Below are 72,089 nucleotides of genomic sequence, written 5' to 3'. Positions count from 1 at the left end.
CTTGGACTCCGATTCAGCAGTGTCCCTTAGAGCCACCCTTTACTACACGAGTTGAACCTTCACAAAAATCTACGGGCAGTATTATTATCCCCATTTGACAGATGAACAAACCGTGCCCTTTAACAGAGTGGTTTCAGAAAAGCTCACAAGAACATGCCGCGAGAACCCGGGAAAGTCGAGATTTGAGCACAAATCTGTCTGGTGCCCCGTGTCTCTCCTTGTAGCCACTGCGTGAACTTGGACTAGTCCCTTCCCGTCTGGGCCTCAAGTTCCTTACTGTGGTCCAAGGAAGCTGATCCTGGTAATCTTACTGTTGCTTACGAAACTGAAATAGACTTGCGTTCCGTGGACCTGCTCTTGAGATCCAGAATCCTTTTACAGGTTGTGCAGGCTCGGGTGAGCTGTTCAGCCCCCTGAGCCTCAGTTTCTGCATCTGTGAAATGGGGGTAAACTCCTTCACTAGAGATCAGATTAAATAATGGAAATAACAGTATTCTTATTTGTTATTAATCAACTCTTAAAAAGAGTGTCATTTTTAAGCCCAGGCTTATTTTTGGTCGTTAAAAATGATTGCAATCGAACCAAACCTGAAAAAGAGATATCACATTCATCACGTTGAGGCGGCTTGAAAATATCTATTACGTTGCGTTCAAATCTAAGACACGGCTGCCTGGAAAAGGAATATTGCAGAGTGACTAAAAGCAAGGGTTTCACAATCACACGGACTTATCTGCTCTATTATGTACTAGTGATATTATCTTGGGCAAATGGCTAACGGTCTCTGAGGCTTGGTGGCCTCTGTGAATGGGAGACACAGCGGGGCGACCCCATGTGGTTGATGTGAGAATGACCCGGGACAGTAATACCCGCGAGGCACTTGGCACAGCGTGTGGCCCCGAGCAGGTGTCCAGTTAGCATCGGTGAAGGAGAGAACCTCTAGCTTGGTGACGGCAGGTAGGACACGCTGGGTGGCTTTCTTTATTAAATTAAAATAATCCATTTAACCTCCCAGGCCTCTTTGATTTCACGGCCCTCCCTGTCGCCTTCCCGGCCGGCAGCAATATTAAGCCTGCAGGAATTGAATCTCCCTGCAGGGAGGAGCCAGGACAGGGCGGCTTGGATGCAGCAGAAAACAGGGATGATTTAAATTTCGAATGCAGAGTGAATTCTTCACTAATGAAGTCTTAGTTTCATCTGAGTCCTTTGCTCTAGGTGAGGATGTGTGTGCAAGACCCCATTTATCTGTAGAGAACCCCATGAACAGCGGGACCCCATTTGAGCAGCTGGAAGGCTGAGGTTTGAGGGCGGATGGGTGATTTGACCGGGAGCATTCACGTAATCAGTGTTGGAGCCGGAACGCAAATCCAAGCCTCCCGCCACACATATATACACGGAAACACAACTATGTGTGTGTTTACCTAAATAGACATGCATGTATGCAGTTATGCAGGTGCATACATATATGTGCGTTTATAATAATTCAAGAATTCAACTGCACACATATACGTATGTATGTAACATACATACATATAGTATGCTCATACATATACATGCATATATACCTGTGTGCATGTGTGTATACATATCATATATGATAGAATATCTATATCTGTATCTGTATTTATATATCTATATCTATCTATATCATCTATATAATATATCTATAATATCTATCTATCTATCTATCTATCTATCTATCTTCTTTGATCTGGAGCTGTCACCCCCAAGAAAAAGGAAGTGAAGATCTTTCCCAGAGAAATGTCAGGGCGAGTGCCACAATGTCTGAGGTTTTTAGAAGCAAGGCTGGAAGAAGTCGGAAAACATTTTCTGGAAACTTCTCTTTCCTGCTCTCAGAATTTCCCGTCCTCAAGAAGGGCACAGAGTGCTGCAAAATCAGTGACTTGGAGAAGTTCTCCAGGAAAAACAAGGACCATTTTAACAAACTCTTTGCTCTCCTAATGCATGAATCGGAAATAATAAGAATAAAATATACGCTTATTTATATCGGGTTATAAACTCCGGGACCAGACTGGAAACATATGGGCGGGGATTCGGGCCAAGTGTTGCTAGATCTTCTGATTTTTCAAGAGAAAATAGAAATCGGGAGTTTTACGTGAAAACTCCCAGTTTTTAAGTATGGGCAATGGATTTTAACAATTATTTTAACGATGTGGGGACCAAACAGCATTTCTGTGAGTGGGCGATGGCCCACGGCCACCTGCCAGAGATGCTGGCCTTCCATACTCAGAGCCGCATCACCTCGACCGTGCTGGCGTCTCACGGTCAGGGATGGCCTCATTCCACTTAAAGGTCTTTCTGCCCTTTGAACTTTGGTTGGAAAATGGGGGTTCTTGCAGAACAGGCCAGAGCTGAGCGCCAAGGATCTTAGAGCCCAGCACCGAAGGTCCACATTCCTGAGTCAGCTTACGTCTGAAGAGTGCATCACCCCCATGCTGGGTGCCGAGAGGACAGCGATGGTAAGGGCCATGCTTTTTCCTCGACTTAGCCCAATTTCTGAAATAGCCGATAGGCTCACTATTGCTTTACAATGTATATATTCACTGAGCTAAAAAAAAAAACAAAACAAAACAAAACAAAACAGGATCTCTGCATGCAATGAATTCACAGTGGGCCTATGGGTGGTTGTGAGATAAACAGGACACCTTGAAGAATTTGGTCCGTGTTGGAGGTGGATTTATAAAACTTAAATAAACCTAAGAGTACATAGTTCTGCTTTGGAGGGCTGGTAATCTCGGTAGACTTCCCAGACTAGGTGAGCCGAGATGAGTCTCCAGAAGCAATTCCTTTTTTGTTTTGACTTGAGGTGCAATTGACGTCTAACATTATACTGGTTTCAGATGTAAAGCATAATGATACGATGTTTGTCTATGTTGCTAAGTGATCACCACTGTTAAGTCTAGTTAACATTCATGGGTCTTCGAAGGTGATAAAATGGTTGCTTTGCAAGGTAAAAGCGGGCAACTGTGAGCCTGGAAAGCGGAAACTTGTTGAGCAAAAGTCTTTGCTCAATTCAAGTATTATAGATAAAGTCTACTTAGGGAAAAGAAATGGACATTTGAGGAAATGAGATGATAAGGTAATCAGATAAGTTGGAATAGACCAGATAAGATAAGATACCAGGCGGAGCGTGGCAGAGAAAATACACAAAAGAGAGATAAGTTGATGTGCCCGAATGAGGGTCACGGGCCCCCGTGCTGGTGTTCTTGGCTTTGACTGATCTTGCTGAAAATCTTCGTCTTCTCCTTAGGACAAGACCTGTGCTCATCACCAGTGAGGCTCCAACAATGCCAGGGAAAGGGACATCTTTGATCTCTTTGCCCCCTAGCAAGTACCCACTGATCCTCTCCCAGAGCCCAGAATGTTGCCCTGTGGCTGGACTGGGGACGAGGTTCTGGATGGCGTCTATATTCAGAGCAGCAGGAGTAAGAAATGTGGGTCACATCTGCCAAGCCCGCCAAGAAGGGGACAGTGACAGGCATCCTTTTCCTTATGATCCATCTGGCCAAAATACTCAGAGCTCCAAGGTTGGCGATCTTGAAATTCTCGACGATTTTGGTTCTTGGCGGAGGACGATGCTTCGGTCTCATTTCACGCATTTCCACTGTGTTTTCTGTCTCCTGACGCCCACAAGTCATGTTCGCTGGTTTACCAGTGTCCGCAAAGACGCCCTACTCTTTTTGAAGCTATATTTCAAGTTTTACTGTTAATTCTTTTTTCAAACGTCACCTCCGTGAGGTCCATTTTGACAACGCTATTTAAAATTGTAACTCCTATACAGCTGCATCATTTCTTATCTTCCTAATACTTTATTTCCCCTAGAATGTACACTCTAAGAGGGCAATTATTTTTATTGCTTTATTTCCTGCTGTATCCCAGTACCTATAACAATGCCTGGCATGTAGTAGTCTGTCAATAATTATTTGCTGCAAGAATTAAATGAGATATTTGTTGAGCCCCTGTTACGTGCCTGAGGGCTGGTACCCTCATGGAACTTAACAATCTACGTGCTATTTGTTGTTTTGTTCGATTTTTCTTTTGTTTGTTTTTTAGAGAGAAAGAGAGAAAGGGAGAGAGTGGCAGAGAGGGGCAGAGGGGGAGAGAGAGAGAGAGAGAGAGAGAGAGAGAGAGAGAATCTCAAGCAGGCTTCACGCTTAGTGCAGAGCTTAGCGCAGAGCCTGATGTAGGGCTTGATCCCATGACCCTGGGATCATGACCTGAGCCGAAATCAAGGATTGGATGCTCTGGATGCTCAACCGACTGAACCACCCATGTGCCCCTCTCCCTGCTATTTGAAGGTCAGACATACTCCAGGGCAATCATCGCATCTTATCCGTCTCTATGTCTCCGGATATGGAGTCACGTTCATGGAAGAGGCTCGACAACTCTTGTCAAGCGAATGGGTCTGCTCCACACGATCCCCTACACTCCATCGACGTGGGCTTCTTAACTCGCTTAACTTCTCTGAACCTTGGTTTCCTCACCTGCGAGAGGAATTCAACAGTAGGGTCTCTGTCATCGCGTTGCTGTGAGGCTCAAGGCTAATGCGTTCTAACACAGTCGGCACAGTCTTTGAAAATACTTTCTGAAAAACCCTCTACTTGAACTTTTACCTGATTACAGGGCCTCTCTTTGAGCGCTTGGTGCAGTGCGTCTGCAGCATAAAATGCTTGCATACCCCTCTAGCTGAGCGATAGTTCCTGTGCGGGATGCGTTTATGACAGAGGGGTGAGGGGTACGAGAGAAAGGTGGGGGCCAGGCAGGCAAGTGGTCCGATCTGAACTCTGCTACGGGTTAGCTGTGCAAACAGAAGCGGGTTCCCTCATTTCCCTGATCTCTGCTCCCTCTGATCGACAGGTATGGAAATACCAACAGCACAGATGGGTAGGGCGCCATTTGGACAGAGTCTGAAACACATTCGGTTCTCATACCTATTAATGCACATCTCATGGCTTTTAAAATTTCCTTGCTGAAGGATGAGTTGTCCATTGAAACCGGCGCCCCTCCCCCTGCTTCCCTTTGGGAATCTGAACCTTTCACTCCGTGCCCCCCCCCTTTTTTTTTTTTTTTTTTGCGTTTCATGCAGTCCTGTTGCAAAGGGAAAGCTGGATGGAAATATCTCGTTGCCTCTTGTGGGTGATTGGTTTACACCCAAATCACAAAATCTGATTATAAGTTTGTAAATGTCTTTGCTTGCAGAGAGAGACCCGTATTATTAATGGCCATAAAATTAAATTACCCAGTGCATTTCGATTCCAAAAGAAAAACTGACCCATGTTCACTAGTCAGCCTGCATAACGTAGATGTATAAACAAAAATGGGGGGGGGGGAGAACACCCACCATGTTATTTATTCAGCTCCCAAACAGTTTCCACACACCATATGGCAGGATTTTTTTTTTCTTTCCCAAGCCTTTTTCACAGATGTAATTATAATTCTTTTCACCTTCCCCAGAGAGATCATCTTGAGCATTGTAAAGATTGTGTGAAACTTGAGACCTTACAGGGAACTTTATTATTGGGGCACTCGGTCTCTCTGCTCCGTCGCCAAGTCCGGCCGTTGGCCTGTGGATGGTTGCTGCACAGAGCATCGGGCCTGAGGTTCTCCCCGGGGACTATTAATGGCGGGTGAAGGTCAAATGTTATCACGATCATTGTCTCCCGTACATCAGCATCTCTCTAGCAGGGGTGCAGTTCCGCTGGACCACTGGGCGACGCCATCAGCCGAAATCTGCCCCAGCCCTCTCTTTCTCTGGCTTCTCTGTCATCATCAGGGTGACCTCTGATCCCATCACGATGCAGAACGTGCAATGGTTCTGCCCCGCATTCGGAGCGAGAGGGATCTTCGCATTTACCTCGTGTTTACGTGTGGAACCAAGCAAACGGACTGGACGTGGGAGAGGCGTCTTCTAAATGCCTGTTAGTTTTCATTTTCCAGGCGCATAGGGCTGTTGATAAGGGCTGATTCAGGTCAACTCAGAAAATGCGTGCGGGTATAGCCAGGCATCCCCGAGGCTGCCCATTTATTAAACGCTCACCGTGTGCCAGGCTTGGTACTAAGCGCTTTGTGCATGCCGTCTCACTTACGTGTGTGGTTGTCCTGTGAGCTGAGCATTCTCGTGCATTTTACAGAGGTGGAAACTGAGGCTCCCAGGACTTGTGTGCCAGAGGCAAGGTCACGTGCCATTTTCTCTAACCACAGTGTTCGAACAATAGCAGCCACAGGGACCCCCACCCCCCCCCCACCCCCGCCGCCACATCTCTGGCAAAAAAAAAAGGTCATCTTTCGTGACCCCCTTTTGGAACGAAGAACGAGGACGCTGAACACACAAGGAACTTACACGTCCTTTCCCACGCTAGCAAATGTGTTCTCACCCAGTCCTTACATACACCCTCTGAGTTTTGAAACATGAAACCCTAACCTCCATTTATATCCTTGTTTCTAGGGGGTGATGTGTTCCAAACGCCAAACATCTGAGTTACAAAGGAACTTTTGGCAACGTAACCTGTTTGTGTGTTGGAGACTGTCTGTGTCTTCCATATTGATAGGGTGCGTCTGGCAAGAACAAAAATCGTCTTGTGATTTACCAGATGGCGATTCTGTTCTCCAGCTGGATTGGGAATCCCAGGGGACCCATATCTTCCTGCGGGATTTCAGCAGGACCACCTCTGTGCGGGTGGATTCACCACCAGACACAGGTCTTCTTAGACCCCCCCCCCCCCCACACACACACACCGGGGCCACGTTGTTCCAACAGAACGAGGAGGAATCAACCCAGGTTTAGAAGGGCCCACACTTGGCGCGCTCCTCAGGAATTGCCCAAAGGGACATTCTCCGCCTTAGAACACTCCCAGCCTTGTGCACCTGCAAAGTTTCAGATTTACAAACACTGGTGCTAAAAAAGGTAGAGAAAACTAGTTCTGTAGAAATCACCCAGAGAAGAGCTAAGCTACGCTCAGTGGTTTTACGGCAGGGCTTTTCAATTGTTTGTTTGTTTGTTTGTTTGTTTGTTTTTATTTTGTTTGAATGTTTATTTTGGAGACAGAGAGAGACAGAGCCTGAGTGGGGGGAGGGGCAGAGAGCGAGGGAGACACAGAATCCGAAGCAGGCTCCAGGCTCTGAGCTGTCAGCACAGAGCCCGATGCGGGGCTCGAACTCACGGACCGCGAGATCATGACCCGAGCCGAAGTCGGACGCTTAACCGACCGAGCCACCCAGGCGCCCCTCAATTGCTTTTGACCACAGTTTCCGGAAAGATCTACTATGTGACTCAGTGCACATATGTAAGTGGGAGATGCATCTATGCGTGTAATTGAAATATATATTACACTAAAATGCGTGTGTGTGTGTGTGTGTGTGGTGTATAACTGAAATAAAAGTTTCACAAAACAACACTCACCCGTATTATGTGAGGTTCACGCTTATTTTTCTAATCCAGTCCATTCCATTTCTGTCCTTTCCACTAAAAAGTGGAGTCACGCTCCTCTAGATCATTTCTCCAGCCTGCAGTTTGAGAATACTGTTTTAGTGCGGGTTCCATTTACAGCTCTGGGATACTAGTTTGTGCCTCTCTGGCCTCAGCTTCTTCATCTGGAAGATGGGTAGAAGCCCACTCCTTTTCTGACATGGCTATGGGAAGTAAACCAGGTAATGCTTGTCTGCAAATGCTCAGAAAGGGAGACCTTTGCTAATAATAAAAAACCCAATGAATTACTGTGTAATCCAGATGGTCCACTGTGAAGATGGGGAAATGAGAGGAAAGAAAAGGAAGCCCACCGGAGGTCAGTCCAGGAGCAGGACGCAAACTTTTCGACACAGGCTATTGCCCTAGGCCCACAGAAGGGTCTTACTTGTAGAAATGGCACCGGCTCCTCGGAACCACCAGCCTGACTTCAGACGCCTTCCCCGGCCTTGCTGGCACCCGGTACCCAGCCTGGGAGGCTCCCTGCTGAGGGTCTCCAAAATGCCGGTGCCCCCACGGAGACCATATGGTTTTCCACCTGTGGAGCGTGTGGCGTGTGGCCACTAGTAAAAGGCTCCGTCGGCCGGGGAATGGGGCCACGGGGATGTTCAAATGGGAGAGAAAGGACTCCCAGGGGACCTCACTAACTACTTCTAAGCCCTCCCAGAGACACTGGCCCTGGGAAGACGAGACACCAGAGTGCGATTCGGTTCTGAGCCTGGTCTGTAAGAACCCCAGAGGTGCAAGCTCAGGGTTTTGCGGGGAAGCTGGTAGCAGTGAGTCAGAAAGGGTTTCAGCATCTTTGCCTGGGAGTAGGCTGGCCAACGGGGCCAGTTTTCCGGCCCCATCCTTCCTGTGATTTTTCCAGGGCTTTCCCCTCCGTGCCTCTGCTCAGGCAGTTCCTCCCACCCGGAGCCCCATTGCTTCTTTTGCTACATATTTATTTATGTATTTAAATGTTTATTTATTTTGAGAGAAGAGAGAGAGAGCGCGCGTGTGCAAGTACGTGAGCGGGGGAGGGGCAGAGAGAGAAGAAGAGAGAGAGAACCCCAAGCAGGCTCAGCACTGTCAGCACAGAGCCTGATGCCAGGCTCGAACCCACGAATCGTGGGATCATGACCTGAGCTGAAGCCAAGAGTCAGACGCTCCACTGACCGAGTCACCCAGGCGCCCACGTTTTGCTACATATTTAGATACTTCCCATCCTGATGTTACCCTGGGGTGCCTACCCGGCTCCCAGCTAGAAGATGCTTCCTGCTAGCTGGCAATCTTTGGGGGGTCATTTGTCACTCCCTATCTGTGCCATAGATAAGTATATGCAATTGTTGCCTCCTGCTCATATGTAAGCTCCTTAAGAGGGAGAATCTCCATCTGAGTTACTTTGTGTCTTTTTTGGCACCTAACAAAGTATTTTGTTTGTACCTTTAAGGCACTGAAACGGGTGTTGTTGGGTGAATGAATGAGGGAAAAAATAGATGAGCGTGTGGTGGCCTGCTGTAAGACTGCTTGGTATCCCCTCAATACACGACTGAGTTTGCATTTATAAGTGTGTGTGTGTGTGTGTGTGTGTGCGCGCGCGTGCGCGTGTTTCCCAAACTAAATCGTAGGCCTTGGGTACTCATGAGCCTCCCCTAGGGAGTTTATATAAAACGCCGAGCCCCCACGGCCAGAAGTTCTGTTTACACTGGTCTGGGCTGGGACCGGGGAATGCATATATTTACCACACTCTCTCTCGGTGATTCTAATGTCCCGCGATGGTTCAAAGGCGCTGCTGTTGGCGTTTTGATTAGTAGGAAGATGGTGTATGAAAGGGCTGGGTAGAGTAGCTGGTCCGCGGTAGTGCCCTGTAAATACATACAAACACTTCCTCTCCTCCTTCCTCTTGAGAGTTGGGACTTTATATTACGCCTCTTTCCATCGTGCGGGGGAACCAAGCTCAAGGGGTAAGTTAAAGACAGGGCAGCAGGTGCTTTGGCGGGGAGTGAGATCAGGGTCCAGGGAGCCAGCCCAGAAGATGAGGGCCACGTGCTCACAGAACTTGGGTGACACCACCGTGGACTGTAGCATTCAGGGGAAAGTTTGTACATAAGGTGAGATTTGAGTTGGGCCTCAGTGAATGGGCGGAGGTTGGCAAACTTATGAAAAGCAAGTGGAAGGGGGCGCCTGGGTGGCGCAGTCGGTTAAGCGTCCGACTTCAGCCAGGTCACGATCTCGCGGTCCGTGAGTTCGAGCCCCGCGTCGGGCTCTGGGCTGATGGCTCAGAGCCTGGAGCCTGTTTCCGATTCTGTGTCTCCCTCTCTCTCTGCCCCTCCCCCGTTCATGCTCTGTCTCTCTCTGTCCCAAAAATAAAAAAAAATTAAAAAAAAAAAAAAAGAAAAGCAAGTGGAAGGGCGTTCTAGAAAAGGAACACGGAATTCATAAAGACAGGAAGAGAAGGGAAGAGTATGGTGTGCCAGGCACGGTGCTGAGAACTTCACATGTATGACCTTATTTCAGACTCATAGGATCGATTACTATCCCCACTTTACATAGGACGGGGTAAGGTTTGGGGGGAGCAAGAAATGGGCTCAAGGACGAAGAGCTAGTAAGTGATGGCATTGAGATTAAAAATTTTTTTTTTTAAGTTTATTTATTTTTGAGACAGAGAGAGACAGAGCATGAACGGGGGAGGGTCAGAGAGAGAGGGAGACACAGAATTGGAAGCAGGCTCCAGGCTCTGAGCCATCAGCACAGAGCCCGACGCGGGGCTCGAACTTACAAACCGCGAGATCATGACCTGAGCTGAAGTCGGACGCCTAACCGACTGAGCCACCCAGGCGCCCCGAGATTTAAATGGCGGTTTGTTGGAGCTATTACCTGTTGAAAAATGGGAGAGGGAGTCATGGTGTGTGGACAAGTCTGTCTGAGTGGGTGAGTTTGGAGAAGGAAGAAGACGTAGCTAGATTAAAAAGGCACGTTTGGGTATGGAGGTTCCTCAAAAAATTAAAAATAAAACTACCTTGGGGCGCCTGGGTGGCGCCGTCGGTTAAGCGTCCGACTTCAGCCAGGTCGCGATCTCGCGGTCCGGGAGTTCGAGCCCCGCGTCGGGCTCTGGGCCGATGGCCCAGAGCCTGGAGCCTGTTTCCGATTCTGTGTCTCCCTCTCTCTCTGCCCCTCCCCCGTTCATGCTCTGTCTCTCTCTGTCCCAAAAATAAATAAACGTTGAAAAAAAAAATTAAAAAAAAAAAATAGAACTACCTTGTGACCCAGCGATCGCACTACTAGGTATTTATCCAAAGGATACATAAGTGCTGATTCGGAGGGGCACATGCACCCCAATGTTCATAGCAGCAATATCGACCATAGCCAAAGTATGGAAAGAGCCCAAACGTCCATTGACTGATGAATGGATAAAGAAGATGTGGTCTATATATACAACGGAATATTACTCGTCAACGACATCTTGCCATTTGCAACAATGTGGATGCAACTAGAATGTATTATGCTAAGCGAAATAAGTCCGTTCGACAAAGACAAATATCATATGACTTCGCTCATATGTGGAGTTTAAGAAACAAAGCAGATGAACCCAGGAGAAGGGAAGGAAAAAGAAGATAAAAAGAGAGACAGACAAACCATAAGAGACTCTTAAATACAGAGAACAAACTGAGGGTTGCTGGTGGGGTGTTGGGTGGGGGGGAAGGGCTAAATGGGCGAGGGGCATGAAGGGGGACACTTGTTTGGATGAGCACTGGGCGTTATACGTAATGGAGGAATCACCAAATTCTACTCCTGAAATCATTATTGCACTACATGTTAACTCAGTTGGATTTTTTTTTTTATTTTTTTTTCAACGTTTTTATTTATTTTTGGGACAGAGAGAGACAGAGCATGAACGGGGGAGGGGCAGAGAGAGAGGGAGACACAGAATCGGAAACAGGCTCCAGGCTCTGAGCCATCAGCCCAGAGCCTGACGCAGGGCTCGAACTCACGGACCGCGAGATCGTGACCTGGTTGATGTCGGACGCTTAACCGACTGCGCCACCCAGGCGCCCCATCACTTGGATTTTTTTAAGAAGTCATGTTTGGGCTGGACTGTGGATGCCTGTGTACCTCCAGATGTTGAACTTCACCTTGGGGGCCACAGCGAGTTATAGGTTTTTGAGTGACATGGTGAATGTGTCTTAAACTACAGACAGCCAAGAGTTAGCAGGGTTGACAGGAGCCCTGGGTAAGTTATTTAATCCACAACTGGCCAAATGAGGACATTGATTTCACCTTTCCTAAATTATTCTTGCCGGGGCTCAAACCCAACACCTCAAACCTTTCTTGGAAAAGAAATTTGTAAGCATCAGCACCAACAGGATTAGCAATCTCGTTGCGGTGTTTTACTGTGGGGGTATTCAACGAGAGTGTTTTTACTGAACACCTACTCTGCGCCAGACCCGGGGCTGTGAGGAAGAGTGAAAGAAAATTCTCTCCCTTCTCCTTTTCCTCCTGTTGGCGAGCCCTCGGAGACCAAGGCGGAATGGACTCATCAAATGCCTCCCATTATCTCCCAGCCATCTTTTCGCGGAGCTGAAAATGCACAGAATTACCTTAACATCCCCAGCTGGGTCTTATTTTCCAAGCTGCTTTCATCCCTTGTCTTGCTTTCCTTTGAACTACATCCAATTTATCACTTTTTTCTTTTCTTTCTGGAAACATGATGCTCAAAATTGAACACAGCCATCCAATTAAGTCTTAACCACAGCCAACTAGGTGGCTGGTTTGTTTAACATGGTGAAATCTTATTAATAGGTAGATGGGAGGGGGGTGCGAATGTACCTGGGCCATTTGGATTTTTCTTTTTTCTTTCTTTCCTTTTTTTTCTTTTTGGAAACAGTGCATGCAGAAGTGGGCAGCAGAAACTAACACGCCATCAGCCGCCTTAGGAATATTCTTACTTAATTTCCTCGGCCTGTTTTATTTGGGAGGGTTTTGCATTCGCTTATTTTATTACCTTGACATTTTTATACCCCCGGTAACAATTTTTTTTTTTTTTTTTTATAAGTTAAGCTTTTACTTAGGTACAGCGTAAAGCTGTTCTCGAGATGAAAGCTGTTATCTGATTCAGGGCTTAATGTTGAAAAGTTCTCAAGCTGGTGGATCTAAAGACATTTCCTGCATAATTGTGTACTTAGAATTCAGTGGCAGCGTAAAAGAGAGAGAGCTTCATGTTCTGTCTGGAATTACGAAAAAAGACAATTTATTTTTAAGTGAACTGGGAGGGAAGGGGGGAAAAAGGCTGTGACGGAAGATGTTTAGCTGAGTTACTGAAATACCATCTGGAGGCTTGGCTGGAAAGGAAGAGAAACCCTAGAAGGAACAAGGTGTGGAACAGTTCTGCCAAGGAAGGGCCAACATCCCTGGGGAGATGAAGCCTCAAGCTGTGATGCGATTTGTACGGAGTCGAGGCAGGGGAGCTCATTTGCCCTTGGATAGGGAAGACAAAACTGATTTCAGGTTTTTAGAATGGTGGCCTAGTACACAGAGCGTAACATCTACCGTTTGTAAGTACACACAGCTCAGTGGCATCCAGGATATCCGGAGCGTTCCGCAACCACCGTCTCCGCCACCCTTTTCTCCAAGGAAGTGCTGTATCCATGAGATGACTCCTCCTCCTCCTCCTTCTCCCATGTCCCTGGTAACCACCATTCTCCAGTTATTTTTAAAGAGTTGGCTTTTAAAAAGTAGAAGGACGGGGCGCCCGGGGGGCTCAGTCGGCTGGGCGTCAGACTCTTGGGTTTCGGCTCAGGTCATGATCTCGCAGTTCGTGAGTTCGAGCCCTGCGTTGGGCTCTCTGTTGACCGTGAAGAGCCTCCTTGGGATTCTCTCTCTCTCTCTGCCCCTCCTGTCTCTCTCTCAACATAAATACACTTAAAAAAAAAAAACCTAGAAGGCGGAGAAGGGTCTCTCTGTCAGGCCTCAACTCTCGACACCAATTTTACGAAACGTTGTGAAACTGTAGCATTTCCTCCAGCCCTGTCTTCGACGGCGGCTGCTGTGCTCTAGCCCTGTCCGTCTGTCGGTCTGTCAGCCAGACTGTGATCTCGGTGAGAGCAGGAAGCCTCAAGGGCACCCCTCTGGGGCTCAGGACCGGACGACGGCAGCTGACTCCTCTTCCCGACTACTCTCTGCGGGGCACCATGATCAATACGTTACGTCTGTCATCTCCGGGATCCTCCGAGCAATCCTGCAGAGGGGGTGATGCTAAACCCGTCTTAGAGATGAAGAAGAGGAGCGTCTGACAATTCAAGTCATTTCCTCGAGGGCAAGTGGTGGAAGCAGGTTTCAATAAAGTCCATCTCCTTACCACTTTCCAGAACTTTTTCTTCCCAAAGTGGGTGCTCATCAGCGTCTTCGATGGGATGCCACCGGGTAGCAGAAACCCACTTCCTCGCCGAGGCGGTGTTTCCCAGACCACGAGTTTTACAGCACGGTGCCGGGCATTCCTTAAAACAAAAAACAAAAAACAAAACAAAACAAAAAAACACACACACAAACACACACACACACACACACACACACAAAGGTGCAGGACGGAGCCACACTGCTCCTGTTTTGTCTAATAAGTTTGGAAACACCGCGTTCAACACAGTTGAGACAGAAACGTCCTTGCAAAACGTCTCAGAGGCTGGATGCTTCCTTGAGTCTGCAAACTTACCTTTCCTATCTTTATAACAATGTGTCTATCCAGGCCTCCATAGGAAAACCCTAGCAAATGCCGGGGGCCGTACTCAAAATGTTTAATGACTGTTCCAGCCTGGACATTGGCTGATCAGGCTGCAGAGGAGCCCCATCAGAAAAAATAGGAGCCCAAGCAGGCCGACTGTCCCCGGGGGAAAGGAGGAAGCCCAGCTCCTGAAAGCGTTTCTTGGGGCGGTCCAGGATGCTCGGACTGGGGTGAAATTTTGTCCGTCTGATGTAACCCCTGGCCTAACCTGTAAGTAAATAGCGGTTGGCACACCTCAAGACCGTTGGCGGCGGCAGTCTGGGTTCTGTTACATTTTGAGCAGAGGTGACATCTCATTACGAGGAACACTGGCCAGGCACCAGAGGGTCTGGGCTCTGCCTGGGATGCTTGGTGAGCAGCGTGCAGCCCTCGATGTTTCAAGAGGAGGGGTGGGCTAGGTTATCAAAATTCTCCTCTCCCAGTAACATCTCACAACCCCACCTTCTGGGCAGCCCTTAGGTTCGCTGATTCCCAGTTTTGCTAAGTAGCTGCGTTTCGTCCTCACCGCCCCCGCTCGAGTAAAGACAATACATGTTTCTTCCCTACCTGTCGGGTGATGTTGCTACAGAGATAAAGGCCCTTGCCTTTTGAATTCCACGTCTGTCGGAGTCTCTTCCACGCTTGATGCACAGCCAGGAGTGGAGTGGGAGAATGTATCTTTAATATTTATCAAAGCTCTGTAATCTTCCAGCTTTGATCCTGTTAAATATTCTAAACTCCTTTTTTTATTTAAGCATGTTTGACTGGTCTAATCATGGGCTGATGTGCTTCCCCGGCTCCCTGTGTATCTGTGGCGGGGAGCGTGGAGAGGCTTATGGGAGATGCTGAACGCCCGCGTCAGTTCCATTTCTACTTGGCCCAACGAAGCAATTTAACCCGGAAAACCCACCACTGTGATGGATGCTCAGGAAATGATCACAAAGGAGTCAGAGCCATTTATTGGAAGGTATTCGTCATCCTGTTATTTATAAGGGGCCAAGATTAGAGGCATACTTCCTGTATCACACAAAGCACATGTTTCAGTACGTTATATTGGGGTGATAATTTTAGGGGCGCCTGGGTGGCTCAGTCGGTTGAGCGTCCGACTTCAGCTCAGGTCATGATCTCACTGTTCGTGACTTTGAGCCCCTGGCTCTGTGCTGATGGCTTGGAGCCTGGAGTCTGCTTCGGATTCTGTGGGTCTTTCTTTCTCTCTCTGCTTATGCCCTGCTCGCACTCTGTCTCTGTCTCTGTCTTTGTCTCTGTCTTTCTCTCTGTGTCTCTCAAAAATTAATAAACGTGACAAAAAAGAATGACGATTTTATGCAGTTATTGAAATTTTGGTCCCGAATATGACATAGAATTTTCGGGAACCTCTGTGGTTAGATGGCTATAAGGACATCAATTCCACAATGCCAACACAAAAGTTTGAAGGGGAAATGTGGACAAATAAGCATGGTTGATTTATGATGGGTAATGGGATTATGGGATTATGGATGACATTTTTTTCCCTGTCATTTTCTGTTATTTTAGTTGCAACATTGTTTATTCAGTATATAAGGCATGGGAAATCGTATGCTATACATAGTAGAGTAAGTATTGACTTTAGAATTGGCCAAATCTATATTCAAATCCAGATTTTTGTTACTTCTTTATGTAGGATTTTGGGGGAATCTCTTACCCTTACAGACCTTGGTGTGTGGAAAGCACGTTCTTTTTTTCTCCCTAAAATGTAAATTAAATCAAATCAACACAGCTGATGTTTATTGTAAAAATATCTAGTATTATAATAAGCCACAGAGTTTGCCCTTTGCCCATTCCTGATGGTCCAGATTTATAAAGCTCTCCTACTCTAGAAATAGTTAGGGACCACTAAGGCATCATAGATCAGCTCCACCCCATCCTGGCTCTGTGACCTTGGCCAAGGGGCCCCTCTGACCTTTAGTTTTCTCATCTGTTGGGGTTTGACCTGGTGAATAAGCAAGAATCCTGTTTTTCTTGCCTGGGTTCACAACCAACTGAGAGAGAGGCACCTCAGCCAGAAAGACTGAGATGAGAATGTTACTTGTATTCCTTTAAAGCTGTTTGGAGAAAGCGACGGGGATGCGCTAGCAGCCGCAGGTGTTCTAATCCAGATCCCCACCCCCCAGCCACAGGACACCTGCCTCCGTGGGGCGGGGGGCGGGCTCCCTGCGGCTCCTAGGAAGGGACAGCAGAATGCAGCCTCCCTGTAGGCAGCAGAAACCAAGAGACTTGCGGATCTATTTCCATCTTCCAAATATGTGCTTGAAAATTCAATGGGGTTGTGCATGGGGTTTTTGGCTCAGTAACTGGCGTATAGTTAGTGCTACTGCCCCTCCACGAGCTCCCCCAGGTAAAAGACCCTCTTGGATGTCTGTGGAAGGCAGAAGACACACTGTGGAAGACCAGCGTGGCCACATGAAGACAGCTAATGCAGCACGGGGTCAAGAATGTGGCTTCTGAAACCAGATGGGTGGAGATACGCGAGCCCTGGCTTTTCCATCTCCCGGTTGCATGATGAGCCTGGGCTGTTTACTTAAGCTCTCTGTGCGTCTCAGTCTCTCCCTCTGTAAAATGGGCATGAGGCAGCAACTTCTCTCCTGGCCCTTATGAGGATTAAACGAACTACGGGTTGCACAGCACTTAGAGCAGTCCCTGACACATGGTAAAAATGTTTGCTAAATCTAAGTAAGTAATGAGGACCTACACATACACTATAGGGCCTCCCTGTTCCACGGGATCCGTGGACTTAAGGGCATAACGATGACCTCCCTTGCCATCTGCATTAATAGTGTAGTAGAGGGATTTCTCCCTCTGAAATCTTTTCTGCATTTCTCATCCCAACCCCCATCCTTTTACTTTTTGGTTAGGGAGAAAAAAAAACATACCCTGCACTTGGCAATGGGAACGATTCTGCATTAAACTGCGTTCCGTGGTGTGTGCAGAGATGTAGACGCTGGGACCACAGCCTTCTTCTTCCTCCCTCCTTCCACCACCCTAAATTTCTTGGTTACGTTCCCAGTAAGATGAGGATTATTTATAATTTGGCCCTAACTGCAGCCCAGCAGGAGAACATGTTAATGAGTTCATTAATTAATTAGCTTGCATTTGCATAGTGCTCTAGCATTTGCAAAGCTCTTTGAGATTCATTATTTCATTTTATGATCACAATACCCCAGTGAGGAACAAGGCAGGGGTTATCTAGATTTTCAGACAAGGAGACTGGCGCTCAGTGAGGTTACCTGGTCGGCCCCAGTCAACTAGTTCAATGGCGAAGCTTGGGATCATTTATTTCAGGCAGGGATTATGCAGCCTTACAGACCCTCATTTAAATCTGAGTTCCAATCCATGCTACCTGTGTGATCCTCATCAAGTTACTCCGCCTCTGTGGTCGTTCGTTTCCTCGGCTGCAAAACGAAGTTAGAAAATAGTATCAACTTCATTAGGACTCATATGAATGTTAACCAAGGTAATACACAGAAAGCACGCACTGTAACTGCTTGGTCAGTGGGTAAGGCCATTATGATAAAAAAAAAAGTGACAATAAGCTTCCACTGCGTGTAACAAGGTATGGGTTATCGGAAGCATCGCGTGAAAAGTGTATCGGGAGAAAGGAGCAGGAGTAAATCGGATACGCTCCATGCAGTGGAGAATGAAGAAAGCCTCCTCTGAAGCACGGGGGTTGAATCTTGACCGGGGAATAGAAGTTTTTCCAAGCAGAGACACATGAAGGAAGATTCCAGGGAGCAAAACTGAGTGATCCAAATCGCAGTGGGGTGAACGCGTTTGCTGTCTTTAGGGAAAGGGGAGCAACCTGGCTCGGTGTTGCTACCTCGCGGTGTGGTTGATGATGAGTGTGTAGATATGGGTGTATCCCACAGTATCTTAAGGGCTGTGGTGATTGCTGGGGTGTAAACATAGGGAAAGCATAACACACCTCGTGCTGAACAGAACAATTGGGAGCTGGGCACAGAGGTGGCATAAAGTCCCTAGGGGTCGAAGTGTTCCTGGAAGTGTGGGTGCAGTGACCGCACAGGGTATCCCTAGCGGTCGGGCGTGTGGGCGTGTGGGCGCAGGGACAGGTAGACTCTAGTGACCAGAAGAGCCGGAATGGCAAGGATTAAATTATGAAGGTCTTGGAATCCATGCAGTGGGTTTGTATTTTTGCAGAACATCATATGAATGATGCTTATCTATTTTTCTTCAAGAAGATGAAATGATTTTATCCAATCCATGTTTCAGAAAGATTACACTGATTGTAAGAGCCTGGGATGGATTGAAGACGGATCTTTCTATCATAGGAGCAATAGCCAGGCTTCCCCGGGAACGTCTTTTAAAGAAAAACATGTGCTTTTTTTTTTTTTTTTCCACTTCTAAATTTTACTCTGTATTTTCTAAAAAAATTTCTAAAAAATTTCTAAAAAATACTCTGTATTTTCCAAAGACCTGTTTGATTTCTGAGCCTGCAGGGTAAGGTTTGCGAGCGCAGACTTGAAAACACACAGTGTCTTTCTATCACTGAGAGGCTTAAATTCATAAATTCATGGAAATTAAGCTAGCACGGGGCCTCTGAGACCTCTAATTCCAAATTTTCGTGGAACGACTTGGGTAACAATAGCCTTCACACCTTCCCACCCGGCTGACTCTGCACACACGTGAATTGGAGGTTCCGGCATATCTGATGGAGTAATCCGGCCACTCGGGGGCAAATCACACTTACGGATCACCCGCCGTTAGATGTGTAAAAGGCATCAGAGCCTGACCATGCCAACATCTCCTATATCGTAGAGTAGTACCTGGCCAAGTAGGGTTGGAACGCTACATACTAAACCCCCGACCCTGTCCCACTCCCAGTGCACACACACACACACACACACACACACACACACACACACCCTTTTACATTTTGGCCCGTCACGATTCACAATGGAACATTAAAGTCTCTGTAGAAGAAACAAAACTGGAACTCAGCGTTTCCCAAACGTAACTGACCATAGAAACATTTTTTTTTTTTTTTTTAGCAGAATACCTTTTACATCCCACTTTGGGACATCCTGATCAATCCAGTCTTCTGGTAATCAGGGTAGGCTCAGTGAGTTTGCAGGAGCTCCAAAACTAGTTACTGCTAGAGCTCTGGATATTCTTTTTGTAACACTATGCCAAGTTCTGAGTCTTCTGGCCCAGGTCTCCATTGTAAAACTATATTTGGGGGCCTATTGGGACACACAAGAGCGCAGCTATCTATCAGTTACGACTGTCCGTGTCGCTGGAGAGTTTTTCTCTCTCTAAGTAACTGATCTGCACCGGGACTGTCTTGTTGTAAAACGTCTTGAAGAGCAATGGTTTTATTTCTGTCGCATCTGTTTCTTGCCATTTGTAGTTTCTGCTTTGTCCAAACAAATTCTTCTTTCAGAGGCTGAACTACTCATCTGAATTTCGGGAGGGGGGGGGGGAAGGAGTAATATGTTGTTTAATTGTATTTTGATAAAACCCACAGGAGGAGCTCAAAAAGTATTTTATCTTTTATGAAAACAAAAGCATAATGGGAAAGTCAGCATCTTCTCTAATTCCTAGCACGCTGCAGTGGGTACAACCTGGGTACGAATGGGTTGGGAGAGACAGGCTTGAAGCTGACTAGTCCCTTTGCTTCTTGGACATAAAGGAAGACATTCCCCAACCTGTGAAGTTAATTCAGGATCGTGTGATTTGGTTCTTGCCAACCGGGTGTGGGATTGAAGTCACTGTATTCAAATATCCATTCTTGGTTCTAAAATCTCCTGTGCAATTTTCCTTTCTCTCTCTTCCTTTTCTTGCTGACCATGACATTGCTTGTTTTGAAGATGGGGGCACTCTCGAATGGAAATTTCTGAGTCCCTGCTGGAGGAGAACCACCAAGGGAGCTACCCACCCTGTATGTCCTATGGTTGAACAAAGCAACAGTGTTTCCTCGCGGTGTGAAACCACAGATATTCCGGGGTCTATCACTCACTAGAGCCTAGCTTAGCCTCTTCTGGCTAACACAAACAGCATCCCATTGACTTGAATTTTCCATAATGTATTTGAGTATTGCCTATTAGAAGCAAGTATTTATTCCTTGAACTAGAAGCACTTGTATAGCATCTGAGAAAAAGTCTTAAATCTCTTTTCTCCTTTGAGCCTCCCAGCACACCTTGGGGAAACATGGCCAGGTGTTCATCATGCCCACTTGACAGGTGCAACAGGTGTGGTTTCAAGATTTTCCAGAATAACTCAGGAGCTCAGTGTCTCATCTGAAATCCAAACTCAGCACTCCAGTGCTCCCTCACCATGCTGCTGCAAACTGATATGAAATCAGTAGGATGGCAAAGCCAGCCCCAGACATCCAAAATGGTTCCTTTCAAATCATCTGTACTCTTGAAGCCAGGAAGAATTTAATTAGCAAAACTCTAGAGCCAGGGGCCTTTCCAAGCTAAGGGAAACACAATTTTTCTAGCTATTTTCTTCTATTGTTTCACTTTCCCTGCTAGTTACACATTATTCTCCTATATCGTTAGGGGTTACTCTAGGGATTATAATAAGTGTTTTTTGCCTTATTTAAAGACTAATACAAATTTGTACTTCTGCATTTCCTCAGAACGCAAGGACCTTAGAATACTTCATTCCCTTTACTCGTTTCATTCTTTCATGCCATTTCGGTGTGCATTCTCATTTTACAAATATTAAGCGTAAACAAGAATCATTATCATTATTGTTAGTTATTTTTTTAATTTTTTAAATATTTTTTTTTTTAATTTTTGAGAGGGAGAGAGAGAGGAGAGAGAGAATGTGAGTGGGGGAGGAACAGAGAGAGAGGGAGACACAGAATCCAAAGCAGGCTCCGGGCTCTGAGCTGTCAGCACAGAACCTGATGTGGGGCTTGAACTCACGACCTGTGAGATCAGGCTCTGAGCCAAAGCCAGACACTCAACCAGCTGAGCCACTCAGACGCCCCTAACTGTTACTGTTTTATACAATCAGTATTTATGTGGACTTGACTCATCTCTCCTTGCATCTGATTCAGTTGATATACTTCTTTTTTTTTTTTTTTTTTTTTTAGCTGAAACATATTCTTCAGCATTTCCTGTAGTGAAGGTCTACTGTGGATGAATCCCTTATATTTTGTTTGTCTGCAGTCCTCCATTTGCCTTCATGTTTCTCATTGGATACAGACTTTCAGGTGGATAGTTACTCTCTTTCAGCCTTTGAAGCCATTCCATTTTCTACTGGTCTCAATCACTTCTGTTCAGAGGTCAGCTATAATTCTTATCGCCGCCCCTTTGAAGATCCTATGCATTTCCCCTTTCTGGTTGCTTTTATGTTTTTCTACTTTCCTTGGGATTTCTTGTCTCTATGTGGTGTTCTTTATGTTCATACTGATGGAGTTTGTAGTGCTTCTAGAATCTCGGGCTTCATTCATCCGTCGGTTCGGGAAAGTGTTTGGTCATTATTCAAACATTATTTCTGTCTGTTCTGTCTCTTCCACTTCCAGCACTCCAACCATATATACTTGGTGAGACTTTCTCGGGATTTCTCACCGTATCTTACTCTCTTTTCTATACGGTGTGTTGTTTTGTCTTTTTGTGCCTTACACGAGATATTTTCTTTTGCCATATCTTCCAGTGTATGAATCCTCTCTTGTGTTCTATCTAATCTCCTGTTTTCCCACGTACTGTGTACTAATTTCAGTGATTGCATTTTTCCATTCTAGAATTTTCCATTGGATTCCTTTTTATGGCTTCTTGCCCTCTGCGGAAATTATTCATCTTGGCATCATATGTCTTCAACATATTGATCCTCTGGAGAGGATCTACATTTGCTTCTGACAGATTAAGAACAGATTTTTAAAATCAAATCAGAGATTGAGCAACTAAAGCTGGGTTTAGCCTTTTTTTTTTTTAATTTTTTTTTTTAACATTTATTTATTTTTGAGACAGAGAGAGACAGAGAATGAACAGGGGAGGGGCAGAGAGAGAGGGAGACACAGAATCTGAAACAGGCTCCAGGCTCTGAGCTGTCAGCACAGAGCCCGACGCGGGGCTCGAACTCACGGACCGTGAGAGCATGACCTGAGCCGAAGTCGGATTCTTAACCAACCAAGCCACCCAGGCGCCCCTGGGTTTAGCCTTTTAAAGAGCTTCTTGTTTGTTTTGTTTTTTTATAGACATTATTTTTAGAGCAGTTTTAGGTTCGTGGCAAAATTGAGGGGAAGGAGCAGACATTTGCCATACCCTCCCACTTCTGGCTCATGTGCATAGCTTTCCCCCCTTATCAGTACTCCCACCAGAGTGCTATGTTTGCTGCAACTGATGACCCTATAGTGACACATAATCACTCCCCAGAGATCACAGTCTACATTGGGGTTCACTCTTGTTGTACATTTTGTAGGTTTGGACAAAGGTATTGTAGTATGTATCCACCATTATAATTTTATACAGAGTAATTTCATTGCCTTGAAGGTCTTTAGTATTTGCCTGTTCTTACTCTTGGGATAGTGTCTTTCAAAAGTCCCAAGAGAAAGCTCCTTCTTGGCAGGCCCTGACCTCCAATGTTAGTTATTCCAACCTAATAAGATTACTCTGTTCAGCTTCTTGGCCTCCAGACAAGCACTTCATGATCAGCCTCTGAGCTGCCCAGATACCTGCTTAAAATCGTCAAATGTCGGGACATCTGGGTGGCTCAGTCAGTTGAGCACCCGACTCTTGATTTTGGCTCAGGTCATGATCGCAGGGTTGTGGGATCAAGCCCCGCTTTAGGCTTCATGCTGAACATAGAGTCTGCTTAAGATTCTCTCTTTCTCTCCCTGTGTCCTCCCCCACTTGCACTCTCTCGAAATAAAATAAAATAAAATAAAATAAAATAAAATAAAATATAGAATCATCAAACGTCTCTAGGAGGAAAGCAGCACCAAACATTAGGCTCGACCTTCTGGACTTTCTTCTCTGAAGTTAGCCTTTCAAGTATTGGTGGTTCTCAGATGTCCTCCAAATGACTGTTGTTTTTGTAACTGATCAAACTGGTATACTTTTTAAGTTGTTCTTCATAGGATTGTTGGTCTGAAACAAAAGCAAAATTCCCTTCTGCTAATTCTGCTAAGTTACTTTCTGGTAAATCTTTAGGTTTCTTTCATTTTTTTTTTTTTTTTCCCAGAGTCTCGAGTTGCATTTAAATGTAAACATGTATCTTCACACAGGATCACAGGATCGGGCAGTTATGGCCCCAGGATAGAATCTCTGAGGATCAGTGTCGTTCAGGAAATGTATCTGGCCCTTAAGACTGTAAGAATATAACATGAACCTAAAAATTGGTTCAGATAAAAAAAATTAAAAATGCTTCAGATCTGGAAACGTAGAATGAACTTGGGGATAGGAGAGACTCAGAAGCTCAGTTTTGTTTTTATTTTTTTTTTAATGTTTTTATTTATTTTTGGGAGAGAGAGCGAGAGAGCATGAGCATGATGGGAGGGGGGGCAGAGAGAGACACACAGAATCCGAAGCAGGCTCCTGGCTCTGAGCTGTCAGCACAGAGCCTGACGCAGGGCTGGAACTCACCAACCGTGAGATCAGGACCTGAGCCAAAGTCGGATGCTTAATGAACTGAGCCACCCGGGTGCCCCTAGAAGCTCAGTTTTGGACTCAGTATTTTTCTCGCCCCATCTGGCAGGCGTCCTTTCATCCTCCACTTAGAGACCACCCCCTCTTCCATCGAGGGAAGTCAGAGCTGCTTTTCACCTGGTAATGGAGATGGGAAACATTCATTACGATGTATGTCATGTTGGAAGTTGAAGGGTTGGGAATGGGCTAAAGGGAAGGTTAGCCTTGCCTTGATCGGTGCTTCTCAGATAGAAATTAAAGAGTATCAAATGAGCCATTTTAGTGCATATAAATGGTACCACTTTCATAACAGTAGCAAATGCTACGGAAATAAAGCCTGGTCTACAGGATCTCTGAGAAAATCAACTTTAGCTGCCTTTTTCACAACTTCTCTCCAAGGCTAGCACAGTTCCTGACACATCGTAGGTGCTCATCAAGTAGTTTTTTGCAAGAAACAATGCTTGAAACTTAGAACCCTGTATTTTTTTCCTTTATTACAGCTGTAACTAGGAACTCTATACATTGTCAGTTCAACCCGCTTATTTTTCAAATGAGGACACTATAGCTCGTATTCTCCGGGTCATTGCTGAAAGCAGATGATAAGTTAACAAGCAACAGAACCTCAAAAAAATTCCTTGCGATTTAGGCTTTGTTACACAGTTACAAATGGAAGCAGAGCATTTCCCATTTTTTTTCTTTTTGCAGTGGGTTTGAGGATGTTGGCTAAAGGGATACAGTACAGGCAAACCCAGCATTTTCCTATTGGATGGTTGCCTCCTGTTTTGATAAAATTGTCTATCTCTACCTTTTAAGGAAGAATCATCTGCGATCAGTGTTTGGCTACTGTCATTTAAGTGCATGGAAATTTGGGCTTAAAAGAGAACACTGTATTTGAGTCAAACGTCAAGTCTAATTTTTGAAATGGAAACCCCCGACTTCTGGCTGAGGTAATTATCAAAATGTGGATCTGAACAAAGTACTTTGGTTTCAGACAGAGCCCTTTATGTTTGGAACAGGAAGTGGCTTGGGACCGAATGTTTCTTTTTCTTTATGACATTCTCTAAGGAGAAAAAAAAAATTAAAACCCCTCATTTTTAATTTGTATCAAATGATACTTTGCTGACATGTTATCTGCTGGAATCAATGCAGCACCCTGGCTAATTTGGAGTGGAGTTGTTTTGCAACAATTTAGGACAGAGCTTGAGAATTAGCTATTCAGCAAGCCTACATTAAAATTAATTTGATAAAGTATACATTAACATCCTTGACACTTCTCTGAGCATAGATTTTAATAGATCAGTGCATGGGGGGCTCAGCCAATAAAATAAAAACCTCCTCTCTGAGATGGCTAGAGAAATTCACCATCTCACCCTCCCACACTGCGGGACTAAGCCCTTCAGCTATCAGCACAGTACATCAAATTTAAGAGTCTTTAAATATTAAATATCAGTGTGCACCATGGAATGTAATAAACCCACTTTTCAAATAATGTTTCATTCCCCGACATCAAAATGTGTGAGGAGTTTTCTTTTAAATATACTGTGGAAGTTAATTAAGTTCACTCAAGTTTATTGCACGGATTCACTAAGCCTACATGGGGATATTTACGACCCACCCGGAATGCAACTCAGTGAAACTTTTGATATGTTGATAAGTGATAAGGATGTCATTTGAGGTTTATTTTTTAATAATAATTTAATTGTCATTGTAAAATGCCTCATAGTTAGGACAGATTAAATTGCCACCAAAACCATTACTAAAATTCATAACCTCTATAAATGTAAAGTGTTTGCCGCTGTGTCATAAATAACAGCACTTGTTCCAGGAAAATGAGGTGCCTGAAATAAATTAAGAAAACCCAAACATATAAATGCATTAGATTGCAACAGTTTCTGGCTGCTGGAAACGTAGCTGAGCGGGAAGGTGGATTCTTTTACTGAACAAGAGTTACTTACGATCCCGATAAGCCTTGGGTACTGGAGGGTTTCTAAAGTGTTTTTGTTTCTGTTTTGGTTTTTGTTTTGTTTTGTTTTGTTTTGTTTTGTTTTGTGTTTTTTTTAACCTCATTGGCACCTTTGGGACGGCGCTGCCTCTCCTCACTGAAGAGAAGCAGGAGAATCTGGGAACGTGCGAAGAAATTGTATCACGGGCAAGGTGACCTTGTCCAATTTGCCTGGTCTTGAGTTTCACGTTTCTCGTCCGCAAAATGGGATCATGTTTTCCAATGGTTCTGAGGGTGGAGAGCCAAACTGGGTTTCCTCATGGGGTTCTTTCCTGTTCTATCGTCCACTATACTGAGGTGAACGATCAGCTCCCTTGGGAAGCATTTTCTGATTTCTCAGGCAGGAGTGGACCTTCTCTGCCTGCCATTCGTCTAATGCCATTTATCATGTGGCTGTTACTATATGCTCGGAGACTGGTTTTGTTCATCAGGGAAGGAGCCATTCAAGGTCAGTGTCTGGGCTGTTCATCTTTGTATCTCCTGTGCCCAGAATACGATGAGACATACCGCAGATGCCTACTAGATCTTAATGGGATAAATGCATCAATCTATCATTTGGTATTTTTGACACAGGGTGTTTTCATTGGCTTACGGGGAGCACACAGGTTATATGAAAGAAACTTTCGAGTGTTTTAACTTCGCCTTTTTGGTATCTGGCAATTTGGTGTCTGGGGCGACTTTGGCTTGGTGCGGAATGGCTTGCTTTTAGGAAGAGCTGGGGTAGAAGATGGAAGAAAAAGACTGGCTGTTTTTATCCATCGAACTAGCATCTGTCTTAAACATATTGAACTGATAAACAAGGCAGCTGCCATGGAACTCACACAGAGAAGTAAACATGGAGGCCATATGTAATTCATTGTCTGTGTTAATGAGAAACGTTTAAAAAATAATTATGAAAGACGCAGGATGGGTTTCTGATCACTGTAGGCATGGGTCAATAGATACATTTGGTACTCACCCTGGCTAAGAGGCCTAGCCTGGGCTGATTTCTGTTCTTGGAAGAACTCTAGGGTTTTTGTTTTTTTTTTTTAACGTTTATTTATTTTTGGGACAGAGAGAGACAGAGCATGAACGGGGGAGGGGCAGAGAGAGAGGGAGACACAGAATCGGAAACAGGCTCCAGGCTCTGAGCCATCAGCCCAGAGCCCGACGTGGGGCTCGAACTCGCGGACCGCGAGATCGTGACCTGGCTGAAGTCGGACGCTTAACCGACTGCGCCACCCAGGCGCCCCGAACTCTAGGGTTTTACACAGTGGGAAGGAGAACCAACAGTGGGTTGAGAGCTAAAAGATTTGGACTCCGGTCCTGACTCAGCCACTTCCTGTCTCCCTGGCTCCAAGTAAATCCCACTTTCGGTCTTGGCCTCAGTTTCCTCACATCTGATGAGCCATACGTTCCCCTCCTTCCCATGTAGACCGTGCCTAACATCTGGATGGCCAGATGGCTCCGGGGTTGGAGGTGTCCTCGGGTCAGAGGCGTGAGGGGCTGCGATCCCAGTTCTGGGAACGTGGACTGTGAGACCATCACCGTTGGAAGGTGGGGATGACCCAGCATTTCTACTTCCTCATAGCTCAGTTCTCACTGTCCTTTTGAAGTCAGAGCCAAACAAGGGGATGGTTATAATCTTTCAAGACACTCAGGATAAAAGGGGACTGAGAGAGAATGAGGAGCTTTAACTTCCTGGCCCTTCCAGCCAATTAGAGCACACGCCTTCCAAGTCGGTGTCCCCACTGCGTTTAACAACCCAGCAGGAGACAGCCTTGAGGCGAGTTCACGATTCTTCCCTCCCACATGAACTGAAACCAAAGATTCCTTATTAGTGGGTTGAAACCTGGGGACCGTAACCAAGAAAAAATAACAAAGTGGTAAAAGTTCTTTCCCGTTTAATAGATTTTTGTGTTAGTATTGTAAATTAATGTAAGTGTCGCTTTAAAAGAGAATACAGAATAAAACCCTAATAAAGTTGGATAGCACCGCAGGGGTGGTGAGTAAATTGAGAGGATATCTGATTAGATTTCAAAATGCCGCTTTTTGATTCGTGGGACTGCGCTCTTCTCCCCGTTTGTCAGCTGTTTTGGTTCAGAGTGAGTTGCTTGGGCTGAAAGGGGCTTTATCTCACTTCTAAACCCCCGTTCACTGGCAGATCGCAGGATATGGTTTAGCATTTGTGCACGTTCTGTTTTTTGCAAGTGTTTTGAATTCCTCGTCATTTCCGTTGAGAAAGTCAAGTGGAAGGTTTGGCCAAAAATGACCCACAAAGAACCGGAAACCTAGGGAGTTTTCTTTTGGCTTTTATCCCACCAAAAACTGAAAGCTGATCCATTTCCTGGCATGTGTCTATGAGTGCTTGGTGGAGACTGGCCCTCACCCACCTACCTGATAAGGCATATCTCCACGAGGCCATGTCACAAATGCTGATTGAATTAGTTTCTGTGTGAGGCGCCCGGGTGGCTCTGTTGGTTGTGGTCCCACTTGGGATTTCAGTTCAGGTCACAATCTCATGGTTTGTAAGATCGAGCCCCATGTCAGGCTCTGTACTGACAGTGTGGGACCTGCTTGGGATTCTTTCTGTCCCTTTCTCTCTCTGCCCTTCTCCTGCTCGTGTGCCCTGTCGTCTCTCTCTCTCTCTCTCTCTCTCTCTCTCTCTCTCTCTCACACACACACACACACACAATAATAAATAAACAAACATTTAAACAAACAAGCATTAGTTTCTGTTTCTGTCAGCATTAGGTTTAGAAACATCCTTTACTGGGAACTTTCCGATAGCAGAGAGATTCGCAGACATCTCCCGTTGGGGACGTTGCTAATCCCACCCTTACTTACATCTCATTGGCGTCTCCCAACAACCAGAAGCTTTGATAAGGAAACTTCTTCATAATTACTGGAAACTATGCCTGGTAAGAGAGCCAGAATACTGGACGTCTAGTTCTGGCTTATCCAATCACTTGGGCAAGTCCCTTCTTTGCTCTGATCCCCATTTCTCTTATCTGGAAGAGTGGATTCAACCAGATACAACATGTCCCACCCAACACCGGCCCCATGAGCTACTTCATGATAAGAGGGCTCTGTGGCCAAGTATGTTTGGAAGATGACGTGACTCATTCATTCCTACCTCGAAGAGATGCACGGCATACCTCAGTATGTTAAAGGCTATGAAAAGGTCTGAAATAAGGAAATCTGTTGGACTTCAAGATATTGCCACCAAAATGATCATGATTTAAGGACTCCGCTTCTGAGAAAAGGCCACTGACATCCTTTAGGTGGGCAGATGTCAGATAAGATGATCTCAAAGAGTTCTTCCAACTACTGTTTATTGTTTGTGACTATTTCCCTTTGACAGATGAGAAACTTGGAGACTGCAAACAGATAGCCAAATTAGGATGATATACAAGTGGTTGGTTAAGCCCGTGTTTTAGAATCGTAATATGAGTTCCTTTCTTTGACAGCTTTCATCCTAGAAACAATAGGGATTCACATGGCCTGCCTTGGTCCACGTGGCCACATTTATCGTTAAGTCTGTATTCCATTGTCTAAGGAATTCCTCCTGGGACCTTCTTCGGGACGGCCATCCTGGAAATAGGGTAAGATTAAGGCAGAAAATGGCAGCTAGGATTAGGACAGGAGGCAGCCCTTGTGTGTCCATAGCAGGCGTCTCTGACTCCCCCAGGTCGAGTTAGGTAGACTTTTGTCCACCTATCTCTGTCATGACTCTTCTGCATTTTCTTTATAAATTAGATGTTTGAAATGTATACGTTCTTTAGAAATCCCTTTAGAATTCAATGCTCCTAGCACAGTTGGTCTCAGCATCACTCTGAGACTGGATGAGTGAGGGAGTGATGCATGCATGAATGAATGAATGAAATACTGATTGAAGCCCTGTCCCTGGTTCGTGGGACAGGACTGAAGGAACTTTGCCAGTGAATCTGAGCCTAAACTGGCTTCTTTTACCTCAATTGTCCACCTCTGGATTTTTCAGTTTTGTTTTTAACTTCACCCGGAGCCATATTTTACCTTGGAGATCTTTTCCAGTAAACACAGCATATGGATCCTAAGGACAGACAAGTCTTTCTCGGCTGCGTCTCCTCTTTTCTAAAGAAGGCTTTGTTTGTGTTTTTCGGTCATTGAAGCCATTCCCCCAGATATTTCTGGCGGGGCGACACCGTATCAGAAAACACCACTAGGTACCAGAGAGATGGCGATCGGTGGAGTAAATAGAGGAAGCAGAAGGTGCTAGAATTCAAACTCAGTCTTGGAGGTCAGGGGAGGATTTATGGAAGGCAGCTAAACCGGGATCCGAAGGATACACAGGAGTTAGCAAGAAAGAGCAGAGGTAAGTAGAAGTGTTCTAGACAGAAGGGAGGGCAAGTGAAGAAGTCTGCAGGTGACAGCAGACAAGCTGCTTTTGGGGGATGGGAACATGTTCTGTTCGGCTGGAGCAGAGCTCGTAAGCGAGGTGGGGACGAGGTGGCTGGAGCTATAAGCCTGAGCAGAAAGCCGATAAACGCATGCTGTGCCTGAGCATATTTGTAGGTAACAGGGACCCTGGAGAGTTCCAAGCAGGTATATGAGGAGAACAGACCGTCGCTTTAGAAGGTTGGCCAGATCTGCAGTCTGGCTGGGGAGGGGAGAATAGGTGGTGGCAAGACAAAACTCAAGGAGCCTAATTAGGAGCTTGCTACAGCCAGTGAAGAAGGGATTGTGGCATGGGCTGGGCTGGATGGGGAGGCGGGGGGCGGGGTGGGGTGGGGTGGGGAACTGGGGGAATAAGAGACGGTTCGGCTTTGCAGTGTTTTCGGAAGCCGAATCAATCTGATGATTAATTAAATGTGAGGGATGAGCGAGAGAGATGAATTAAGTATGAGTCCCAGTTTTGTGGCCTGACAACCGGGTGGGAATTGATAGATACCACTCATTGATAATGGAAAAACAAGACAAGGCAGAGGTTTTTACTGTTAGGGATTTCATGAGCCGGGATCCAAGTCATCTATTTTCTTCCCCTTCAAAACCATTGTCAGGGACTGTTACCGCTTCCTTGTTTAATGCACTTACCAGTCAGTATACCATAGCCCCATATATGAAAAAGAACTTAGATGTCATAGGTACAAATGAACCCATTTATACAACCGTGTATCCACCTACACATGGGTTGGTGGAGCCCGCCCAATTCAAGCAAAGAGTTAGCAGTATTTTGAAACAACTAATGGTTCGTCAAGTTTTAGAAGTGAGGCCACTCGCACCTTTGGGCAGTAATGTAAGCAAAAGAATAAAAATACTTTAGAAAGTCCTGGTGAGCTATTTGGGTTTTATGCATTTTTGATGAGTTGGAAAAGCAGCGAAATAGCTTCTGCTTCAATATGTTACCTCATAACTAGAGAAGTGGTTTCAGGGAGGGACTTCTTTACCCAAGTGGGACGGGGTTGTCTGAAATGTATCTCTTTTAGAGTGTGACCAGAAGATTGAAGATGCTTCGGGTGGGTGAAACAAGGCACTGTTGCAGGAATCTGGAATGTTTTCTCCTGGAAAAGGGAGGGTAGCAGAAAGTGCTCGTAAACATACATATGGCTCGCTGCAGATGACAAAGTGGAAACACATGAGTCGTAGAGTTGGATGTGGATGGACTTTTGCCTCAGACATCCGATAATTGTGTGACCTTGGCAGGTCCTTCAGCTATCCTGAGGCCAGTCTCTTCATCTACAAAATGGAGATAATAATTACCTCCACTGCAAAACTGAATTGGATAATAAAGAGAAGGTGACCACTTGTCAACTCCTACAATTTTATACTTTTACTTCCCTAATCTAATTCCTACCACCCATCTTCTCTTTCTGACGTCATTGCAAGCATCCTTATGACATCTTATATCTATGATTCAATCCTACCCTGACTGAACCCTTGGCCTCTTGTCTTGTTCTCTCCAATCACCAACTATGATGCTCATGGAATGACTTTTCTAAATTCCAAATATAATCCTGTTTTCCGTTAGTTAAAAATCCTCTAAAAGCTTTCCTTTAGCTATATAATAAAGTCCAAACTCCTTAGTATATATTCCGGGTCCCTAAATTATCTGGCTCCTCAACTCGACATTCAAACCACCAACTTGGGCTTCCGCCATATTAAATTATTTGGGATTCCCCAAATTTGACGAGTATTTTTCAGACCACTATGCTTCTGCTCAAGGTTCACCCTTTCCCTGGCATCTCCTTATCCCTCCCCGTTCCATACCCACACTAACATCAAAATCTACTGTGATAGAGAAAATAGGATAATTCACCACCTCCTATCCTTCATTTGGAGATCCAGAGGAAGATTCCATGGTGACAGAAGATGCTGGAGTCATTCAATGGAAGAAGCTTGGGTACCTGAATGGTTACATGGAGCCCAGACCCCGGCTAGCTGTCAATTAAGTATAAGAGGAATAAGCAGTAAACCTTGATTATATTAAGCCAATGATATCTGAAGGTTATTTGTGTAACTTTGAGCTTGCCTTAAATAATGATACCTACTCAGATTTCAAGACCTCTTTCAAGGTCACTGTTTGGGCATAAATCCCTGATCTAACACTTTCCCCTTCTAAGGCCAGTCACTGACCCCTGTACGTGTTGCTTTGATATTTGTCAATCGGGGAATACGATCGCCCTTTAGTTTATGGTGCTGACTGGGGATTAAATACGATAGCCATGCAACATATCTGGACCGGAGTGAATACAGGATAAGTGCCGGCTTTCATTATTATCTCCAATATCATCCTAACACCGAGACTCTGTAAGTGATGATTTTCAAAACTCAGAGCCCACGATACTGAGACATGGCCTTACGTGTTTTCCCCCACAGTTCTGACGAAACGGTTTTTTAGGACACAGACCGTACAAAATCCATGGAATGTTAGTGGAAACAAAAGATCACCTGGAATGCCTTTCATAAGATCGGTCCGATGAAAGGCCATTCCATCGAATGGCCATCCTGGAGGAGAGAAACTGAAGCAGCAGTTACGAGGGGGAGTGAGACACTGAAGATGAGGCATCATGAGACCGAGTTTTATTGTTCTTCTTAGCCCGCTCCAAACTTGGTCACTGAAATAACACAGACCACTAACCATCTGTTCGCTAAAAGCCATGACTCATGCATTTCACGCTCTTCAAATCTGGCGCTTAAAAAAATCATCAAGTGTGCGCGGTTGTTCCTACCGATTAATTGTCTGCAGCACTTCCGGTTGTTGTATAGTCTTTCAACACCTGTTGGGATGTTTTGCTACCTGGCCAACCGAGGTTATAATTAACTCAGTTCCTGGGGTGCCATGGAAAGAGCACAGCCCTTGGTAAAACACGCTTGCTTCAAATCTTGGATCCGTCCTTTTTTATCTATTCGAAACTGGTCCATTTACCCTACCTCACTGAGCCTCAGTTTCACCACTTACAAAATGGGGGTAATGATATCTATCTTGCTGTATTTTTGTAATAATTGGAGAAAATACAAGATAACTCTCATGATAGGCACTCAGTAAGCAATAGTATGATATATATCCATAGATGTTGATGGATATGTTATTCTCTTCTCCCATTTAGATTCTATAGATAGCTAAATATTATAAGGTTTATGCTCTAAACAACCAGGCAAAGTTTTATTCGCAACATCTTCAAAATATTTCAGAACAACATTCTGTGGATTGAGTGCTTCACTGTGAATATAGGGTATATACTCCCCTTTACATAGTTCTATTTATTTACTCGCCAAAGAAAGCAGGTTGAGTTGGGCTATGAATGAGCTAGGACTTGGGGTTATCTATGAGAAGTAGAGACCCCCAAAGTAGTGGGGATTAGATTAGATTATCAGAGCAGTCCAGTAGATTATTAGATTAGATTAGTAGATTAGATTAGATTATTCTGTTTCATATGAAAGAAGTTTGAGGATAGATGGTTTTCATGACTGTGATAACGGCTCAAAGGTGTTATCAAGAATATAGGTTTTCCATTTTTCTTCTTCACCATCCTAGGGTATTAATTCCATTTTCAGTCAACTCCATGGTTATATATGGCATCTAGGCCTTCAACCATTACATTCATAATGTGAGTTGTAAACACTCAAAAGGCAGAAAGGCTGAAAGGGCACGCTCCAAGATGAGTCAGCTCACTTCAAGCAACCTTTCTGGAACTTCCGCATAATGCTCACTTATACTCATTGGCCAGAGCTTGCTCGAATGGCTACCACTAGCTGCAAAAGGGTCTAAAAATTATAGGCTTTCATTTCTGGGTGTTAGTGTTCCACACTAAAAAGTTAGGTTTCTATTACTAAAAAGAAATGTGAGAAGGCATGTGGGGGGAAGGTAGTGAGTAAGACCAGTACATACTGGAAGGATAATCCACCAGGCCTGAGAGGGTTTGACCCAGGGACCAACTTTAGCTGATGTATACAGGCTCCTCAGAGCAGAGGGTTGAGTGGGATGCTAACGCCATAAAGCAAGACCCTGGGAAAAGAGGACCATCATTGGTTGGGTGCCCCTCTGGGGGCAGACTGGGGACGGGTGACAGCAGTCACACTACGGCTTTGCTATCCTGAGCTTACCCCAGAGGAGCGAAGGGATATCAGGCTGAATGCCTTGGGGAGAGCAGGTGTTTGCACACGATAACGATGGCAGAGACTTGAGATACGCATCCCAAATCATTTTCTTATTGGACCCCCCTCCCCTCTGCCAGAGAAGATGGAATGGGCAGAGATTATTCTCGTCTGCATTTGGCAGTGGAGAAAATAAGCTCAGCTGGATGGAGCCAATGCGTAAAGTCACGTAGCCCCCAAGAGGCAGACCTACGTTCAGCCTCCTGACTGCACGTTCTTATATTGGCCTTGACAAGCACTCAGAAGCAGTGTGACTTTGGGGTCAGACAAATGTGGGCTCGAATCCACGTTCCGCCCCACAGGATCTTTTGGGTTTTACGTGCAGTGATAACGACATGTGGGGGGAGGAGGGGCTACGGTTCCAGGAGTGTTCTGTGCAGAGACCCTTGTGAACACTACCGCAAATGGGATATAATACGTTTCAAACCACTCACATAACCCCCGCGTGGGAGGCCTTGGGAGGCTCCACTGGGAGGCTAGTGGGCTGCTTGCTCCCATGCCACTACCGATAGGGTTCAATGTCAGTGAGGAGCAAACTCATTAGCGGTATGTGATAGGCATACCGGTTAGAAGGATTGGGGCTGCCAGTGACAGAGAGTGCAAATCAAGATGGCTTGGGGCCAAAGGATACATCTTCTCTCACACAATGAGAAGCCCAAAGGTAGAGAGGCTTGCACGTGCTCCTGGACCACTTCTCTATGATGGTCTTGGCTGCATGTATTGGCTGCATTCTCTGAAGGTTAAGATGCTTTAGAGGTTCCAGGCATCACTTTCAGACGTAACATATTCAGAGGCATAAAGGTACTGTCTTCTGCTTTTTCTTTCTTTGGAATAGGATATTCTTGTCTAGAAGCCCAGGGCAAAGCAGCCTACTCACATGCCTATTGGTTAGCTGATCACGGGCAAGGAGATTTGGTTTCCCTGATTGGCTCATGCTAGTTGGGATACAGCAACGAGAGTGGGATGTGGCCAACTTGCCATGAAACATGTGGCTGTATGGTGGGTTCTGGGTTTTTTTATTGTTTATTTTATTTATTAGAGAGAGAGAGAGAGCATGTGAGCTGGGAAGGGACACAGAATAGGGAGACAGAGAATCCCACACAGGTTCTGGACAGCCAGCCCCCAAGCAGGTCCCACACTGCCAGCGCAGAGCCCGACTGGAGGCTCCAATGCCCGAACCGTGAGATCGTGGTCTGAGCCGAAATCGAGTGTGATACTTAACCAACTGAGCCACCCAGGTGCCCCTGGTGGGTTCCGTGAAGATGTGGGGACTGGTGTTATGGGTAAACAACAGGCAATGAACAGGAAATCTACAGGTGGATTTCTGCTGACAGCTAACTTCCCCATGCCCTACACCGCTGCATCTGTCTGAGTCAGCACGGAGTCAATTTCCAGCCTTTTGGAGCCTTTCGGTCTTGTTACACTGTGTGTGTGTGTGTGTGTGTGTGAGAGAGAGAGAGAGAGAGAGAGTGAGAGAGAGAGAGGTAAAAAAACAACTCCTGGGGATAATACACGGAACCTACTAACATCAGCTCTATGTGACAACAGTATCTTGTTTTCTTATTATAAATAAAATTAAAAGTCCACCTGAAAGTCATTAGTCACAAATCTCTGTATCTCTCTGTTCTGTAAGACAACTATTCCAGTAAGACAATTATTCCAAATCCAAGCAAGGTCAAAAAGAAGGCATTAGCTGATTTGGGATAAAATAATATAATGTATTCAAGTATTTTTTTTTTCACTATGTAAGTTGCAGAATAAAGTCGCTGTATAATTAGTACATCAGTGACTCATCGAAGAGGTTGAATGTTGTTTCTCTTTCATTTTTTTATTAGGACTTTCCAATAGCTGGTGGGTAGGAGGCAAGCATTTCCAACAGGTTTTAAAGCAATGTTTTATGGGTTTTCATTTAGTGCGGACAAAGGATGGACACAAAGCAGTATGATGTCTTAACAGAACAACTAGACTCAGCATCAGTTCTAGGACTGGGGGAGTCATCTTCAGTCACAACCCATTTAATCTAGTCTATTCTCTTGGTCACTTTTTTTTTAATTTTAGAGAGAGATCGAGAGAGGACGAGAGGGGGAGGTGGGCCAAGGGAGACAGAGGGAGAGTCTTAGGCAGGCTCTACACTCCACGCAGAGCTCAACGAGGCACCAAATCCCATGACCTTAGGATCATGACCTGAGCCGAAGTCAAGAGTTGGACGTTGAACCGACTGAGCCGCCCAGGCGCCCCTCTCTTGGTCGCTTTCAGAGTGTTCGTCAACATGTGGGCTCCTTGAGAGCAGATGCTATGTCCTAGTGATCTCGGTGTCCCCAAGCATTGCCTGCCATGGGATCTGGTCCATGCTAAGTGCTGAACTGAACTTAGAAATGTCACTCACGTCTCCTTGATAGTTCCGTTTCCATGTCTCTCTTATCCTTAGCTTATCGTGCATATATCAACATACATTTATTTTCCACACCTGCCCTTTTCCCTGAGTCTGCATCAGGTGATATAAAGAGTCAAAGCAATGGAGAATCTTGTTATTTGACCTCAGAGGATAGGGGGCTATTTATCTTTATGTGGCTGGGTAACAAATAGGTTTTGCAAAGACCGACAATTACCCCCACTTCTGCTGAGGGGGTAAAAGGGAAGAAGGAATTGAACGATCTTGCCCAAAGCCACCAGGGACACAGTGACGCTAGACCAGAATTTCAGTGAATAAAGAAGGACGTTCTCTTACTGATGGTATGTGGTGTGGTCCGAGAGTCCCAGGAAAGTTCTCAGTTAAAGGATGCATCGTGCCTAGTGATGCCTGAAATTTTGCCGTCAGTGTTAGGTCCCTTGGCACTAACTTTCGGATTTGACATTATAGTTACATAGTACCTTTTAGTTTACCAACTACTTTATACATCATCTCATGTGATGCTCCCAGCAGCAGGGAGGAATGGGCAGGGTGGGCCTCATTAACCCTCTCTTGGAGATTAGGACACTAAAATCACAGAGCTTTAATAAGTTGGAAAGCCAAGGGGCCTTGAAAGCTATGGATATGTTGACTTCAAATTAAACAATGCTTTGTTCACTGCCTCCCACACCCTGCGAACGTTTCCCTTCCCTATTTCCACTAGATGGAATTAATTCTTCCATGATCTGTGTTCTATCTACTACAACTGACAGATCTTGGCATTATAGCATTTGACTGGCTCTGCTTTATTTTCATAGAATCTTAATACTTTTAGGGATCTTTTTAAAAATTATTTCTTAACCTTTCTTCATTGTTGAGAGAAAAAGAAAGAGACAGAGCACAAGTAAGGGAGGGGCAGAGAGAGAAAGAGCGAGAGAGAGAGGGAGACACAGAATCCGAAGCAGGCTCTAGGCTCTGAGCTGTCAGCACAGAGCCTGATGCGGGGCTCGAACCCACAAACCATGAGATCATGACCCGAGCTGAAGTCGGAGGACGCTTAACCAACTGAGCCACCCAGGCGCCCCAATACTTTTAAGGATCTTAAAGTCAGGCCCAAATCGACACCCGCTGCTTGGATTCCAAGTGTACCATCCTTTACAAGGAGTCATCTGACTTCTAGGATACTTCCATTGACCGGAATCTCACTGCCTCTTGAGGCAGCCTGCTTCCTTAAGAAGCGCTCTTATAAAGCTCTCCATTTTAGACAAGGGCTTTGCCTTCTCTGGGAGGATGTGAACACTTTGCAGACAAGGCTGGGTGTCCTTATCATTCCTGCATCTTACCCAACTCCTCCTGTCATAGCAGAAGCTCCATAAAAGTGTGTGGAATGAATAAATCAGGGGATGAATGGTTGGAGGAGTTTCTAGTAAAAGCTCCAAACAGTTGTGTCTGGTATCTTTCAGAAGCTATTGACCTGCCACCCAAGGCGTTTTTAGCTGCTAATTTATTTTCCTCCGGTTGGGGTTTGGGAATCCCTAATGCAAATATTTTTGAAATACACAGCACAAGCCATCGGTCTGGCCTCTCGTAAACCGGATGCATATCTGAGCGCGAGGGGATGGGAGGTATGAAAGTGTAAAACAGACTCGGCAGCCAGCAGCAGGGAGATATAAACTGATAACCGGCTGCAGGGAGATCACAGTTAAGCCAGGAGGAAAACAAGGCTGTTGTTCCATACTGGCAAGGAGCAGGCAACGGTGGTTTGTTGGCGGGGGCAGCACGTGGTGGGAAGGCAGAGGTGGGGCCCCCTCGTGGGTTAAACTCGTGCCGGCTGTTACCGACTGCACGCGCTTGAATCCTGGCTCTTCGCTTACCAGCTGCACGACCCGGGGAAAACCACCCATCCCTCTCTCATCCAGTTTCCTACGCAGCAAATAGAGATTAAATGAGTTGGTGCCTGCAAAGCCCCTCGGACAGCACGTGGCATCTAATTTATCTTTGGGACAGGATTGGTGGTCAGGCGGCCAGGGTTCAAGCCCCGGGTGTGCCTCTAACTAGCTGTGCGAGCGGGTCCCCTGAGTGCTTTCCTCGCGTCGTCAATAATATGGGGATGATAATGTACTGCATGGCATAGCGATGGCCATTAAATGAGATGAATCCATTATCCTGTTCTAATTGTCAGCTGCTCTGAGATGCCGAGAAAGCGGGTGGTGGCATGTTCGTCCTGCATCGTGGGGATAGCGACGGCTCTTCCCAGGATATCTGGGAATTCCTGGAGTGTTTGCATCCGTGGTACCACCTGGGGCGCAGAGTTCCTGCATCCTTGAGAACAGGCTCCGGGCCGTCGTGTCGACCCCGATGGTTTTCTTCCGTTTTTCCAAAAGTCACAAATAGTTCTCTTTCCAGGTCCTTGGGAGTTAGGGAGACACTGATGCTGATTTGAAACGTGTGTGCGCGCGTGTGTGTGTGTGTGTGTGTGTGTAAGGGGAAATCCGCACCCACGGCTCCTAGCCTCCCCCATGCACACGGCCTTCCTCTGCTGTCTTCTCTTTGCCTTACAACCCCCAGATTGTCAAGGAGCCCCCAAATTATTCCCTCTTCCAAAAAGAGTCATTGATCTCTTCTCAGATATGTTGGCACCAGCTGACGTTTGAGACTGGGACCCCGTCCCCATCCTAAGCATTTATTAAGGGATTTTTTTTTTTTCAGCGAAAGACACAGCCTCCCTTTCACAGTTCGTCACTCCCGATCTCTTTCTTCTCGTGCGCTGATAGGCCGCCATGTCTCTGAATTCTCCTCCGTGAAGAATGGAGACACATCACCCGCGACACTGGTGACACTGCACAGTCCAGCCATCTCCCACAGGAAGCCAGGATGAAAGTCCCCCCAACTTGCGCCGAACCCTGACTCAGGCCCAGCTGACACAGATAACAAGGGGATTTGCTCCAAACTGAGGATCTCAAGAGGTCCGAGGAACAAAGGAGCCAATCAGGCAATAAATACATGAAGAGGAGTTCTCCAAGTGCAGAGGGAAAGAGGAAGCAAAAAACTAGTCTGAACATTTCTCTCCAGACTTCAACACCCCTCTTATCACGCTCTGGCAACCCCCCAAAGGCCAAGCTTCCCATCCATGCAGGGAAGAAAACTGACAACCTTTTCTTTCCTTTTCTTTTCCTTTCCTTTCTTTTCTTTTCTTTTCTTTTCCTCTCTTTTTTCTCTTCCCTTCCCTTCTCTTCTCTTCTTTCTCTTCTCTTCTCCTCTCTTCTCTTCTCTTCTCTTCTCTTCTCTTCTCTTCTCTTCCCTTCCCTTCCCTTCCTTTCCCTTCCCTTCCCTTCCCTTCCCTTCTCTCCTCTTCTTCTCTTCTCTTCTCTTCTCGGGCACAACGTAGTGATTCAGTAATTCCATACTCAGTGCTTCTCATGCTCAGTGGGTTCTTAATCCCCATCACTCCCCTTCACATCTCCCCTCTGGGAACCCCCCCCCCAACTCTCTATAGCTAACAGTCCATTTTTGGGACTATCTCTCTGTCCCCTCTCCCCACTTAGTTTGTTTTGTCTCTTAAATTCCACATATAGGGGCGCCTGGGTGGCTCAGTCAGTTGAGCGCCCGACTTCGGCTCAGGTCACGATCTCACAGTTTGCGAGTTCGAGCCCCGCGCCGGGCTCTGTGCCGACAGCTCGGAGCCTGGAGCCTGCCTTGGATTCTGTGTCTCCCCCTCTCCCTGCTCTTCCCTCACTCATGCTCTGTCTCTCTCTCCTTCAAAAATAAATAAACATTAAAAAAGTTTTTAAAAAATTCCACATTTAAATGAAATCACACGGTATTTGTCTTTCTCTGAGTGGCTTGTTTCACTTAGCATCATACTCTCTAGGTCCATCCACGTTGTCGCAAATGGCAGGGTTTTGTTCTTTTTTTATGGCTGAATTCTATACCTCTCTCTCTATGTATCACATCTTCTTTATCCATTCCCCAGCTGATGGACACTCAGACTGCTTCCATATCTTGGCTATTGTGAATAATGCAGCAAGAAACCTAGGGTGCGTATATCCCTCCTAATTAGTGTTTTCAGATTCTTTGGGTCAATACCCAGTAGTGTGATTGCTGGCTTATAAGGTAATTCCATTTTTACTTTTTTTGAGGAGCCTCCCCATACGGTTTTCCCCAGGGGCTGCCCCAGTTTGCGTTCCCACCACCAGTGCACGAGGGTTCCTTTTTCTGCGTAGCCTCTCCAGCAGTTATCGGTTTTTTGTGTTTTTGATTTTAGCCATTCTGACGGGTGTGAGATGACATCTTATTGTGGTTTTGATTTGCATTTCCCTGATGAGTGATGTGGAGCATCTTTTCATGTGTCCATTGGCCATCTGGATGTCTTCTTTGGAGAAAATGTCTGTTCATGTCGTCTGCCCATTTTTAATTGGATTATGTTTTTTGGTGTTGAGTTGTAGGAGTTCTTTATTCAAAGGGCTTTTTAAAACTCATAAAGCCTCATGAATGGAGATCATTATTATACCATTTCTCTCTTCATCTCTGCAGAAGCCTCTGGGATGTTTTCCCAAATGAACTTAAGACTTGTCTCATTTTTATTGAGTGTTTATTTTCTGAATGGCAGGCTCTGCGAGATTCCATTTAACTCTGGCACCAATCTTAGGAGGAACACATTTTATCTTCATTGTGGGGCTGGGGCCTCTCAGGAAGTCGGCTGCAGCGAGGGGCCAGTGGTGTGCCTGAGGACACACGGTGGCGATCTGACCCCAGCTCTGCCCGGAGGGAAAGTGCCGGCCGCTAAAGCCATCCTGTCTCTGATGCCCCACCGGCCTCTCTGCCACTCACCCTGGCTGGGCCGGGCTGGGCCCACCAGTGCTCAGGTTCCCCTGCCTGGACTTTCCACGTCGAGGGAAGAAACGGTTTCATCAGCTTTTTAACCGATTTGCATGAATCACTCTTGAACACAGGCTCTCCAGGTTCTGAATGTGGTTTATGAATTTGAGCTGCCTTCCTTCTCAGCAAACTCTGCAGCTCTCGCAGTCGGGGGGAGCACGGGGGAACCTCTGGTCTGAGTCCCTCCTTCCACCCTCCTGCTCCGCCCGGCTCCCTTCTTCCGCTTGTGTTTCCGCTTCTCTGGATCTGTCTTTTCCTCTTCCCGCTCGCATCCCCGTGTGCCTGTCCCTGATCTTGCAGCCGAAGCTCCTGGAGCCACGGGCTCTGAAGCCGAGGGACGTTCTGCCCGTTGGGGAACTGAGCTCTGCCTCACACACGGGCACACGGCTTGCACTCCCCTCGGGGAGCACGGGCGTGTGCCGCTCTGGTGCACCAGGGGCTGTGGACCCCAGGAGAGACCCAGGCACGCGTTCTAATAGCAGGGGTGTTTTCGTGGAAAGAGCATCTTGCAGCTCATTCCACTTTTGCTTTAACCCAGGATTGGTTGGCTGCCTAGTGTGTGCTTAGGTTACCCAGATTATTATTATTCTTATTTCGGGGGCATAAATACTGTGTGGCTCCCTCCATAGCAGAACTAATAAGGATACTGGGGGAAGGGCGAAGAGAGCAGGGATGAGGGGAACAGAGGTAAGGGAGATGGGTTTGGGAATGCATTTTGGACGCCCGGGTCATGTGTGCAAGTTCCAGAGAGTGTGGGATGGGGGAGTGGCCCTGGGAAGGTGCAGGGGTGTGAAGGGGGCTTCTGGAGAAGCGCGGTCCATCGGGGGTTATAAAATCCCACCTACTGGAAAGGGAGGTTGAGAAAATGGGAACAGAACACTTTGACACGATTATTTTGATGATAGGGGTTTGCAAATCTTTGGAGGCGGCCTGAAACAGAAACCTTCAAACCTTCAGCTTTTATTTCTACCGTAAAGTCACGTGTCTTTTTTGTTTTTTTTTTTGCTTTTTTAAGTCTATTTATTTATTTTGAGAAAGAGAGAGAGAGTGGGAGGGGCAGAGAGAGAATCCCAAGCAGGCACCGTGCTGACAGTGCGGAGCCCGACTGACCCGGGGTTTGAACTCACAGACCCGGGAGATCGTGACCTGAGCGGAAACCAGGAGTCGGTCGCTTAGCTGACCGAGCCACCCTGGCGCCCCAGGCACGGTGTCTTCAGATGTCTCCACATCCTTGTGTCGTGCTTCATCCCTTGCCGGCAGCCGGAGGCTGCCACCCCCCCCCCCCCCCAGTTGATTATGCCAAAAACGTCCTGCTCAGGGAATAACACTTCCATGAGCAGAGAGTGCTTTTATAGCACGCCGAGATGAGTTCAGGTAAATACAAATTTCCCACCGCTTTGCTCTACCTGAAGCAGCTGAATTCTTCTGTGTGTCTCAGCATCCTGGGAGGCTTGTGGGGAAGCGTCGACAAGGCAGCCGTGACAGCTCCTTGACTTGAAGTCTATTTTGTCTGATACAAGCACGGCCGCCTCTGTTCCCTTTTGTTCCCATTTGCATGGAACGTCTTCTTGCACCCTTTTGCTTCCAGCTTATGTACGTCCTGAAATCGAAACCAAGTCTCTTGCAAATAGCATTTAGTTGAATTTGTATTTTTCGTCCGTCCAGGCACTCCGTATCTTTTGATTGGGGAGTTTCATCCATTTACATTTAAAGTAATTATTGATAAGGAAGGGCTTCTTGTTTCCATTTTGTTAATTGTTTCCTGTCTGCCTTGGGGCTCCTCTGTCCCTTCCTCCTGTCTTGCTGTTTTCCTTTGTGTCCCATTGATTTTTTTTTTTTTATTGATACGCTTTGATTCTTGTCTCCTTTGAAGCTTTTGTGTATGTTCCACAGGTACATTCTTTGTGGTTACCATGGGGCTTACATAAAACATCTTACAGTTATAAAAGCCTATTTTAAGTTGATAGCAACGTAACTTTACAAGAGACAAAAAAGAGACATTGTATAATGATAAAAGGGTCAATTCACCGGGAAGATATAACAATTGTAACTATACATGCACCTACCATCAGAACACTTAACATACAAAGCACACATTGGCAGAACTGAAAGAAAAGATATATAGCAGTACAATAAGGATAGGGGACCTTGACACTCCACTTTCAATAATGGACGGGACATCCAGACAGAAAATTAATAAGCAAACAGAAGACTTGAACAACGCTATAGACCAAGTAGACCTTAACAGACATATACAGAGTGTTCCACAAACGATTATACATTCTCACGTGCATCTGGAAAAAAAGTAAGCCTAAAGTTAGCAGGAGGAAGGAAATAATAAAAACTAGAGCAGAAAGAAACGAATTAGAACACAGAAACGCGGTAGAAAAAAAAACCCAACAAAACAAAGAGCTGGTTAAACATTAAAAAAGAAATTCTACAATATGCGTCAGCGTGGATGAACCTCGAGGATGTTACGCGAAGTGAAATAAACCAGTCGCAGAACGACAACTACCGCGTGGCTTCACTCACCTTGCGGTATCTGAAATAGTCAAAGTCCTAGAAGCAGAAGGTGGAATGAAGGTAGCCAAGGGCTGGAGGGCTGGGGGAGGAGGTGGCCAGAAGGGTAGCAAGTTCCAGTTACGCGAGATGAGTAAGTTCTGGAGAGCTACTGTCCAACACTTCCTATATTAACTATACCATACTGAACACTTAAAATTTTGTGGAGGGTAGATCTCCTATTATTGGATGTTCTTATCAGAATAAAAACAAAATGAAACAAGTAACCCCGAGAAACGGGAAAGTGTCGTTGTAGCTAAATGTGTTTCCTTTGCAGGAGAAAGGCGGTGCGTTCCGACCCAAAGATCTTTAAAAGGGTGTATGGTTACAAGTCTCAGTTCCTCCTGCGGCTAGTTCTGAATCATTAGAAAAGTAATTTTATCTTTCTGACTTTCGATTTCTTCAGTCTATCAGGTGGGAACAAGCTGATCCTCCTGGTTTGTGTCACAAGATTGTTATTAATGTAGTTTACTTGGTAAATCCCAAAGTCTTTGGAAAGACCCACCATCTAATTTGGTCCGGAAATTCTCTTCTCTTCTTCCTCATGAAAATTCCAAGGTTCAGAGTGGTTTGGTGCCAAGCTCAAGGTGATGCAGCTAGCAAATAAGGGAGCTGAAATTTAGATCCCAGGTTTTCTGGTCTCTCGGAGAGTGCTTTTCTCAGTAAAGGGCTTCCGTGTTGTATGATGCAAGGAAGAACAGGGCCCTCTCCCAAGACATTTTCTTAATCACCCTGTCATTATTTCTGAAATTTCTGATAGTGGGGTTCAATCTTGATCAGTTTTCTGGAGACGTGTGCTTCCTTACAAGGTTAAGACATTTGAAGGGTGAAAGTTGGGTTCTGGCTTAGCGAGGCACCCTAGAAATCTGTGTGTGTGTGTGTGTGTGTGTGTGTGTGTGTGTGCGCGCATGTGACTGTTTTTAAAGATGTTATTCCTCTTTAAGGGGAGGATACAAGAGGAGTAGGTGGATTTGGGGTTTCCCTCTCCCCTCATTTTTTTTCATGGTAATTACTCACCAAGGAATGAACAAAATGATTGAGAAATATTCTATGTGTAATTGGGCACTTTTGTTTGGAGATAGACTGCTGAGCAGATCTTACATCGGATACACGAGCCACAAACTAGCTTATATACAGAGAACCCACGTACAATAAGAGTACAGATCACATCTTCCATGGGAACAAAGAAACTTTCCTTCCAGAGACCCTTGAAACTATCGTCTTGGCCAGAGAACCCATGGTTTCATCTTTTGGAATCACTTATTCTCACGAGCTCTCAGAAGTAGGATCTTTTGGGTAAGATTCAACCCTTGCCAGGATTTAAAAAAGATCACAACCCTATATAAAGATAATAATCTTATCAGGGAAACAGTCCATTTATTACACATCCCCTCATCCCAGAAAATCACACAGAATTCACAACTTTTCCTTTATGTTTTCTTTTAATGTTTCTTAATTTTTGAGAGACGGAGAGAGACAAAGCAGGAGCAGGGGAGGGGCAGAGAAGAAGGGAGACATAGAATCCCAAGGAGGCTCCAGGCTCTGAGCTGTCAGCACAGAGCCTGACGCGGGGCTCCAACTCAGAAACAGTGAGATGGTGACCTGAGCCGAAGTCAGATGTTCGATTGACTGAACCACCCAGGCGCCCCCACAACTTTTCACTTATGAAGATCTCAACAATACTGTTGACAAAATTCTTAATTTTTCCCTGTGCCGGTCCTGCCGTGAAGGTCTATTTTATACATGCCTGTGGGCATCTAGTTCCAAGGGTCACCCACAGTGTCTGAAGCTAGAGGATGGATGGAAATGGATGAAGAAATTCAGAGATTTTCCCAGAGAGCTTGGGGTGGCTGGAGGAACATCAAAACGCTGCTAGAGAGAAGCGGACAGATGACTTCAGAATGAGTGAATCCCTTAAAACGTTCAGGGTGTAAAACATTAATGGAACCAGCGCTTGGCCCCACAAGCATTTCAGATTTTTTTTTTTAATGGACGCCACAACATTTGAAAAATAGTTAAGCAGTGTTTAACGACCTGGAAAAGCTGTGCTGTTCACCCAATCCCGTGTCATTGGTGAAGTGCTCAGAAGAGTCCCTGACAGAATAGCACATCTGCAGGGACTCCATTAAGGGAGGCCTCTTAGAGGATCTTGCAGAGGGGGTGGGAAGGAGAAGCTGAGTAAAGAGTCTCATCAGGGAAGTGAAAACACTGCGGAAGTGTTTCCATATTGAATTGAGTCGCATTAGTCGCTCCCCTGGAAAAGGTTCCAGTGTTACCAGCCGAACAAAGGAAGAAGGTGTCTAAAATACGAAGATTACAGTCTGTATTATAACGACCGCCACGCGGAGAGAATTGCCCATCTGCTTTGATAGTGACCTAGTCTGGGGTTTCATAAACAAGGATGAAAGTTGGGATATACTGAATCTACCTAGTAGGATCAAAGGGAAGACGTGGAAAGGATGGGGCAAGGAAGGAGCGAGATGAGCCTTGCGAGCCTGCTGCGTCCTGGGCACTGGGCCGAACGCGCTCATACATTTTTTTCATCGTAATATTAATTTCTGTTAAACACCGCATCTATTTTACAGATCAGCAAATCAAAGATGACAGCGTTGAAGAATTTGCATAAGGCCACACTGCTGATAAATGGCAGTACCTTGACTCGAATCCTGGTCTATTTGATTCCAAAGCACACGCTTAAAAAAAAAAAAAAAATGAATAATTGCGCGATGGATTCTCCTTTTGTGAAAATCTTCCTAATCTTGTAAGCTCAGGTCTCCCTATGTGGAGCCTCACATACATCTGCTTCCAGAAGGCTTGTAGACCAGTCCCATGCCTTCTGTAGATACCAGGATATATGATATAGTCACATATACATATATGAAGTAAGACTGAGAAATCTGTAATACTGTTTTCTGGACTTACAGATCTCTTAGCTTCTTTATCAATTATTCTCTCTCTCTCTCTCTCTCTCTCTCTCAGAATAAATAAATATTAAAAAAAGAGAGCCTCTGGGGCGCCTGGGTGGTGTAGTCGGTTAAGCGTCCGACTTCAGCCAGGTCACAATCTCGCGGTCCGTGAGTTCGAGCCCCGCGTCGGGCTCTGGGCTGATGGCTCAGAGCCTGGAGCCTGTTTCCGATTCTGTGTCTCCCTCTCTCTCTGCCCTCCCCCGTTCATGCTCTGTCTCTCTCTGTCCCCAAAAAAATAAATAAACGTTGAAAAAAAAAATTAAAAAAAAAAAAAAAAAGAGAGCCTCTTATGGTTTGCCACCCTCTCTGTTTCTTACCTTATTTTTTCCTTCCCTTCCTCTATATTTTTCTGTTTTGTTCTTAAATTCCATATACGACTGAAATCACACGATACTTGTCTTTGACTGACTTCTTTCCCTTAGCATGATACATTCTAGTTCCATCTATGTTGTTGCAAGTGGCAAGGTTTCGTTCTTTTCGATCACGGGGTAGTTTCCCATTGTGCATATATATACCACATCTTCTTTCTCCGTAACATTTCTTAGGGAGAATTTTATAAACTGCAAGATAACATAACATTCGTCACAAAGATCAAGTAAGAGAGCCCAAAGTGATCAACTGAATCAACAAATTCCTATTGTGACTCATTTGTTAAGGGCCTCATAGTGCTTTTTAAAGTTTATTTATTTATTTTGAGAGAGAGCGCGCACGCATGAGAGAGAGTGGGGTAGGGATAGAGAGCAAGGGAGACAGAGAAAATCCCAAGCAGCCTCCGTGCCATCAGCACCGAGCCTGACATGGGGCTCTAGTCCACGTGAGCTCATGACCTGAGCCGAAATCGAGAGTCAGGGGCTTAACTGATGAAGTCACCCAGTCGCCTCGGTCATATTGCTTTTTACACAGGGAAATTTTGGTATATGCCTAAAAAACTGTTACACTGAAAATTGAGGATGATTGAAAATTTGTATGGCCTTCTGGGAATCTTCATCTCTCTATATGTTGGGTGTGGTCTGAAAATTAATGGGGGGGGGCGCTTGAGGGGATTCGTGAACCCCTTGATATTGGTATTCAGAATTGTGTGAATGTGTGGTTTCTGGGGAGAGGGTGCACAGCATTCGCTAGATTTCCAACAGGAGTCTGTGACCACAAGAAGGTTACAAAGGGCCGAGGGTCGAGTTACACAGTCCCAGGGGCTGTTGGGCCTCCGGTTTGAGGGCACCGAAAACTGCATGGACTTCATCGGGCAAGATCAGCCAGGGAAGCAGAAACCACATGGTGCATTTCAACAAAGGGAATTTAACATAGGAAAGTCATCATACTGGTTTTAGAGAGTCGTACAGAGAAAAGAAACTTTGAATATTTCAGAGGCAATAAATGCTGAGAGTAGCCGTTACCACTAGAGATGGGCAGGGGAACGAGAGAGGTTAGGGTAACAGAATCTCGGAGCCCAGAGGAGGGGCCCAAGAAAGCCCAAGAGGCCCACCGAGACTGCCCTAAGAAGTGAAGAGAGGAGGTCCATGCCGGACCCGACTACCACCTTGGTGACTGACCACAGCACAAACAGGAGAAGGATCCCTTCCTCCTCCTTTCTTCTAACCTCCCACTGGCGCCCCCTATGGGCAGATTCCAGCAGGAAGCCAGGAAGTTGACAAAGACGTTTAGGGAATGTCACATCTTTCTGATGTTCTCTTAGGGTTCGGTGTCAGGGCCAGTGTTACAGCTTAGTAATTTAGTGGGACTTAGGAATGGGGGTGCTTGGGTATTGTCAGCACTCCGGGTGGCTTCACCAGGCATGAATGTTGAGACTGGAGTATAGGAAGTAGTTCAAGAAGCCATGTGGTCAAGGTGAAGTAAACTCTTCTGAGTAAGAAAGATGGAAGGAGTGGGGTGCCTGGGTGGCTCCGCCGGTTAAGCGTCCGACTTCAGCTCAGGTCACGATCTCACGGTCCGTGAGTTCGAGCCCCGCGTCGGGCTCTGGGCTGATGGCTCAGAGCCTGGAGCCTGCTTCCGATTCTGTGTCTCCCTCTCTCTCTGCCCCTCCCCCGTTCATGCTCTGTCTCTCTCTGTCTCAAAAATAAAGAAACGTTAAAAAAATTTTTAAAAGAAAGATGGAAGGAGTAAAGCTGGGCATTCGAGACAAGGCCAAAGAATAAGCAATTTTTCTTGCAATCCTTGCCAAAGACTTTAAAAAATTGGATATGCTGGTGGCGTATATCTGGTCTAGGAAAGCAAATCACCAGACTCAACTTGATCCTTAAACTTCTAAGCTTTGTGCTCTTTTTTTTAAGTTTTAAAAAATATTTATGTATTTTTGAGAGAGAGAAAGAGAGAGAGAGAGAGGCAGAGAGAGAGGGAGACACAGAATCTGAAGCAGGCTCCAGCCTCTGAGCCGTCAGCACAGAGCCTGACGCGGGGCTCGAGCCCATGAATCGTGAGATCATGACCTGAGCCAAAGCCAGATGCTTAAGTGACTGAGCCACCCAGGCGGCCCTAAACTTTGTGCCCTTTTAGGTAGACTCGACCTTCCAAGTGAGCCATGGGGGTTCCTTATGGATGAATCTCAGCTCCTGCTAAGGCCATAGGAGTTTGCCACATAGGGAGGCCTGGGCTACCTTAGGACAGAAGTCAACAGGTGGATTCAAGTGTCCGGGAAGCAATAGCACCAGATGGAACTTCCCATGCTCCTGACAGGTGTGGCACACATGAGTCCCTGACATGCTTCTGCCTTGTTGGTTTCCTAGGTTCTACCTTCGATCTCCTGACTCTCGTAAGCTTGCTGTCACCCTCTGCTAGATGCTTAGTCTTTACATTGAACTTTATTAATAATAAAAACAAAAATTACATGGTGCTTACACATCTTAAAAGCCCTTTAATGCCTATTAACATATTTAATCATCTCATTAAGCCAGAGAAATCGGAACTGATGATTTCACTTTACAGGTGAAGACATTGAGGTTTCAGAGTTAAGTGACACGCCTGAGGACACAGTTTTTAAAAAAAAATTTTTTTTTTAACGTTTATTTATTTTTGAGACAGAGAGAGACAGAGCATGAACAGGGGAGGGGCAGAGAGAGAGGGAGACACAGAATCGGAAGCAGGCTCCAGGCTCTGAGCCGTCAGCCCAGAGCCCGACGCGGGGCTCGAACTCACGGACCGCGAGATCGTGACCTGGCTGAAGTCGGACGCTTAACCGACTGCGCCACCCAGGCGCCCCATGAGGACACAGTTTTGAATGCCTCATCAGGGACTTGAACCCAGGCCTTCTAATCTAAAGCCTGGGAGGCTTCCATTTTATGTGGTTACTTTAGGGACGAAAATATTCAGACCTTGTAACTGCTTCAGCCATTATCACAAGTCGCTGTGATGCCCGTACACTGGAAAAATAATCTATGGCTCAAATATATTTGGGAACCATTGGAGACCGTGTTTTCATCTCTGTAATTCATAATTCATGATATGAGAATAGGAGAGACTCTTAAAAGACTTGAAGGGGGGTGCCTGGGTGGCTCAGTCAGATAAGCATTCGACTTCAGTTCAGGTCATGATCTCTCAGTTCGTGGGTTTGAGCCCCACGTCGGGCTCTGTGCTGACAGTCCAGACCCTGGAGCCGGCTTCAGATTCTGTATCTCTGTCTCTCTCTGCCCTGTCTTGCTTGTCTTCTGTCTCGATCTCTCAAGAATAAACATTAAAAAAAGTTATTAAAAAAAAAAAGACTTGAAGAAAAAAAACCACGGTAGGGTTTTTTGTTGGTTTGTTTGAATCCAAATGCTTTGGACCACAGATTGTTTGTTCGCATGACGCATCCGTTTATATCAAATGTGATAACAGTGTTCCATAACACTGGAGAAACATTGCCTCATCCCGTATTCTGACCCTTGACCTTTCAGAATCAAAATTTACTCTCTCCTTAGACTGTCACACAACCATTGGGAGTATTCAGGAAATAGTTGGGCGTCTGGTGGCCAGCTGGAGAGATTTCCCAATCTTGGCTCCCCCGTGCCACACCATAGCAACCTTGTCACCAGACTCAGGGTCTGGGGAAAATGAATTCACTACTCACAAGAAGTACTTTGTACAACGATATCGAGGGCTGATCACGGAGTTGATTCTATCCATCTTATGGCCCATATTTTGGTTTTAAGTTACAAGCTTCTGGATGCCCTGCGGTAATTCATTATTTATCAAACTTGAGCGCGCTCAATGGCTCCCTCCTGTAAACTGGCCAGCTTCCGGTCAAGTTATCCGTGGTATGGTTTTATTAGCAGCTGCGCAGAAACGTTAATAAGAATGAATTAGGCAACACAGCTGGGAAGAAAACAGAAAAAAAAAAAAATAGTGATGGCCCGTGATAAGGAAGCACGGGACACATTTTGTCCCCTAAAAATCTCCTCTCTGGGTTCTAAGTCACTTAGATTTTGATGCTTTATCTCAGAAAGAAATGCAACAGATATCCATTGACTAGTCATTTTGTCCTGGGCACTTGTAAGAGGGGGTGTAGGAGCAGAGATGAATAAGATGAATTCCTTGCCTTAGGTTCCTTGTGCTTCAGTAACAGGGAGATTGACATGCAACACAATTGCCTACATATACCATAAAACAAATAAAATGGAGACATGAACCACGGAAGAGGGACAATAAATTCTTATGGGGTGGGGGTGGGGGAGGAGCCTGGGAAAGCTTCCCAGAGGAAGTGACATTCAAATTGTGTTTTGAAGGTGAATAAGACATCTCTCCCTCTCCAGGGTCCTGCCACTATGCCCTCTGCCCACCGTTTTCTAGACTCAGCGGCTCTTTCTCCGGCTCCGTCCCCAGGGCCTTTGCACATGCTGTTTCTTCTGCTTGCCACCCCTGCCTCCTTCCTTCAACTATCTGACTCTACTTGCCTTTCAAGTCTCAGCTCAAGTATTCCTCCCCACAGGGTCCTTCTGATACCCTCTCCCACCCACACACAAACACATTGCACCTCCCACACGGTTCTGCTGATGATGTTCGGGTAGTTTCATTAACTGCAGGTGTCCTACCTTTTCCTTTTGTATTTTTCATCTTTGTTTCTCTCTTCTGCGTTGTTGGGTTTTTTGTTGTTGTTGTTGTTGTTTTCTGTAACCTCCATGAGATTAGCAACTGGGTCTATTCTGTTCAGCGTTGTACCGCCGAATCTCAGTTAGGGCCTCTCACCCAATACAGACTTCATCATTGGTTAAGCAGATGGGTGAAAGAAAGCTGGACGTGTTCAGGTCGAGAGAATCTCCAGCAAAGATAGGTTGACGTAAACCTGCCTTGTGTGTATGTCACTGGCGGGTTCTAAACTGTGTGGCTTGTGGAGGAACGTGGCTGGGGGATCCAGACTTTTCTGGGCGGAGGGAGAGGAGGAGCCAAAATGTGGGTGAACGTAAAGGTGTTATCAGATCACATATGCGAAAGTGCAGCAGCCCGCAGGTCAGACCGCGGTAGTAAGCTCCTGGCTCTTGCGTGCATATTTGCTTTTCAGGTTCAGCCTCTTTTGGTTCACGTAGCAGCGGTGGAAAGCCAGGCTTGGACTTTCCTCTTGCAGAGAGGCATCTATGTTCTGGAGCAGTGGCCCTACCTCTTAGGAACAGCCCCCTTCCCTTTACCTACTAGATGAGATTTGTCTTGGGTTTAACTTTCTGTGCCTCCCCCAGTGCCATCAGAATGGTGGGATGTTAAGGGACACCCCTTGATTAGGGAGGTGGCCCTGGAAATGGGCTCAAGGATGGGCTCGAGTCTGCTTTGAGTTAATATCCCAGGCCCGAAGTCGACTAGAAACCTTCAGGGCTTACGCGAAGTCTGGCATGGCTCACCAGAGCTGGGAGTCCACACAGGATCTGGAAGCAGATTTTTATAAAAGAAGCATAACCATAGCTGACATATACAGAGCTCCACTCAGATGCCAGGCACTGGGCTAAGCATTTCATATGCATTTTCTAATTTAAGTCGCACCATAACATCCTGTGATGTAGGTCCTCTTATCATTCCCATGTGATCGAGGAGAAAATCTAGGTATTGAGTGTGAGGCAGTCTGAAACTTACCTGGCCAGCGGGTAGTGAAACCTTTGGATTCTGCAGCCTGAGCCCCTAGGCTACTGTTCCTCTGCTTCTGGAATCTGCAAACATAGGAGGCAGCTGCTGGAAGATTCGAGGCTTGGGATCCCGGCCATCTCTTCTTCTCTCTCTAGACCTGAGGAACAGTCAGAGACCTGTGGACCCAGCCAGTCCACAGTGGGTGGGTGACTTCAGGGTGGTGTGCCTGGTGGGATTGGTTGTGAAGGATTATGAAGGGCTAAAGTAGGAAACCCGGATGCCATTCTTGGAAACCAAAGGGTTTGTTTGCACAAGGGGACGACGTACAAGAGATCCAAGTGGCAGAGAGTGGTGCTTGGGCATCGGACGTGGGGAGACCAGGTTCAGGAAGCTGCAGTGATAGCTCGGTGAGCCTGAACCAAAGCTGTGGGGCTAAAGATGGACCGAGAGCCCTCCCAGGGTACAAGGGATGAGATTTGGCAGGAAACCAGTATGAAAAAGCTGTTTGTTTCCACTCGGTGATGAAATACACATTCCTACGCCCCAGCCACACAAGGCATCTCAGCAAATACGCCTCTGATGATTGGTCAGTATTTACTTAACATCATCACTTAACTGAAAAATACGAAACGTCTCCCAATCTGAAGAAACAGGAGTCCCCGAGCTTCTCTGGCCTATCAGACTGCTCTTAAGAACTGGTCTTTGATGCTAAAAGAAAAAAAAAATGTAATCACATGCAGAAAATGCTACACGCGTGTTTCTGTCCCACTAGGACTTCATGAGGTCAAACTACTTTTATTCCTGTGTCATTACAATGTGATAGTATGACTTTGCTCATTTCGGGTTGATGTTCTGCCAATTTCTCCTAAGTAGTTTAAGGGACGACGGGTTTAAGAAAGAGAACAGGCCAAATCAATGTGAAGACAGATTTAGGCAAATTAAAACGAGCAGAGGATGAACGTTTGTCGGGCTTCTGGTGGATCTATTTGCTACCACAGTGCTTAACAAATAGTTTATGCTATATGTCTGTCTCTGTATCTCTGTGTGTAGGCACCTGAGTATCGTTTTTGCTTTTGTTTTGGCTGTTACTGAATGGGTGAATGAATGGATACGCTTTCCAGGATCAGATATTGAGCTTCATCCCGAGGTCCCTGGTAGCTAAGGGGAAAAGGGAAATACGTCCATAATATAATCTATATTACGTGACTAAAGGAAAAGATGTGTTTATCTTGGTGAACAAGGTTTCGGCATGGCAAGAAATTCCCTGAAAAAAATTGTCTTATTAGACCCTTGCGTAAGACATCTTGAAATACATGATGTTAATTCCTCCTCCTGCTGCTTCTTTCTAAAACATACTTGTTGGATTGATACATATTTTTTGTCTTTGTTTTTATGTGCTTGAAACTTGGGATGTAGTCAGGACAGGGATACAGAGTTGGAGCAGGAGAACTCCGTAGGCAGAAGAGGCAATGTAGAGACTGCTGTAGCGAATGTAACGGGTTTTAGAAGTGAGGGACTCTCCTCTTAACTGCACTATACAGATGATGATGAGGAGGAGGAAGAGGAGGAAGCCTACGTCACAGGGATATTTTGAGGATTTAATGAGATACTGAATATAAATGTACTTAGCATAGAATCTGCCACAGAGCATCTAGCCCCCCTTGCTAACCTGCAGCCCCTAATTGCATGCTTGTGACATGGTCAATGCTGTTCTCAAGAGCCCTTTTCCATTTGCACCGTCCCCCCTTCCCTCCACTGTTTTTATCCTGTTAAATAGTAAGATGTGAGTAGCACCCCCGGTGATAAATATATACGTTTTTTCTCTTGGGCCCGCCCAAGTTCCACCTGCCGGTGAAGCTCGGACAGTTGGGTTGGCTCATTTCCCATCACACGGTATCGTGCCTCATTTCATCTGAGTGACTCTTAGAACCTCATCTAGATGGTAACTTTCTCCAGGGAAAGTGTAATTCCTTGTCTTCTGTCCCCTCGACTGCCTAACTCTGACCCTTCGACACCTGGATTGGGGTCAACCCCGTATATCCCAGGCCCTGGGGTAGAGCCGTGACAAAGCACCCAAAGTTCCTGCCCTCACGCAGTGTACCTTTCAGTGGCCGAGGCAGATAAAACAAATAATCAAATGAGTGAATGTGACAGGTTCAGATTATAAGTGTCATGCTGAACGTTAAAGAGGGTGGGGTGACAGAAATGCCTGGGGACATTCTTGACTTGGGCATCGGGGAAGGAGGTCCAGAGAGGTGACCACCGGTCACATAAGCTCTAAATGGTACCAAGGAGCCAGCTGTGAACCGGGGGAAGGTCTTCCAGATAGAGATAGAGAGCAGGGGCCAGGAGATGGAGGCGGAACAGGCTGGAAGAGTTCAAAGAGCAAGAAGACGGCCCATGGGACCGGCGGATGGTGAGGGAGAGGCCAGAATCCAGAGCTGATTAGGAAGAGAGCTCGACAGACACCGGGAAAGAGACTGAGCAGTTACATGTTCCCCGGGGCAGAGGGAAATTTTCATCTTCTCGGTGTTTCCACGCCTCTTATCACCAGGGCCCCTCACCTGTCTGCTACCATTGAAGTCTTGAAAGATAGAACTCTCGGGGCGCCTGGGTGGCGCAGTCGGTTAAGCGTCCGACTTCAGCCAGGTCACGATCTCGCGGTCCGGGAGTTCGAGCCCCGCGTCGGGCTCTGGGCTGATGGCTCAGAGTCTGGAGCCTGTTTCCGATTCTGTGTCTCCCTCTCTCTCTGCCCCTCCCCCGTTCATGCTCTGTCTCTCTCTGTCCCCAAAATAAATAAACGTTGGAAAAAAAATTAAAAAAAAAAAAAAAAGAAAGATAGAACTCTCAACGCGGAACTTCCAAAACCGTCATCGAGCGTGGTCCTCAAATGAACCCCAGGAGGTTAGTTATTGGGATTCCAGCTCCATGGGTGATGGATCGACCGTGTGGAGAATGTGATAGAAGCCTAGTCACTTTTGGGTGTTTCTGCTACGATTTAATCTTCTCACTCTAGGCCCTGGGTTTCTACCATCACCAAGAAGTTGCCTCTCAGTTATTCTGTGGGCTCCTCTCCTCCTGTCATTTTAAACCAATATGCAGAAATGGCTCTACGGGGGGCTCCTGGGGGGCTCAGTCCGTTAAGCGTCTGACTCTGGGTTTCGGCTCAGGTCACGATCTCACGGTTCTGGAGTTCAAGCCCCACATCGGGCTCTGTGCTGACCCCATGGAGGTTGCTTGGAATTCTCTCTTTCCCTCTCTCTCTCTGCTCCTCCCCAAATAAATCAATAAACTCACATTTTTTTTTTTTAAAGAAATGGTTCTACAGAGACATGGGGCATAGGTATCAATGCTTTGAATCACTCAATTACCAGTGAGTCTGCACTATCATTAGCCGCAGCATCACCAGCATCATCGGAATGGGGCTAAAGATAGTCACAATTTATTTAGCACTTACTATATCCCAGAAACATGCTAAACCTTTAGCATTAAATGTCCTTCTCCCAATAATCCTAAGGGGAAGGGTCAATTATTATCTCGACTCCGCAGATGAAAGTAAAATGACTACTCAGACAGTTTAGGGAACCTGCCCCACGTCCCAGAGCCGTGGAGCGAGAATCGGACCCAGACTCCAGGCTAAATAGACTCTGAATGACTCTGATGTTCACCTCCCGTGACAGGAACCAGAGACTGGGTCAGCCGCTGGGGGCCACCTGACTGGATGAGATTTAGTTCCTGACCTTGAGAAGGTCAAGGTATCCATGGGAGCACAGCCTTTTTCCTCCTGCCCAGCCTTCCCGAGCAAAGCGAGCACACAGCCTGGCTCTGTTTGACAACACAGAGGGTTAGCATCTGGTCGCGAAGACAGGAGGGCAGGAGGATCCGGGCGGGAGGAAGCCATCCAGCGCTAAGGATTAGCACGGGCATCTTGGGAGGGAGAGGGTGAGAACCCGGTGAGCAGTTAAGAGGCTCCACCTTGGCATGGGAGATAAGCGGAAGTTCTGATTCCCCCAGACCAGACGACTGAACCGCAACCCAGGCTGCGGTTATTTATATTCCCCTAACAGCCTTGTTTACACAACCTGCCCGGATGCAAATCAGCGGATGGGAGCGGTGGAGGCGGCGAGGTGTGCAGCTGGAAGGGGCTGGGGGATTGGTTTTACTCGCGTAGTGTTAACACAGCTACACATGACTGCCCGCACTTCTGCGGCAGAGGGAGAGAAGGAGAACGCGCGGTCCCCAGGACACTTGCCCAGTCCTTCTGCCTGAGCAAGAGATAACAAAAGGAGAGGAGTGGACTGTGATTATTCCAAGCCCTTCCTTCACAATCTGCCCTGACCTTTCTTTTGCAGCCTCATCACCAAGCACATCTCCTGCCCCCCCCTCCCGCCGGCACCCTGCGCGCCTGTCACTCTTGGCTCTGAATACATCCTGCTCCCTCACGCTTTTGTGCGCCAGCTCAGGCCATTTTGCTCAGAACGCCCTCCCACCACCCCCCCCCCTGCTTTTTTACAAAGTATGTTATGTGTATGACTGATGGGGCACCAGATGGCTTTAGGTAGAACACAGGCGGAATTCTTATTTTATGCAAATATTTATCATCCCAGACCTGAGTCAATTTGAACAAAGACACTGAATGTATAATAGCAGAGGTAGGATATAGACTTGTGTTTATTTTCACTTTTTTGGGGAATCATTCACCTGTTGAAGGACATTTGGGTTGCTGGATTATCATGGTTTGGATTATTATGAATATATACTAGTATTGCAAATCAAGCTTTGTGAACATTCATATACAGTTGTGTGTGTGTAAACTTGTTTTCATTTCTCTGAGATCCGTGAGTTCAATGGCTGGGTTGGTTGGTAAACACGTTGTTAAAATTACAGGAAAATGCCATGCTCCTTTCCCGAATGGCTGTACAATTTTCATTCTCGCCAGCAAGGTGTAAATCATCTAGTTTCTCTATATCCTTGCCAGCATTTGGTGTTAGCGCTTTTTTTAGTTTTTGGGTTTTTGGCTTTGTCTTTTAATTTGAGCCACTCTGAGTGTGTAGAGCTGTCTCATTTTGCTTTTAATTTGCATCCCCTAAATTGTTAACGATGCCGAACATCTTTTTTGTGCGTTCGCTGATATATCTGTTTATGTCTTTTGCCCATTTTCTAATTGGGTTGTTTTGTTTTGTTTTAATTGTTACAGTTGGAGAGTTCCTTATGTGTTCTAGATACAAGTCCTTTTTGGCTATGTGGATTGTGGATGATTTTTGAGCGTTGACCTTGTGTCTTGCAACTACTGAATTCTTTGTTTAGTTCCAGTGTTCTGTAAATTCTTGGGGATTGTCTGGGTAGACCATCATGCCGTTAGCAAAGAGAGGCGGTTTTGTTTATTCCTTTCCAGTGTGTAGACCTTTGAGTTTCTCTTCTGGCCTCATTGCATTGTCTAGAACTTTCTGTACTACTTTGAATAAGAGTGGTAAAAGTGGATAGAGTTGTCTTGTTCCAGCCTTTGGGGGGAAATCATTCACTGTTTCACTGTCAAGGATTGTTATTAGCTGTAAGTTTTTGGAGGATTTATTTATCAAGTTGGAGGCATTCCCCTCTTCCTAGTTTTCAACAGCTTTTGTTATGAATACATGTTGGATTTTGCAAGATTTTTCGGCATTTGGTCGTGTGATATTTCTTCTCGAGCATGATGGATTACGGTGATTGATTTTTTTTAACAAGCTTATTAGAATATATCCCACTTGGTTGTGCTCTATAATTTCTTGGACACTGCTGAATTCAATTTGTGAATATTTTGTTGTGGATTTTGTGCCCTGAGTTTATGAGAAATGTTGGTCCTCTAATTTTTCTTTCTTTCTTTTTTTTTTTTTCTTGGACTATCGTTGTTTGCTTTTGTTGTTCCTGCAAAAGATTGAGTAAAATTAGTATTTGTTTAAAAAAAAATCAGCAGAGGGGCGCCTGGGTGGCGCAGTCGGTTAAGCGTCCGACTTCAGCCAGGTCACGATCTCGCGGTCCGTGAGTTTGAGCCCCGCGTCAGGCTCTGGGCTGATGGCTCAGAGCCTGGAGCCTGTTTCCGATTCTGTGTCTCCCTCTCTCTCTGCCCCTCCCCCGTTCATGCTCTGTCTCTCTCTGTCCCAAAAATAAATAAACGTTGAAAAAAAAAATGTTTTTTTAAAAATCGGCAGAAAAACATTTAAAAACCTTTGTAAAATTTAAAAATTGGCAGAATTCTACAGACGAACCGTGTAGGCATGGCTATTTTGATTTGGATGCTTTTAAACTATAAATTAAATTTCTGTAATAGTTATAGGACTATTCAAATGGTCTATTTCATCTTGGAGGAGTTTTGGTGGTTTGTGGTTTCTGAGGAATTGGCCTACTTACTCTAAGGTGTCAAATTTCTATTTTGTTGTTAGGGGGAAATTTCTGGCTCCCTTTGACGGAGGTCTGTATCCTAAAATCTAACACAACACATTGCTTTCCATGTGGGTTTTCTAATTCCACTCGGCTGCCCTGGTCTCTACCTGATTCCCGTGCTTGTCATTGAAGGGCCCCTCCCCTTCAGTTCTCTGGAACTGTGGTTCTTAGCCAATCTCATTTTCAGTCTCAGCCCCAGGGGACACGTGGCACTGTCTGGAGACATTTTTGGCTGTCACGGCTGGGGAAGGGTCGTAACTGGCATCTTATAGATAGAGGCTACACATGCTGTGAAATGTCTTACGCTATGCAGCATAGCTTCTATGCCACAGAGTTATCTAGGCTAAAATGTCAACAGCACTGGGGTCAGGGAACCCTGCTCTGGCGTTGTTCTAGCACAGCTGTGACCAGCCACACCCGCCTCACCTGGAAGTTTGTTAAAAACGTGGAATCTCAAGGGACGCCTGGGTGGCTCAGTCGGTTGCGTGTCTGACTTCGGCTCAGATCATGATCTCGCGGTTCATGAGTTCAAGCTGGAGCCCCGCGTCCGGCTCTGTGCTGACAGCTCGGAGCCTGGAGCCTGCTTCAGATTCAGTGTCTCCCTCTCTCTCTCTCTCTCTCTCTCTCTGCCCCTCCCCTGCTTGTCTGTCTGTCTCTGTCTCTCTCAAAAATAAATAAAACAGTTAAAAAAATGTGGAATCTCAAGCCTTACCCCAGACCTACTATCAAGTAGAACCTGTAGCTTAACAAGATTCCCAGAGGATCCACACTTACATTAACGTTTGAGACGTACTTCCCTCAAAGTAGAATTATTTCTCCCTGTATTAGTTTCTTATATCTGCCATAACAAATAACCAGAAATTTAGTGGATTGAAGTGACTTGAATTTATAATCTTACAGTTCTGGGGGCTAGAAATACGGAGTGGGTCTCCCTGAGCTAAAATCAAAGGTTCAACAGGACTGTGTTCTAGGCTCTAAGGGAGAATCCATTTCCTTGCCTTTTCTAGTTTCCAGAGGTTGCCTTCATTTCTTGGCTCATGGGCCCATTATTCCATTTTCAAATCCAAAAACATAGGAAACATAGGACCATGGCTTTCTTATCCTACCATCTCTCTGGTTGTGACAATTATACCTCCTTCTTCCATAGTTAAGGACCCTTGGGATAACATTGGACCCACCTGGATATTCAAGGATGCTCTCCCTTATGCCTTATCTTATAGCCAGTTCATTAGGAAGCCTAATTCCATATGCTAACTCACTTCCACTTTGTCGCACAAGCTAACCTATTCAGAACTTCCATGCATTAGGGTGTGGATAGCTTTGGAAGGTCTTTATTCTGCCTCGTAGATTCCCCGGTTGCATTGGTCATCAGAATCACATGGAGAGCCATTTAAGCATTCAGCCCTAGCCAGAGCCTATGGAAAGACTCTCCGAGGTAGGGGCTGAGACTGTGCATTTTTCTCCTTCCTAGGTGGCTCTGATGATCACGCAAGCTTGGGAACCACTCTCTGTGTAGCCAGTTTCTCTTGGAGCACCAGCTTCTTGGTTTCCTTTTCTGGTAAAGGCCAGGCACAGACTCTCTTGGTGACGGAACTCGGCTCCCCAAGAAACAGAATTTGGGACAAGGATTCAAATGCAAGGAGTCTATTTGCGAGGTGGCTCTGGGAAACAGTAGGGGGATGAGACAGGGAAGGAAACGCAGTTCCGAAAGGGTGATTATCATTTTTTAAAAATTTTTCAATGTTTATTTATTTTTGAGACAGAGAGAGACAGAGCACGAGCAGAGGAGGGGTAGAGAGAGCAAGAGACACAGAATCTGAAACAGGCTCCAGGCTCTGAGCCGTCAGCACAGAGCCCGACGCGGGGCTTGAATCCACAAACGGCAAGACCATGACATGAGCCAAAGTCGGATGCTTAACTGACGGAGCCACCCAGGTGCCCCTCTTTTTTTTTGTTTTTAAGTTTTATTTGTTTATTTTGAGAGAGAGACAGAGAGCAGGAGGAGACGGGCAGAGAGAGGGAGAGAGAGAATCCCAAGCAGGCTCTGCGCTGCCAGCATAGAGCCTGAGGCAGGGCTCGAACTCGTGAGCCACGAGATTATGACCTGTGCCGAAATCAAGAGCTGGACACTTAACTGAGGCGCCCCTATGATGGTTTCTTTAAATGCTCGTTCCTTGCTTCTGTGCTCAAGAAGAGACAGAAATGAGTGTAGATATAGATATAGATGTAGATACATCCAGGAATACCTTTCTGAGCCTTTTAGAATAAGGTCGCTTCCCATTGGAATGGAGGCCAGATGATGAATTGGAGGCTGCCTACATCAGGATGGGTTTGTTTTTTTTTTTAATATTTGAAATTTATTGTCAAATTGGTTTCCATACAACACCCAGTGCAGGATGGGGTTTTGAACCCAAAACCAGGATGGGTGATGTTGGCTTGTGTTACGATGCTCACTCCCCCCCTCCCCTCTCCCCATCACCTCGGGCGGTCAAGTCTGCGGCCAAGGTCTTTCTACGGTTGCTGAGTCCCGTCACTGCCCACGAGCCCCATGACCCGCTGTGAGTGTCGGCCACTGATCCTAAATTCTCTGACCCAGGCTCAGCCCCTCGGCTGTAATCAGCACGGGGGCTTTGCATTGCCTCTCAGTGTGGACTTGGCCTTCGATCCATTGTTAGGACCTACCATTGTCCGTGCATCCCAAATTCAACGCACTCCCTCCCCCTTCCCGCCCGGCCTAAGTTTCCCAAAGAAAACTAATGCAAAGTGGTACAAATTTACAAGTGTGGCACTACATAATGAATTGGCAATATAGTGACACACAAGCAATGAGGTTTGCTCTACAGTCTTCATTTTAGCTGGCGATTTTTCTGTAGCGTTATTCACAGATAGGCCGGTACTCTTGACTTTCCTCACTATTTACCCTGGGCCCCTCTTTAGCATAAAGCATCCCACAGCCTACCCGCGATTCAAAAAATAAGCATGCAAAGGGTCTATCTTATTCAGCAAACCTATTCTCCGAGGTGTTTCTCCCCCACACAAAATAAAACGTGCATTGTCGCAGAGGAGTAAATTGAACCAGAATGTTGCTGGTTTTTTTTTTTTTTGTGTGTGTGTGTGTGTCTTAGGAACATTCATGTGCTTATCTCTAAGCCAGGTTAATACACATTGTGCTGCGTTAGCTAAATGTTAAAGTCACCCCCGCGTCACCCCACCAAGAGTGGTGTTTTGAGGCAACTTGAACTTAGCATAAGCTTTAAATATGAAATCAATTCTAAGGACGCAGAGGCAGACCCACGCTTCCTGCCAAAGTGGGGAGAGTGGGTTTATCGGAGCGACTCAACTTGCAAGAAGCTGTTGCTTGTTACCAAATTCTGCTCTTTCCCCGGTACTGATCAACCAAGCGGGAGCGGCTACAAAGAAGAGGAGTAGGAAAGCTCTGGAAACCCATTCATTTGTAGACATTAAAAAAACAAAAAAACAAAAAAACAAAAACTGGGGCCCAGAGAGTGAAACAGCTTCCCGAAGGCCACACAGCATGCCTCAAACTTACCCTCCAAGGGAAGGGCTCAGCACACAGGCTCCGTCTTCCTCTGCGTTTATGTTTATGTGAAAGTCTGATTCTATATCCCCACTTGCAACGGAGCCCGGGACAAGCCAGTTTCCTAAATGAGCAGCACTGATCGCTGATGAACACCAAGCCAATGCTGCCTGTGAGCTTGGGAAAACACCCCTCCTGGAAAGGATGATAATCAAGCCATCATACTGGATCAAAAAAAAAAAAAAAAAAAAAGAAAGAAAGAAAGAAAGAGGGGCACCTGGGTGGCTCAGTCGGTTGAGCGTCCGGCTTTGGCTCAGGTCACGATCTCGCGAGTTCGAGCCCCCCCCCCCCCCGTCGGGCTCTGTGTCTCCGCCTCTTTCTGCCCCTCCCCCGCGCATGCTCTGTCTCTCCGTCTGTCAAAAATAAATAGAAACATTTTTAAACATTTCAAAAAAAGAAAAGAAAAAGAAAACAGTCCTAATGGATCAGAGCCATGCCTTTCGTGTCAAGCGGCAGCCTTGGAGAAAGAAGACGAGTGTGAGAGGTCCAGAGTTAAACCCACCAGTTAAATCCACTGTTTTCCACCAGTTCGGAGAAGGCATGGGGCTAAGGAGACCGTGAGGAGGAAATCACGTCCCACTCCTCTGTGCCATTCTGGTGCAGGGAAAGGACATTGCTGCTGCGTTAATAAAAGGACCATGCGAAGGCAGAGGCTTTGTTGGTGAAGCAGGCTGGTTGGAAGATAGCACGTAAACACAGTTGGTGGAGAACCTCTTCATGGCACGTGTGTTTGTTCCGAAAACGCTACAGTAATAAGTCATGGAATTTATGAATAAAACCTCTTCCGTGTTTCGGCTCCAAAGGAATAAAGATTTATCACCGTCCTAACCAGGGAGCCAGTATTGACCCACTGGCCATTTGAGATTTTTAGCATTGTGGGCAAGAATATTTATTGCTTTTAATTACCATAAAGTAGCAAGGATCTTGTTTCCCATAGATTTTCATCCATTCCCCGATGCCGGTGTGTAATTCTGGGTGCAGGGAGAGGGAAAGCGATGCCATGGCCGTGTTAAAGTAAAAATCCTCAGACGAGGATGCTAAATTCAAAGTGACCGAGGCTTCTTTTGAATCTCCCTCTACTTGCTTTTCAATCCCAGGAAAGCCACACGGCCCGAGAGGTGGGGACACCGGGGTGAACTGGGCCCTCTGGCCGCGTGACCTCTGGCAACTCAGCGAACCTCCGTGACTCCCCCGACCCTCAACCGAAATAAGAGCAGGAACCCAAAGAGTTACAGGTGTGGTTTCCCGACCTACTGGAGGCCTTAAAGGCAAGGAAACAGCAGCAACCCTGGCTCTCCCTGGACCCGGCCATTGCCTATTTGGCCTCTGGAGAACGTCTTCATCTCCGCAAGCCTCAGTTTTATAAAATGGGGAACCGTTCATAAAATGGGGAGAACAATGCTTCCTTTGCAAGGTCATCATAATGATAAGAGGTGATAAAGGCTTGCAAAAAATCCCCAGCAGGGTTCTTAGTACCCATCATTCAGTAAATGAGAATCATTTGTACAATTGGAGGTCTAGATGCCGCAGGCTATGTGTGCTCACCATCTCATTCTCCCCCACCTCCTTGTCTCTCTCTCTCTCTCTCTCCACACACACACACACATGCATGCACGCACGCACGCGCGCACACACACACACACATATGCACACATGCAAAGGGGAGAAGAGAAAGATTCAGGCTCCGGGCCGATGGTGTTGGGCTGTCCTTTTTCCAAGAGTTCCTCGGCTGTGGGCTGTCAGCTACGATCTGTATGTCTGAATCCACCTACGGGTCTTCTGTGACCGAAGGAAAGAACTTCTAGCAATTGTCGGTCATGTGCCAACAGCCGGGCACTCCACGCTACTGTGGGTAAGACAGGCTGTCTTCGCTCCGCGTTGCCAATGAAAAAACTGAATGCTGACCACACCAAATGGCTCCACGAAACAGAACACATGGTGTAGACACTCTTCGGCTTAGGACGCACGGGGAGGGTCGTTAGACTCCGCTTGAACACTTCCAGGAGCACTTGGTGGCACCTGCAATAGTGACCTTCTTTGTGTTCCACCCCTCCCCCCATTGTTTGACCTCGGCACGTTCCTAACTTGTTCAAGTCTTAGCTTTCTTATCTGCAAAATGGGAATCAACGTATCGATGTATGGGATAATTGTGAGGGCTCACCAAAATAATCTGCACGAGGCTTAGTTACCAATGTCTAGCCCAGAGCGCATCGATGAATAGAGACTGTCATATGAGACCTCTGGATCGTTATTTTCCTTTCTTGCTGGCCAATTCTGGAGAGGAGATGCCCCCAAATGGGTTTGCCAGGAAGGAGAGAGCAAGGTGACTGATGCGTTTTACCTGCCGTTGGCCCACCGGTAAAGTAGTCATTGTAGACCGGGTTAATATTTCCTCACTTGAGAACATCTGGACTTCTCTCCTGCCTTAGGAGACTCATCAGGGTCATATTTTACTGAGTGTCTGCCTCCACCAAGTGTGATATATGCACTTGGTAAGTAGAGGAGAGAGGCTTTAGCTCTGTGAAAACGTAAGCGATGGAAATATCTCAGGGAATAGAAAGAACGCTGCCCGAAGTAGCGATGATCAAGGAAATACTTTCCAACAAATCCCCATATGGACTCACTGATGACCATCAGCGGTAAGTGTCTTAGGTTAAGCATCGCTTAACGAAATGCAGGGATGTACTAGACGGCAGCAGTCATATCTAAGGGACGCAGAGATGGAGAGAAGAAGAACGGAGGGGACGAGGGTATGGGAAGTAAAAAAAGAAGATGGAGAGGGCGAGGGGAGCAGGAAGAGAGAGGAAAATACAGAACACGGCGAGAAGGAAACGGCAAGAGGCGGGGTAATAAGGGAGGGCAGTAGGATCGAAGGGGGATGCGTCGAAAGTCGAGAAAGGCAAGGGGGGCACCCGGATTTGCTGCCAGACGGACCCCTGCCATAACCGGGCCTGCCGTTTCTCGGGGCCACCTTGGGTGATGAGTTCTGCAGCGGTTTCTCCCAGCAAGGGGCCCCCTCCCCTCTGTGCTTGGCTCACCTGCCTGCTCCCGCTGTCCCCGCTGGGAAAACAGCGATGCTCTCTGCAGGCTGGAACAGACGAGCCATGCTTCTTCCTTCCCCACCTAAGCACTCGCCCCTGGAAACGCTGCTCCTGGCTCTCGCCTTTCAGTTCTTTGCTAAGGAAGCAAATGGTAAAGGAGAAGACGAATGGAGATTCTTTTTATATTTTTACTGAAAATGGCCACAGACGGGCCACTTTTCCAAGTCAATGGCTCTCTTGCGGGGCCTCACAAGCCCTCCGCCTCAGCGATCAGTGCCACTGGACGCTGCCTTCTTTATCTCAGAGACTCCGTCAGAGCTCGGCGTGGTGCCTTTTGTGCAATGGTGACAAACAGGAATGGGGCCACTTGCCTGGCACCCTTTCGGCCTACGTAGAGACAGAGAACGCGCCTGGTACGTTTTATAGAGCTTTGGCTGGGGTAGACCTGAGCAAACATTTCACACAATGAAAGATGAGACACAGAGCTTCTGAGAGGCAAAGTCACAGGGTTGGTTGGGGGCAGAGCCTACGTGTCCCCTTCCCCCCCCGCCCCCCTTACCCCAGCCTGGGGCTCTTTTTCTCTGGCACGCCTCTGCCGGTCAGGCTGTATCACCAAGGAAAGCAAAACTTCCTTCCCTTAGTGCAGTTATATGTCACCTATAAGTTGGGTATTTTTCCTGGGAGTTAAATAGCTTTTACGTTTTTGTGTTTTATTTATTTTTTTCAGCGTTTTTTCAAATGAATTGAATAACGCCTACACGCAGCATCTCTTCCTCCAGACGCTATTACTCAGAAAGCTTCCCCAAGAACTGGCCAATGAATCCTGGAGAGTCCTTAGCACAAGGCAGGGGCCCGACAATGTGCCATTATGACCCCGCCCAACCTGCTCCCTCCCGCCTCATTCCGCACAGAGGCTCTGTATTTCCACCGCACCCTAGATGCCCAGGCAAGTTGGTTTCTGGCGGAGGACGTGCATTCTCGTGCTCGATAACTGCCCATCTGCCATGTCCCCCTGCAGAGCACAAACCCACCCGCTTCTCCGTCCCAAAACGATCAGCGCTGATTCATGCCTTTGCCTCATCGCTCCTTTAATCCCATTTCCCCTTCAGGGGGATAAGTCTTCTGCCAGATAGCCGCCTTTGTCAAAGCTGTGATATTTGTGATTTTTTTCACTTTTACGTTTCGGCAAGTTGGGCCGTCTCCTTTAAAGAAACATAAAGCGTCAGCATCTCTGCTTGATCGCGAGGCCCGGCCGGGCACCAAAAATAGGCACGGAATCCGCTGAAGTTCTGCCTTTCCAGGGACAAACGCAGAGAGATGCTTCTCGGGGGTTCTCGGGACCTCTGAGCATCAGCAGGGCTGTTGGTTCCGGAGGACGTCAAGAGACTGGGCGTTTAGATCGGGTCAGGTCTCTCATTCGGCGTTTGACCTTGGAGAGAAGGAGGGACCTTCCTGAAGATCTTCAGTTTGCTCACCTACAAAATAAGGAAGTCGGGCACTTTTCGCTCCCGAAAGTTATTACCTCTATCACTGCAATCCTGTCAGAGCCCAAAGGAATTCATTTTAATGATTAAATTCCAGGCACTGTGTAGCCCTGGGGGAGATAATTGGGGAACATGGCTGTGCCTTTTAAATCAATCCATATGGTGACCCCCAACTCTGCCTAATTGTCAAGAAAGGCCCTTCAACCAGTCTTCAAATAGGCTGAATTATAAATTAGACATGCCCGTATCCAGAGGTACATTATTAGGTAGAGATGTTTTATAGACCGTAATTGCATATGGACAATGCAGTGAACAGCCAGCCAACCTGCCAATTCCATAACCCAAACCCTTTATTGCCTGGCAAGAATGCATTTGCCCTGTCTACACTCTGCTTTTATACAAAAATGAAAAGAAAAAAGAAAAAAAACAAAAAGGTTACAAGTCAACAAGCTGATAACCTGGCTTTATCTTGAGAAAATAGATTCCGTGATATGCCCTGGGGTCAGTGTGGATTTAAGTCAATTCCGCACACCTTCTGTAGCCACTTCTGTAGACCAGCCATGCTATAGACTTAAAAAAAAAAAAAAAAAAAAAAAAAACCCACAAAATTCTAGAGTGTTTGTCTGAACAATGCTAACAAGGATGAAGCCTTCACAATTGCATTAAAAAGGATACAACATGTCACATGCATTCACCTTCGGGACGCTTGCAACAGCTCCCTGAAGTAGGAAAAGTGTCATTGTCTCCAGCATACAGATCAGAAGACAAAATTCACAGAAAAATAATCACTAGACTTCAGTTGCTCGGCATTTCACCCCTGCAATTTTGTCTCGTCACCGTGACGCTCACGTGAAGTGAGCGTTTTTATCTCCATTTCACCGATGAGATTACCGAGCCTCAAAGCGGTTAAGGACTCAGGCACGTTTAGCCCAGGATCGTGTGACTCTACAAATCCATGATCCTAACTTCTTTCTCACCTGTCTGGTGACTTGTCCAAGGTGTCATATCCAGAGACACGACCGAGCCACAGACGGAGCCCCGTCCCTCGGCCTCACCCTACCCTTAAATACTTCGCCCTCCCTCTCTCTTACATCTTCTATGCCACGTCCTGGAAGATGGGCAGGAATCCTATGGCACGCTTGGTGCTTCTCTACTAACCAGAACTTTGTATTTCCTGGCTGTTCCTGATAACAGAGAATTTACTTTTAATTTTGCGCAAGCCAATCAAAGCAAAAGAAAAGTGGCCGCCAATTATTTTCAGTACATTGCGCGTCTGCCTCCCGGTCTGTTGTGGTTGCAGATGTGCAGAATGACATGGGAAAAGGCTGGGGCAAAAGTCATTAACACGTTCGGTTTTCAAAGGGAAACCTACTTAGACTTCTGGGAGACTGGAACAGGTCGGGGCTCTTACAGCCTTTCACTAGAACCATGTCCCTCCCACCCTTCTACTGGTCTCCATCCCTGTCGTCACGTGCCTTTTCCACACCCCCACCCTCCCTCTCGTGAACCATGAAAGAGCCCTTCGAACCCGCTTTCTCCTACCAGCTGTTTGTCTGTCCGATTCATTACTTGCACTGCAACCAGAGGGTTCTTTTCGAAACACAGATACGATTATGTCTCTCGCCTGCGTAGGGGAGGAAAACTTCTTTTCTCCCCTTCTAGGTTCTTTGGCTGGTCCGATAATTAAATTGACATAAGACAGATTCATGGGAGAAAAATGTTCTTTCATATTTATTGGGAGCCCATAAAACTACGACGCTCAAAGAAGTGAGGGAGGCAGGCAGCTTTCTTATCTTTTAGACAGGAAGCAATGAATTTGTGAGGAATTGACAAGACAAGGTGCTTTGGGCGTGGGGATGTTAATTAGCGAAGAAATAACAAAGTGTTTTGGGTTTTTTTTTGCTTTTTGTTTGTTTTTTTTTTTTTTTAGGTAGCCTTCTCTGACCTGAACCCTTTGTGTCTCGTGCCTTCTCCCCTCCTAGGACAGGGCAGTACCTTTCACATGCAAGAGATATTTCCTGCTTTCAGGGGGACAGAGTAGAGCCGAGTGTCTTTCTGGCACCGGCTGTTTCCTTCCTAACTTTATTTTATTTATTTTATTTTTTAAATGTTTATTTATTCTTGAGAGAGAAAAGGGGGGAGGGGCAGAGCGAGAGAGAACAGAGGATCTGAAGCAGGCTCCTAGCTGACAACAGCGAGTCTGAGGCGGGGCTTGAACTCACGAACCGGGAGATCATGACCTGAGCCAAAGTAGGAAGCTCAATCGACTGAGCCCTCAGGCGCCCCTCATTACTAAATTTAATTCAAAATAATCAATATGCCAAAGTGGCATATTCTGAGGTGGCCTATTTTGTTCCCCATCACCTGCTTGGTTCCTCCAGCCTCCCTCTTGCTGGCCCAAATCCCCTACTGGACTGACCTATGGGGCTGTGTGTCTTTGGTCCCACCTCCTTTTCTCTTACTGCCTTTTCTTCACTTTCTTTCTTCCACCTCCTGGATTTTCCACGTATAAAGTTCCTTTCTGAAGGCACCTTGATGGCTCTGTCGGTTAAGGTCGTGATCTCATGGTTCGTGAGTTCGAGCCCCGCATTGGGCTCTGTGCTGACAGCTCAGAGCCTGGAGCCTGCCTTGGAGTCTGTGTCTTCCTCTCTCTCTCTCTCTGCCCCTCCCCTACTCGTGCTCTGTCTCTCTCTCTCGCAAAAATAAATAAACATTAAAAAAATAAATAGCGTTCCTTTCTGTCCTGGTGCCTTTGCGTGACCCTCCCTCCCCGTGGAGTCTTTAGATCATTCTGTTTCCACCAACCCTTCCCACACCCCCACACATGCATCCAAACACTCAGCCACCCTTAGGAACCTCTCCACCCCAAATTACACATGCCCTTCTGAGGGAAGCATTCCCCAATCTCCATGCGAGGTCAGGCCACGGTGGACCATGTTCTTCACTAGACCACAGGCTGTAGGGGGACGAGAAGTCACATCTGTCTTCCTGAGCTGTGTCTCCTTCCTGCTTGGCTTGGGGTCTCATACACACCGGGTGTTTGATGATGCTGATGCTGTGTTGACTTGTTGGTGGAATAAACGAATATTCAGGCTTATCCAGCTCTACTCTGGCCTTGGTTAGTTCCATCCCAGAACACAGAGACCATCTGAGCTTTCTCCTTCTCCCCTAAACATAGCTTCTCCTCTTCCGATATTACACATTCAATTCCAAGATCCTGGCAGTTTGATGCGGCCTCCAGTGCAAAGATATGATCAATTTTACGATTTCAGCCATTCAGTTTTCTTCTTGTCTTCTCGCTCCCCCGATTCTCTCCTTTACGCAGCCCTGATTAATATAACGCATCTGGCCTATAAAGGAGAAAAAGTGCATAATTTTAAAAGCAGCCCTCTTAAGAAGGACCTATCAGTTTAATTTATACTTAGATCGGGAGTAAACCAGGATAGGTCATGCTTACAGAAAAATGCGACAGTTTATTTTTTTTTTAATTTTTTTTTCAACGTTTATTTATTTTTGGGACAGAGAGAGACAGAGCATGAATGGGGGAGGGGCAGAGAGAGAGGGAGACACAGAATCGGAAACAGGCTCCAGGCTCTGAGCCATCAGCCCAGAGCCCGACGCGGGGCTCGAACTCGCGGACCGCGAGATCGTGACCTGGCTGAAGTCGGACGCTCAACCGACTGCGCCACCCAGGCACCCCAAAATGCGACAGTTTAAAGTGCTGCGAACATTTACAGAAACCTCTAAAAGACCAGATATTCCATGACCGAAGAGTTGTTTTTCCTTTTCTGTTTTTTTTTTTTTTCCTTCTTCTTTCCTTTGCAAAGAAAAATGTTTTCAAAACATTTTTTACCTTCCTAACAGCCAAAAGGTTGTTAAGCGGCTTCACACATTTTTCCCTCTGGGGTGTTCATCTCCACCAAAGTTAATGGACGGAAAATTAATGTTTCTCTCCAAATGTTTCCACAATCACAACGCAAATAGTTGATTCTGCCAAGATGAGAGTGTAAATCTGCCCTCAGGAAAAGGCTTCCGTCACTATTACCCACATCATTTAGCCCAAATCCAGAGACTGGCCTAATTATTATGATAATTAAGGAAATGTGGATTTAGGGACCTAAAGGACCGTCCATATATAACTGACCACACCAGACCATCAAGTGCCCACTCTACTGTTGTTTTCATGCTAGGTAGACTGAGTTTTCCTTGCATATGACACAATTTGGTTTTTTAAGTGATGCTTTCCAAATATTGTGACTCA

The sequence above is a fragment of the Leopardus geoffroyi genome, chromosome D4 (genome assembly GCF_018350155.1).
Source record: "Leopardus geoffroyi isolate Oge1 chromosome D4, O.geoffroyi_Oge1_pat1.0, whole genome shotgun sequence".
Classification (NCBI taxonomy): Eukaryota; Metazoa; Chordata; class Mammalia; order Carnivora; family Felidae; genus Leopardus; species Leopardus geoffroyi.
Note: the sequence above shows the minus strand (reverse complement) of the source record.